General features: G+C 34.0%; 4 protein-coding genes, 1 long non-coding RNA gene and 1 pseudogene across 7 annotated transcripts; 4 read left to right on the plus strand and 2 right to left on the minus strand.

Moving 5' to 3' along the window:
* Positions 1–5,509: 5,509 nt before the first annotated feature.
* Positions 5,510–5,890, plus strand: LOC147399437 (cytochrome P450 714A2 pseudogene; annotated as a pseudogene).
* An 8,492-nt stretch (positions 5,891–14,382) lies between these two features.
* On the minus strand, positions 14,383–19,393 carry LOC147399438 (uncharacterized). 3 transcript variants are annotated; one of them, XR_015179064.1, is made up of 8 exons: positions 18,778–19,393; positions 18,489–18,586; positions 17,392–17,504; positions 17,167–17,279; positions 16,597–16,676; positions 15,786–15,847; positions 15,071–15,340; positions 14,383–14,984 (listed from the first exon to the last, which is right to left on the minus strand). It is a non-coding gene; the product is annotated as an uncharacterized LOC147399438 (long non-coding RNA). The 3 variants fall into 3 exon arrangements; XR_015179065.1 differs by having other exon boundaries at positions 15,071–15,510; XR_015179066.1 differs by lacking the exons at positions 18,489–18,586; positions 18,778–19,393 and adding an exon at positions 17,684–18,481.
* Positions 19,394–26,130: 6,737 nt separating this feature from the next.
* Positions 26,131–29,725, plus strand: LOC147399439 (cytochrome P450 714C2-like). Its single transcript, XM_086446598.1, has 5 exons — positions 26,131–26,423; positions 26,521–26,747; positions 26,857–27,098; positions 28,534–28,885; positions 29,242–29,725. Exons 1-5 carry the CDS (start codon positions 26,138–26,140, stop codon positions 29,665–29,667), a joined length of 1,533 nt encoding a protein of 510 aa, XP_086302724.1. The 5' UTR covers positions 26,131–26,137; the 3' UTR covers positions 29,668–29,725.
* An 8,815-nt stretch (positions 29,726–38,540) lies between these two features.
* Positions 38,541–41,846, plus strand: LOC147399440 (cytochrome P450 714C2-like). Its single transcript, XM_086444796.1, has 5 exons — positions 38,541–38,873; positions 38,971–39,197; positions 39,287–39,528; positions 40,470–40,821; positions 41,265–41,846. The coding sequence occupies exons 1-5, from the start codon at positions 38,588–38,590 to the stop codon at positions 41,688–41,690; spliced, it is 1,533 nt and encodes a 510-aa protein (XP_086300922.1). The 5' UTR covers positions 38,541–38,587; the 3' UTR covers positions 41,691–41,846.
* Positions 41,847–52,646: 10,800 nt separating this feature from the next.
* LOC147399441 (UDP-glycosyltransferase 87A1-like) lies at positions 52,647–56,122 on the minus strand. Its single transcript, XM_086444798.1, has 2 exons — positions 55,502–56,122; positions 52,647–53,626 (listed from the first exon to the last, which is right to left on the minus strand). Exons 1-2 carry the CDS (start codon positions 55,986–55,988, stop codon positions 52,740–52,742), a joined length of 1,374 nt encoding a protein of 457 aa, XP_086300924.1. The 5' UTR covers positions 55,989–56,122; the 3' UTR covers positions 52,647–52,739.
* Positions 56,123–63,123: 7,001 nt separating this feature from the next.
* Positions 63,124–71,801, plus strand: LOC147399442 (cytosolic endo-beta-N-acetylglucosaminidase 1-like). Its single transcript, XM_086444799.1, has 11 exons — positions 63,124–63,753; positions 64,482–64,619; positions 66,073–66,182; positions 66,291–66,402; positions 66,490–66,597; positions 67,309–67,421; positions 68,528–68,609; positions 68,827–68,907; positions 69,429–69,484; positions 70,379–70,514; positions 70,835–71,801. Exons 1-11 carry the CDS (start codon positions 63,247–63,249, stop codon positions 71,597–71,599), a joined length of 2,208 nt encoding a protein of 735 aa, XP_086300925.1. The 5' UTR covers positions 63,124–63,246; the 3' UTR covers positions 71,600–71,801.
* The last annotated feature ends 288 nt before the right edge of the window (positions 71,802–72,089 follow it).

Below are 72,089 nucleotides of genomic sequence, written 5' to 3' on the forward strand. Positions count from 1 at the left end.
ATTCGAATTTGGATATAGCAGTATCCGATCGGATACCTATCCGTTGACAGCCCTAACTACAACTACAACTATAATGTGAAAAGGTTCAAATAATAATTCATATTTAAAGATTTCTTTGATACATAATAAAAAATTTGCTTCTCTTTTATAAATAAGCATGAAGGACCATAATCAAATTCTTTAAAAATAGCTTTACTATTTGTACCAAATGACAAAATGTAATGAATCAAAATAGGTGGATTCTCAAATTGGTTAGTTTGCGCTTCACTAACCGATCCGATTTGTTGTTGGATCTTGTAGGAACAAAGCGAAAGCATCAACTCCTTGTCCCATCAACTGAAGTAGCTCCTTTGACCAAATAGTTTAGTCTTATTAATAAGAGTTATAATTTTAGATTAATCAATTTATTTTTTAAGTATCTTTAAAAAGAATCTTAAATTATGAGAACAAAATTATATGTGAATCACTAATACTTTCCTTACTAACTTATTAAGATTTTAAGTTGTACTAAGGGTGATTTTATTTAAATGGATTATCACATTGTCAATACAACATCACAATCCTCTAGATTTCATGAAAAAAAATCATATTCAAAAGAAAAAGAAAAAAAAGAAAATTAATTTTTTTTTGGATTTGATCCAAAGTTTAGAAAATAGAAGACTATCAAACTTCCACCAAACTTTTAAATTTAAAATAAAAATTAATTTTTTTAAAATTTTATTTTTAAGGTTCATAGAATTGTATTAGATCATTTTTCATTATTGATCAAAGAATATAATAGGTCTTTTGATCATGTAAGGAGTTTAAAATCATAGGATATATAAAATGTTTTCCAAACCCCTCAACCATCCACGTGTGGTAGAGAGTAGAGAATTTGTGTGATGCTTCGTGCTCCAAGCATGAGCTACTTTAAAGATAATATCTTTTTAATTTATTGAAAGTTTTTGTCCAAGAGTGAGATAATTATTGAGGTTCCAAGAAAAAGGAGAAATTTATTTAAAAAGAAATTGATAAATGAGATTGGGTGTCACCAACATATATGAATCTAGAAAAGGAATTTTTTCCTAAAATGCCCCTAAATGTTCCGAGTAAGACTCTGTATCTCATATAAAGAATCACACAATAGTCTAAATTCTCGCGAACATATGTCTTAAATAACAGATATACTGGGAATTAGGTTGCTATGGTGATTCTCAATAGTAGGCCGTGCCTTATTAATGTCAAATTGATGGGCTTAGCCTGGCAAGATGACCTCATCATTGTTATTCATTTAAAGTATGCAATTGCATGGTCGACTGCATAAATGGATTAAACAAGACCCCTTGAAAAGAAGAGAAGCTGGTCAAAATCATCAAAGCTAAAGTTTTATTGTTCCACAAGATTGACTTCTCCTTCTGCTTTAGAGAGACAAATCAAACTACGGACTTTTTAGCTAGTTACCTTACTACCCCTGGTAATCTCAAGACCATCATATGTAAGGATGCCTGTGGGCATGTATATGAAAGAATGTAAGAACCGTCTTTTTTCTGGTTGGGGGTCTGCCTGCTAACTGGCCCGATAACTAGGCCCAGTAAAAAAAAAAATAAAGGTCTTTAAGCCTACTAAGGGTCATAATCAAAATTTTCCTACTCATTGTGTATATATATACGCTAAGGGTCATAATCAAAATTTTCCTATTCATTGTGTGTGTGTGTATATGTGTGTATGTGTGTGTGTCATTATATGTATAATTTTGTATTAGAACCAAATGAAAAAAGGAAAAAAAGAAAAACTAAAGGGGATGGATTTGTCTAAATTGATTTAATCTATTGGTAAAGAAAGAGAAGAAAAACTTAAAGGAGAAGAAGTAGAATAACCCAAAGAGAGGACACACTGAAATTTTTGTTTCTAGGTGAAAGGGTCAGGGACCATACTACATCTTCATTATTACTTTTTAATAATGATTTATTAGGCTATTTTATGAATTTATGAGGCCTAGCATTCAAATCTCAAGAACAAAATTGAAGATGGATTTTGGGAAGAAACCCCAAAAACATCTTTTATATAATCGGTAAAGTTTTCAATTTTTTTTTTTCCTTTTTTGAATAATGATATTTTAAGTAGAAAATGTACAGTTGTGCATCTCGAGGAAATAGATTTATGATTTCATGACCACACCACATCAGCCGAGTATTGATAGAGTGAGGACTTTCTAACTAGAATATCAACCCTCTTTTTTTTTAACAAAACTTTCACTAATTAACGGAACTAAACTAAACCCTCACTCCACCGAATAGTTTCTAAATCTGAATGTGGTTACTATGTCCTTAATCTTATATATCTTTAATATAAATGATAATCAATTAATGAAAATGATTTCTGATTCCCCACTCAATGCTCCCTTCACAGAACCATGATAAATCCACGTTGTAAAACATACGTGATTTGTACGTGGCTAATATGGCAAGGACATAGAATCATAGATATTTTATCAATGGTTATGTGCCATTGCCACATCAGTCATGTATGTTTTACCATGTCAATTTATCATTAGTCAAAGATCTATGGTTCAGTGCCCTTGCCACATCAGTCGAGTACAGACCGAATGAAAAAAAAAACCGAGTCAGAAAATCATTAGCTTATTTATAAAGTTGGTGTGCTATGTCTCGTCAGATGCTATCGGTATTGATTGTTATATAACCCCAACTCCAAGAGTTAAATAATGGGAGTTTCTATTGCCACCCCAAGATGTGTGCTAATTCGTTGATTGTTTACAATTACGTAGGGATTTTCCCCAAAACTTGTGCAACTTATGTCCAAATTCCGATTTTGGTACACTGTTCGTTTTAATTATCAAAACATGCATTTCTAGTGAATTCGTCACTTTTATAATCAATGAATTCGTGAATTCGTTGGTATATTTATGAATTTATAGATATTAAAAAAGACAAATTCATGATTTTCTAGGTTATAAACATTACAAATGCATGTATTGGGAATTAAAACGAACAATGTACCGAACTAAGAATTTCATCATATTCAATGCACGAAATAGAGATTCACCCATTACAGATGAATTAGGGTGACATCAACAAAAGTTGGTGTGGCAATAGAATCTCTCTAAAACATCTTAGCGGAAAGCATTTGAGTATATTTTTGGTATGAGAAAAGTTTTTTGAAGGCATTTTAGGCGGACCATACCAGAACAAGGCAAGTCAATTAAATGTGAGATTCTTCCAAAGAAAAAAGCATTTGGACATCCGTCCTTGCTTTCTCAATGGAGGTTTCTATTTAGGTGTTGATTTAGAATATGTCATAGTCGACTCCTTTATACATTCTAGAGCGGCAAGGGCAAAACCATCTCCCATGGTAGGACTGTAATTTGGGAGAGCAAAACCCAAACCTGTTGGGTTGAACCCGACCTTAGGTCATGTTTGGGTATAGTTAGCTTGGATTTGGCCTCGGATTCGAGCACAAAAAAAAAAAATGCCTAATGCAAATTGAATTGGATGCATGCATAGGTATCGGCCAACCCGATTTGTTCGAACCCAAACTTAATATGATTATAATTTAAAAATATTTCTTATCTTGAGTTCTTTCACACTCATAATTCATGTTACAATATGTATGCTTTTATTTATCTATACATCAAAATTAATATGTGATTATTTTCATTAGATAAATAATCAATCTTTGTTATTAATACTTTGTTTTGAGTGTGATTTTATATTATTGTACAATGATTATATTACAACTTTAAATGTTTTTCTATTTTTGAAAATTGTGATTATTAATAAAAATAATTATTTTAGTTAATCTTATTATTTTTCTTCTTTCTAAATTTGCTTATAATTTTATGTATACAAATTTTTGAAACACATTTTTAGGAAAAATAATTGTAAATTTTAAGTTTTTTTTTACATACCACTTATCTTTATATAAACTCTTACCAATACTAAATTCCCTAGTATTAATGAGGAATGTACTAACCCAAACAACCCGGCTTAGGTAGGGTTCGGGTTAAGTATTTCATGCCCAAGGTCGGGTTTGGCAAGAGTGTAGGTTAGTATTTGTCAAGTTTGGGTTAGGCGTGGGTTGATTCTCACCCTGCCCGAGTTGCAACCCTATCATTTAGGCTACGCACATGCAAATAGCATCCAAATAAAATCGAGCAATGATTTTTTGACTCTCCCATGTGGCATACTCAAAATACTCCCCTGATGTGGCATGTGCTAGCAGAACTATGGATCTTTTCCCTTTGAGATACACAATTGCCCATGTTTATGGAGATGTGCATGTGTATCCCAAGATATAAAATTATGGCTCTAACACATGCCACGTTAGTAGAGTATTTTGAGTATGCCACATGGGGGAGTTAGATTATCACGACTCAATAAAATTACCAAGTTCCACAACTTATTCTTTACTCATGGCAATTATTTTTGGACCTATTGATTGATTAATGGTTTACCCTCCCTCTTCTGAGAGAGAAACTTTGAAGTTGCCATCCACTTCAAAATTTGGAAGGAACCCTTCTCTTATAATGTCACGTTTAAATAAAATTTTGTGATATTCTTTATGTTCTCAAATTTGTAACATGTCCCCTTGACTTTGGTCTTTTTTCATAGACTGTTAAAAAATGACATAAAATCCTTCTTAAGTACAGAAAGTTTCATGACCAGTCAAAAACATGATCGATGTCACACGGATGTAGATAATAAAATTTTAAATTTTTTTTAAAGAATATAAATTTACATTTTTGGGTTGTAATTTTAAACTTGGAAGTTTGGTGAGGTCCTTTTTCAAACCTTAGATTAAGCCATTTTTTTTTTTTTTAATTGTATAAAAGATGAAATCCAACACGTTAATCAACATAGAACCATTGACTTAGTCATGCTAGCCTAACTCTTAAACTATAGTATATCTACCACCCATTACTGAGAAGGAAAATGGACTGCCTGCAATGGACACTGCGTTAATACTGAGTTGGACCGTCCAATTAAGCAATAATTGGAGGTTGGAGAAAGAAGTTCGCTCGTTGATCTTAAATATCGTGAAGGAGCGTAAAGAAACAACATTTAAGAAGGATCTACTACAAATAATATTCGAAGGTGCTAACATTGATGACTTAGAGATAGATACTGACCAATTCATTGTCGACAACTGCAAGAACATCTACCAAGCTGGGTACGAGACTACTGCTGTCTCCGCCGCATGGATCTTAATGCTATTAGCTTCACATCCTGAATGGCAAAATTGTGCCAGACGCCAATACAATTCGTGGGAAGAAAATGGTACATATATATGTGATTTAAACATTTAAATAGCACACCATTAGTACAAAATTTAATTGTGTCTAATTGTGAAAATGATACCTTGGTTCAAATCATAAAAGAAATAAAAATATAAGAAAGACGCAACGAAATGAGATGAACATGAATTAAAGACGTATATATGTCATAACACTTGTAAATTTATGTTAATTGAATTCGAAAAATTTCAACAACCAATATTTCCTTGGCAGATGACAATGGTGATTAATGAGATGTTGGGCCTTTACCCACCCGTGTCGATCATGTGGAGGGAGGCCTTAAAGGATATGAAGTTCGGGGATATTTGTGATCTACAAGGGATAAATCTATGGATTCCTGTGCTAAGAGTGCACACAGACCCTGAAATATGGGGACCCGATGCACTTGAGTTTAAACCAGAGAGGTTCGCTAATGGAATTTTTGGTACTCGCAAATTTCCATACGCGTACATGCTATTTGGTGTCGGGCCACGCACTTGTCTAGGACAATACTTTACTTTGGCAGAATTAAAGGTTCTTATATCTCTTATTGTGTCCAAGTTCTCTTTCTCACTTTCTCTTAAACATCAACATTCCCCTGCTTTGAAGCAGAACATGTAGTGAATCTCCTCATGAAGAAACTATGAAACCACCTGTTTTATGTTTTATGTTTTCTTTTCGTTTTGTCATTTTTATACCAAGCACATTTCTTGTTATTTTGGTGAATAAGAAAGTAAGTTTTTCAAACTTGCTTGATGGTGTAAGTGATCATTATCTATTAACGGAGACATATGTAATGATGCATGAGGAGTCCATGAAGATTTGACTGATGTTTGGAAGTAAAATTTAAAATGAACCCAAAAAATTAAAAAAACATTTTCTTACTAATGGACGTTTCCTCACTGTCCATCCATACGAGGGGGTATCGGAAAATATGACCATATGTCACACGTTTGTAGAGTGAAAAATTTTGAGAAATTATAGTAAAAGATTTTTTTTTCACTGTTGAATTTTAATTTTAAATTAGAGAGTTCGATGACATCCATTTTTGAAGTTTGGTACCAAGTAAAAAAAAAAATATTATGTTGAATCTTCTTTTTTATTTTACATCCAATCTACACTTTGAAGTCTAGAGGAATGTGGGTTTATTTTGTCGACACGACACAATGTGAACCCAACGACCTTTACTAAGATCTTACTAAGCTAGCTAGTCACATACAAGCATCACTTTAACAAATATTGGTTTGATTGGAAATTTGTGCCATTTTATTGTTGTTTTGGATTTTTGGACGTCGCAACTCTTCATCTGTCATCATCATTGGTAGATATCTTTGATTTGGATATTAATTTCCATTCAAATCCCTACCATTATCCATGTATAATTTTGAATAAACCCATTTATTGTTGTTTCAAACTGATGACATGCCTCTCACCCTCTCCCAAATAATTTTGTTTATTTGGACACCCCTCCACATTTGGGTGAATAATTAAGATGACCCTCATTTTCAATCTCTAACTAAAATTTCTTCATTTTTGTCCTAATATCAATCATCTTCAAACTCTCAAACTTTAATAGAAAATTAAATATTAATCTATTTAAACAAATTTTAATCGATCATTTTAAATTTTGCCTTAGTCCTTTTGTAGAAAATCCTAAAATTTACTTTCAAAAACTCTCTTCTTCTATTTAAAAAATCCTAGAATATTCTTTAGATTCGAAGGTTAAAACTTAATACCTTTGTCAAAAATCCTAAAATTTTCTTTCAAAATATCTCTTCTTTTTCAAAACTCCTGGTTTTGTTAACATGTACGCTAAGGGCACACGTTAAAGTGTAATAAATATAGTTAAGTGAAATTGAATTTTGTATTGAAAATATCCTAAATTTTTTATATATCTTATTCCCAATGTGTATTTATTACCCTTTAACGTGTGCCCTTAAGGCACAAGTTAACAATACCCCAAAAATCCTATATTGCTCTTTAGGTTTGAAAGTTGAAGTATATTAGTTCTATGATTCAAAACTAGGATAGAAAATTCTACCCAAGATGTTGAAGATGAATTGGGCTTTGGGAACATAAATCAAAGGTTTTTTATAATAATAATTATTATTTTAAGTTGAAGGCCAAGATATTGAGGCCATTTTTCACTAACTATTAAAAAAGACCGAGGTCATATAGGCATGTAGGTATTTTGGTCAATATTTGAGGTCCTTATAAAAAGTATTAAATGGATGACACTACTCCTTGACATAGGTCTTCTCTCATTGACTAATGAGAAATGTCCAAATGACTTTTTTCTTCAACCTCTAATAAAAGAAACCCTTCAATTTTCTCCTCAAAATCACTCATCGGCTCTTCAACCATCAACTATAATTTGCCCCCCTACAAGAAAATCATGGCTCGCCCCTATAAAAAACAGTTGCCATTCGCCTGATTATTTGAGATACCTTTATGTTTGAAAATTGGTGACAAGCCCTTGACTTGGTATTCTCTTAGAGATTATTGAGAAAATAGCAAAAATAACTTAAAATCCATTGCTTTTTTCTCCAAAATAAATAATTTTCAACCTCTGTGATGTTGATGAGGGTTATTGTGATCATCAACATCACCTCCACCATCACATCATCGGCATTATTGTTTCTGCCATCTTCATCACCACCATCGTTTAGGAGATTGAAGATTTCTTATTTTAGAAAGAATTTAAAAAAACAAATTAGGACATTTTTTGTTGATATATGAGAGAAGATCGATGTCAAGGGGCATGTCATGAATCTTAAAACATAGGGGTAGTAATCACAAAATTCATCAATTTTTTCAAAACAATTTGTAAAATTCCCCGAATATGGGACTAGTAGGGAGAATTGATAAATTAATGAACGACGTGTCGATTTATCGCAAAATATGGTAAAAGTTTTACCAATTAACCTAAACTGTTTTATTTTCTTCAACATTACTATCTCAATAACAAGATATGGGTTTTTAGAAGGTTGGACAATATGGATTTTGGTGAGAAATCCAAAAACATTGTTTTTTATATTTTCCAAGATTTTAATGATTTTTTATGAAATCTTTATGAAGTTATCTAAATTTACCAAATTGGAGCCCCACCCAACAATTACCAAATCCGAACTTTGTTACTACGAAGGGCCAATATAGAACCTATTGTGAGCTTAACTATTGGTCTCATTCGAATATTTTGGGCTTCAATAGTCCACGGACTTTTTTTATAAATGTGCTTAAAATGTGTTAGACTCAATTGGTCCAATGTAAAGAGGATTGTAGTTTTACTAGTTGGTCAGAATTAGGCTAAATGGCTTGGATTTGGGATGTTCTGGTGTTTGGGTGGGCTTAATAGTAGTAAATGAGCTAGAGATTTTTCATTATAATTTTTTATTATTCATAAATAAATAATCATATGGGCTTGATCTATTGGGGTTCCCTTTGCATCATATATGAAAGAATTTTTTTTCTACAAGACCAAAAGAAGAATTCTCTTTGGTAAACTCCCATTCGCATATAGTAAGGTTAAGTGTGCATTGGCTGATTGATAACTATGTTTTAATCAGTCCAATAACTCGATTATATGTAGGAATGTGTGGAAGGTCAAATCTGAAAGACCCAGGACGGTGACACATGTCTTATACGAATACGCATAGTTCCAGATTTAAAGCCCGAGTATAAGAGCAGATTGCTCTTCATCACCAACTGAACATTATTTGTGCCTTGCAGGGACATGAGCAATAATAGTTTTGATACATCAGGTGTTCCACCATTGTTTTCAACCTTAGAGTCCTTGACCACATTGTATCTCTCTCCCTCTACATCTCACAAGATCTCTTACAAAAAAGAAGGTTTCAATCTGTTTTCCTGAAGTTACAAATCTTGTCATGCAGGGCCATGGAAGACACTCAACTTCGAGGAGAAGTACCACATCACCTGTTCAGTTCCCCTCAATTACAAATAGTGTGAGTATCTGTCGACTCACAAAATAATGTGAAATAGTTCACAAATGAATCTAAGTGCAATGCATATGTTATTACATGTTGTGGGCTAGATTTTCCATGATCTTTGGCACAAGTTGGAACATGTGCCAAAGATCTTATGAGGCTTTGTATAATCCCCAAAATTTTTGGGAATTTTTTTTCTTGATTTGTCCAAATTAAACTGAACTGAACTCCATTGCATAACTGTCGAATCCGAACTTGGTTGTTATAATTACCATACAAGAAAAAAGAAAAAGAAATTTCAAATCTACTTAAATGAACTATATGTATCCTCATAATATATAGATAAATGTTTGGAAGCTGATAGTTTGAAAATGTGATGACAGGAATTTAAAGCACGACGATTTAAACGACACCTGGGAACCATTTGAAGGTCCTGATAAAAGAACTTGTGTTCTTATTCACATTTTCTTTTATGCGTTTACTAGGTTTTATATTGTAAGTTAAAATTGATGTTGTTATCTAAGAGTCTATAAAGAGGAGAGGGTTTTTTATTTTTATAGAGTTGTTGTAATGAGGTGGTTGCTTTGTTTGGTTGAGACTTGAGATGTATCAAAAGTTACTTACTATGTACTCCTTTGTAATTTATGAGAATTTCTAAAGTTAATTAGTTCTGGTTGATTATAAGTGCATTGTATTTAAAGATTGTTAAGTAATTGTGTTTAATTAATAGGTATTTAATTACAAATAATTTAAAAATAAAAGAAATTAAAAATTAAAAAAATCTTATTAGTGATGGTCATTGCCACTAGAATAGGTGTTCAAATTGTATTGGTACGTCTATAGCGACGGTAATACAATTAATTGGCGGCGGTTTTTAACCGTCGGTATAGGCTTCATTACACCTATAGCGACGGTAATACAATAATTAGCGGCGGTTTTTGACCGTCACTATAGGGATTAATATGGTTTTTAGCGACGCCACCTATAGTGGCGTTACACGTGGCCATCACTATTAATAATAGCGGCGGTTTTTTGGTATTTGCGACGGTTTTTGACCCCCACTAAAAACCTAAAATTTTGTAGTGATAAGATTGGGTTGAGCCAAACACATAGGTCAAGTACCCTAAGGTATAGGTTAGGGGGTGGAGCCAAGCTCATAGATTGGATGTCATAAGGCATAAAGTCGGGTAGCCAAGCTCATAGGTCAGGTATAAGGCATAAGGCTGAGGTGGAGCCAACTTCTTAGGTCAGGTACCATAAGGCATAAAGTCAGGTGAAAAGATTTCGTTGTTAAAAGGTTACCAAATAAGAAATGATTCAAAAAAGGTAAACTTTTAATGTAAGAAAGTTGATAAAGGAGGAGATGATGAAATAAGAAACATCTAAATGAGGATTCTATCATATATTCTTTATAAAAGGACAACCATATGAGAGGTATTAGACTCTTACTCCTAAACTCTCTATATTCTTATTCTAAGGTCTAACTTTGGCATCGAAGACTCTATGGAACAAGTAGAATGGGGAGCTCCAAGGAATCGAATGTCTATCCACAATGTATTTGCAGATCTTGAGGTAATCATAAAAAATGCCTCTACAATATGTATATATGATTTTATCACCCATACATTTTTTCAACGAAGCTAGGTTGCACCATAGTCATAGAACACATCTAATTTTAACAAATATCTGAATGTTGTGAGAAATTCAATGATTAATTAGCTATCAAAAGTTAATCAACAATTCATTGAAAAATAGTTGATTTTTTAAAAGAAATGGCAAACCTTTATCCCTTGATTATCCCAAATTTATATTTTGAAAAAATGGTGACTTAAATCAACCCTTCCTCAAATTTTTTAAGAGTCGCCATCCACAATTGTGCCCCACTCCTACAGCTAAGGTTGGCAATGGGTTAGATAATATCCGCTTACCTGACTCTTCCTACCCAAGTTTTTTGAATATGGGCACAAATTTTTTGTCTAATTAAGAATTCGAGTAAATTTATCTGCAATTAATTTTATCCGAATATTTTTAAGGTTGGATAAGGATTGATAACCTATCTAACTTGAATATCCGTTTATTCAAGTTTAATAGGATAGATTAACAATAAAATATATGTATAACATGAAATTAAGGTTTTTTTTTTTTCATCATCTTCACAATGAGATTTATATATCCAACTTTGATATCTGCTTGAAATTTGAGTACAAGTCGGATACGGATATAGATATTCTTAGCATAAATGGATAAAAAATCGGATATGGATAATCGACTATAGAATTGGATAAGGATACAGAAATAACTTCATCCAACCCACACCTGACCCATTGTTCACTACGTCATATTGCGGGATAAACGACTGTCTTGAACAGTCGTTTTTGACAAAAACGACTGCCCTTACAGTCGTTTGCGTAGTCGTTTTAAAAGGAGTCGCGAATAAAAAGCGACTGCTGAAGAAAGTCGGAAAAAACGACGGCTTTGGACCGTTAAAAGACCGTCGAAAAAAACGACGGCTTTAGTCCGTTAAAAAGACCGTCGAAAAAAACGACGGCTTTGGAACGGCTTAAAACCGTTCCAAAGCTGAAAGCACTACCAAAAAAAATATACATTAGACATCGATTGAAATCCGATGTATATAAGACTGATGTCCTAAGTCTGAGACTTTGGACATCGGTTACAAACCGATATCTAAACTTTTGAAGAAAAAAAAGAGATATGCCCATACGGATGGGATTTGACAAAAAATGTGGAAGCAATATTTTAGATCACGGATAAAACTTAGCAAAGTAGATCGAAGGGGTTGTCGAAGACTGACTGATTGTTTCTTTCACATTAGATACTCTCTCTAAATTGTCGTAAAACTTTTACGTTACGCGATTATGATACTAATAAGAACATAGAGCAATGAATTGATGCTAATAATGGCAAGGGCTATTACCTGATGGGTCACGAAAACAATCTTAGATCGGAATGGTACAATCCAACCTTGGCGGCGTCATCGAGGAATATCATTGCCATTCGATCGTCCAAATAGTTCGGAAACATGAGCAGCAACCATAGCTGCAGCGACTATCTCATTTGAACTATAACTCTATGAAGTGCCAATGGTAGATGGCTTTAGTGAAAATAGTGCTTTTAAAAAATTCTCTCGAGGTGATGTCTTGGGCAGGAAAAAACAAGACTTTAATTCCCACAGATGTCACTACTTGGTCGTAGAAGGATGAAATCATAAACTGGATTGCATCTTCAGGCACGCATTCAATACACTTCTGGATGACATGGTTCCCGTTCTGGTCACATACACAACGCATTACATCGCCATCAAGCTCTGCAACCATTTTAGTCTGCTGGTCCAAATCGACAACTTCTATTGCCTGCATCAATCAGTTCAAGCTCTTTATTACATTGAATCAGTCTCTGTTCAAATAAGACTTGTCCAGAAAAATAGATACATAGAATCAAAAAAGCAATATTAAAGCTACCCAAAAAAGCAATATTAAATGAGATGCCTGCTTGATAACACCATCAAGCAATGTTCTCATTCTTAACCTTTGATAAATTTTACACACAAACATACATTTCAATGAAGATGACTAAGATGTTTGTGTCGAAATATCCCACCCTTAGAAGTCTTCTCATAGAATATGCATGTGAAACCATTTGTGTTTTTTATTTCTTTTAGGTAAGCATGCTTCCACACGAGGTCTTTTCTGTCAGTTCTACTACTATTCTTATTACTAGATTGCGAATTAAATTAAAAATAAAATAATATCAGGAAGAATAATTTATTAGTAAACTAAGCAAGATAAGAATCACTTATGAAAAATCCGTACTGTTAAAATTTTGGGCTTTTGCAATGCATATAAGATAACAATTAAAGATTTTTGTTGTTTTGACGTCTACACATATTTTACACTTTTCCTACATGAAAGCACACATACTACATGTAACATCTCCCAAGGATGCATTATTGGAAATATACAACCATTGGAAAGCCCACATGATAATTGGTAATTCTAGGTTTAAGTAGGAATTACATAATAACTTTGCTGTTTTTGGGGACAAGATTTCATCTTTAAACTGAGTTTAGATTGTTTACAAGGAACAAGCAGTATCATCTTAAATATTGAGACTAAAGCCATGGTCGTTACCATGCACCAAAAGAGGTTCATTATCCTAGATAGATAAGTAAATAAACTCATGGTCCTGTTAAGACATGAATAAATTCAACCCCAGTTTAATCTCATATGCACAGGTAAATCACTATTACATAATTTCAGCTTATCATAGTGACTACAATTATTGTAATATCTCTCATTTTTTTCTGAGTGTTCAATGAACATTACATTCTGGGATTACTGCTTCTAGGAAATGGTTTTACTTTATAAATTCGAACAATAGTAGAAGTACCTAACAAAATAAGGCCGACTTCTAATAAGTTGGTAAAATTTACCTTCCTCTACAACCGACCATTTACTTTCACATTCATCAAACTGTAACCAAATTATTAGATTGTTAACTAGATGAACAACTTGTGAAATATGTGGAAGCATAAGTCACATGGGTGAGCAGGAATAACCATTGACATATTAAAAATACGATAGAAACCATCATGATTTCATCAATAAGCAGCAAGGGTGATGAATAAGCACTTAAAATTTCTCAAAAAAAATAATTAAATAACAAATCATATATTGTAGATTTAATAGAACATCAGATTACCTCTTTCTCGGGTCCAGGAAATCCACCCCATATAAAATTTTGACGCCATCCCCTCTCATAGAGAAATGATACCAGTGGAGTCCTGTTTGAAAAAATGATCTTCATCTGTTATAAGGAAGATATAAGTTGAAAGAAAAGTAAGGTTCCTCCTATACTAGTGAATAAATTGGTTGATATAACCTGTTGAAGATAGGCAGATTAGCTAGAAACCACATTCTAGATTAACTTAAATGTGATTTTAAGTTGAAAGTTCTCCCAACTTGATGGGGGGGGGGGGGGGGGGGGGGGGGTTGAGGCTTTGTAGGACCTTTTACCTCACTATCTTAGTAAGGAAAGGGTTTCTCTAAGGATAAATTGCAAAATAAGATATACCTCCATTTGTATTACCAGTCCTCTTATTTCCTAGCTAGGAAAAATAAGATAAATTGCAAACAATGTTCAGGCTACCTTCCATGGCATAGATTTCGAATACCTATTAATTTACAGCCTTGTTTTCCTATGCAACATATATTACCAGTCCTCTTATTAGCTATTATCATAATAACAAAGAAATAGAAAATGTGTTGATGAAACAGAAACCATGAATAAAAAAAAACAAGTACAACCATGCCAACAATCTAATTTTTTTTCATTAAATCTCACCATGATCCTCATTAACCATGGGGATTCCCTATATTACATCAAAGATCAATAGCATCACCATCAAATCAGAAGGCATCCCTTTTTTTTTTTTTTTGCCATTTCTCTTCTCTGATTTTTCTCCCCCTTTTTTTTTTTTTTTGTTTTTTTTGTTTTTTTTTTTAATTTCCCATCTTGTCTCTATTATAACAAGATCACCCCACATACCATATCTACAATTTGATGCACACTTATGCATTTATAGTGTATATAACTCATATATGCCCTTATGAAATGGGCATGGACATACTCAAGAACTGTTATTGCAGAGTGTAGGCTTGGACTTGTCGAGTATCGACCACATCACCTGAACATCCTCATAAGCACAAGCCATTACTTCCCATGCAAATCCATAACACGATTGTCATTCCCTATAATAAGAACCAACCACAATATATAAGAGTTAATTTACATCAAGATCCAATATGGCTAACATAGCATATATAACAAAATATACCTTGTTGTGTCTTCTTATCTCTTTGATTGTTGGGGTTGAAGAAAGTGCAAGCTTTTTTGAATGGAGATGTGATTGTGCGAACCCAAGAAGCCATTCTTTTTATTTTTCAATTCTGCTAGACTTCAATTGTCGAGAAGATGAGTGAATCCTCTTGAGTTTATATAGGAGAGCTTGATGAGGAGAAGGATAAGTCGGGGTGTAGGCTTAAGGGGGAACAAGATCCGTGAGATGTGGTTGAAGGATATGACACTTTCTTTATTGCTCATCAAGCTGTTGATAGGAGTATATAAGGATATTAGTTGAAGATATAAGCTGTTGATAGGAGTATATAGCTCATCATTCCTGTCCAGGCTGGAGCTCTCTACAGACTCCAAGTTGGCTGGAGTATATACACTTTCTTTTTTTTTTTGTTATGGTGTGTACCATAACCTTCTTATCTTCTACCATAAACATACCCACAGTGTTAGTTTTTCCAGTTTGTGTCAGATTCCTTTGGTATGTATTCATTTTAGAACATTGTTAGTGTCTCTGTGTTTAAGTTTCTATTTGTAATAGTTAGGGGTACATTATAATTTGTTCTCATCTCTGATCAACATAGTTAACTTCTATCATCATTTAAAGAAGCGCCTAACATAGTATACAGAAAATGTATCAAACAAAATAAATAAATAAAAAAGCTTTGTAATTAATATATCTAAGGCTTGAAAGAACTTACAAATGGATCATACGAGCTGCATTATCTTCAAAGTTCCGTATGTACCAACCGGGTGACATAATCTGCATCAAGTAAATTAAGAGCATACTTCAACCTCCCACTCTCTCTCTCTCTCTCTCTCTCTCTCTCTGTTTGTATGCCCACTTGTGGGTCTTGAAGGACATAATGTTTGATGATTCAACCTTATAGTTTGTCATGATACGACGATCATCTCTATCAAAAATCAGTCCACTTAACATCACAAAATACTAACCATATGAAACATGGTCTAATTGGACAGTTTGGCGAATCCAAATTCAAGACAATTTTCATTAGATTGGGACTATCAGAATAGGTTGAATTTTTTTTATTTTTGGTGTGTGATGGTCCTCTAAACTGTATGAACTAGCCCATATATGGTTGAAATGTCCAACGTGATGCAGGAAAGGAAGGAGATTCTAAAAACATTTGGGTATGTGAAATTGATTTAAGGAAGATAATAGATATGCAACTCGACTGGACTGTCCAGTGACTTAATTAATTTTTGGTAATTTTTGAAAAAATAGAGAGACCATCCCATTATAACACAGCTGTTCATGGTGTGCACAGCTAGACATGTATAGAACTTAAGATATGAAGCATTTGGTCTTTAAATGAAAATTTATTGAGTTGTAAATGGATTGGGCCTAATATGCCCCACCCACATCAATAGTACACACATGGGTTTGTTCTCCACACAGTGCCAAATTTGTAACTCATGTTAAAGCAGAACAACATTGGTCACTTGAAGTTGTTGGGACTCAAGTTTGAAGAAAGCTATATAGCGTGATACCTTGCATGAAAAGTGTCCATGCGGCTATCATAGCTAAGCTCGGCATCGTAACAAGTCAACATAAATCCAACATGTCCATTCTGAACTAGAAGATAAGAACAAAGTTTTTAGTAATTTTCTAACAGAACAAGGCATCAACAATTGAGTGCCACACATCAAACATCAAAGCTTATATAATAAAAAAGAGTTCCAAGACATTTAGAGCTCAAAGAAATATTTATCTTTGACTGTAACAATATATTTTTCAAAAGAGCTAGAAATGGAAGAAATCAACAAAAAGTGTAAAATTGAAAACAGAAAGCAAAAAAATAATAGCTGAAATTACAGTTGTTTCTAACAAAAAAGGCATTAACATTTGTTGCCATGGAAACTTATAGAGAATCAGGATCAAGTATGGTGTCCCATTCATATAGAATATCAATAATAAAATTTCCAAACCTAAATCTACTAATCAAATAGGGAAAAAGAAGAAAAAGAAACACATAATGTTATAATATGGAACAAATAAATAAAATAATTAGCGGTCAAGTAAATGAAAGATTTGCAGCGAACTGGAACAAATAGTAAAACCTTCACGGGCCTGTGCTCCTCTGCTCTCCTTCCAAGCCTTTGCAAAATGCATGGTAATACATGCATTTATAAAAAGGTTTCCCAGTTCCATAGCTTCTATCATGTAAGAATTCCTGCCCAAATTATGTAAAAAATCAGGTCCATTGAAGATCAATGATTTATGAATAGTGGCATCACCAACAAATGTGAACAAATCAATTGGGAGATGATATTATTATTGGTTACCTTCTTCTAATGTCTCCTGAGTACGGAAAAGAGCAGCATTATTTTGCATCACACTTTGCATATTAAGGCGGATCTTTGAAGTTGGCAATGGACCATTTGAGTTCCTTAATTCACTGAAGCACAAAGAAACATGCTAGTTTAGACTAATATATGAAATGCAAGCCCAACAAAGCAACATCAACTGCAAAACTTGAGAAATTGTTCAATACAAATAACGGAGCATGAAAATTTAAGAAAAAGTTGCACAGTTTACAAGTTTACAAAGTCACCCATGACTCAAACAAAAACTCACCAAAGCTGAAAAGCTGCGTCTATCCAACTCCTTAGTGCTGCCCTACATTATCTTGGAAAAACATATAGAAATACCATTGGATTCCCATGTATCCCTTCATAGTTTTACTTTGCGTTCACCCACATCTACTTTCATACTTCCATCAACATACACTACTTTTCCTACAAATAACTAACCAAGGCACTTCCTACTTGAATAAGCAGCTAATTCATTCATAACCAATGCAAACATAAAATGGAGGCCAAATTCACAAGTTTTGGGGAACCAAAATTACAGCAATTGTAAATAGAAAGGGCCCTCATTGTTTATTTATTTTTTAATAGGTATAAGCATGCATTATTAGAGAAAAATAGAGTACGTTAGGATGTTGATATGACAATTCTAGCACAAACAAAAGGAAACAAAATGCGGCATATAATATACTTGCTCTCATCTTAATATGAAATCCCAAAAGAACAGAACTCTAATTCTTTGAACAAATCAGCTCTAATTTGTACAAGAATTATTGGCTATGATATTTATACAGAGATAACATTCAAAACCTACTCTATATCTCTTGCAAATGGGTACTTAGAGCAACATGTCACATAAATCAAATAGAACACAACAGAGGTATGTCATTGCCCATATTAGTACGTTATCACCCTATCTTGTCTGATGAGGAAACCTGACCTTATTCATATTGAACAGACTTGATACAAAAATGTGCAACTACAAGAGTTACTAACAAAATAAACTTCCATGAGATAGATTTCACAAAGGACAAGAAAAACCACAAACAGAGAGACGTTCATAAACTGAATACCTGAGATTCTTTTAGAATTTCTTCTACGCCAGCCAAAGATCGATTTCGCTACAAGCATATGCGATCTTCGAACCAATTGGCGTCACATTCTCCTTCTTCTGCAAACATGAGAAATAGATTAACTAAAGAGACAGATCGGATCCTTAGATGAAAAGCTCGACTCAGCTGGAACTCGAAACCTAGATAGATCTCAACTGAGATAAATGTATAGATAGATAGAGAGAGAGGGATAATCAAATTCAGAACAAAGAGATTGCAGAAAATTAGGGTTTTCAGAGGATAAGCTTACCGATGTGAGAGGAGCGATGATTGGAGGAGATGTAGAGGAATCAGAATCCGCCATCAAATCGATTTTGCTTAATTGGAAACTTGCAGATAGGGTTTGAACTTCACCATCAAGGATCTGAGTCTCCGGATGAATCAGAGGGATTGTAACCGTTTGATGAGGAAAGTTCTTGAGTTTGATCTTGCAAAAACATGGAGAACTTAAAGGGTGAACGCCAGATCGAGGAGGTTTCGAAGCTATGGGGATCTTCAGAGCTAGATTTCCAACAAGGATTCGAACGAAAGGACAAGGATCCACAAACCCTAGATCTGGAATGCTGTGGAGAGAGAGTGCGTGCGAGAGACAGATACATATAGAGTGTGAGAGAACGAGAGAGCGACCGAGGACGAGAGACAGAGAGTCGAGGACGAGAGAGAGAGAGAGAGAGAGTGAACGAGAGACCGCAGAGAGAGAGAGAGAGTCGTTTTTCTCTCTCTTTTAGAATGGCTATTGGCACCCCAACTTTTACTTCTTCCGTAAAAACGACGGTTAAACGACAGATTAAAACTGTCGCAATTAACGACAGTCTTAAGCAGTCGTTTTTAGCGCAATTACGACGTCGCGAAAACAGCAATATGACGTAGTGGTTAGCCCTAAATATAATTAGGACTACTATCTATGTGGAGCATATATTTTTTGCATTTAAAATACATGTGTCTGCGTGCATGACTTATTTAGGAGTCCAATGTATTTTAAATGGAAATGAGGCAAACTTGTGTTTTAAATAATCGGAACTGGACACCGTTCCAACTTTGGATCTTGATTTTATTTTAAAATTTTTTATTGCTCATACTACTTCGCATAAATGTTTTCCATTTTTTTTTTGGGCGGGGCGGGGGGGGGGGGGGGTATGATTGACACCTGTGTACCACACATACGACTTTACTATGATTTTCATTATTTAAGTGACTTGATAAGAAACATGACGTTGAAAATAATAATGCGAGAAAGAAACAAATTGCATAATGACACGTGAAGAACACGCTAGAGTGTTTTTTTTTTCTCTAGACATGAATGCAGCACGAGGAGAATTGAATAGGGAAATATGAGTTCAGACTTCAGATCGTATGCGCCGAGGGTGGAGAATTGAAGTCCCCCACCTACACCTCAACACATGCCTCGCAAGTCATAATCTGATGAAATTTTTTAAAAGAAAATATTTAGGCATTTATTCCTTGTACTGTGACTTATATGGTATGTGTTAGAGGTGTGGGAGGACAACATCAATCATTCACCCCTCAGTGGCTAAGATCCCGATTCCAAGATTTGTGGGAGATTTCTAAAGTGTCAGTTAGGTACCCTCCTATTCGTGATTAAATACCATATTTATAGGCATCTTCAACTTTAGGTTTTTCTTCTCAAAACCTGTCACCACGAACTAAAATTTTTACTAGCATCTTGAGCCTTAAGAATTTAGCTATTAAATCTTCGAAGCTCAAGAGCACGATATAATTTTTGAATGAGTAAAAAATGATGGAATGATTGGTATCATTCTTGTCACATTATTGAGATGAAGACACATGTTGTTAAGTGTTAGATGGATTGTAAGGTCAGGTGCAAAACTACATATACACATGAGATGCCAAGACCCTACAGAAATTTCAACAAATATTATTTATGTACTTAACCTATATGTTACAAAGAAGGGTTGAGCTACAAGTGGAGGTATGTGACCACCATAAATATTTTAACTTATAGTTAGGTAGCATTTGCAAACTCACATTTATTAGAGGGGTTTATTTGTAATTTAAAATATTAATTAAAGGAGATTTTAATATTACATAGTAGAAAAGAATATTTTTGTAATTTTGAAAACTAATCGACATGATTATATGAACAAGGGATTGTAATTTATTGATTTTTAACCAATGACCCTAACATATTAACTTTACTAGTAAAGATGAAGGATTTGTGAGATCCAAATTTTGTTGATATTCTACTCAACAAATTTTAAGGTTATTTTCAAAATTATAGTTATTTTGGTCAAAATGGCATGAGAATGTAATTTTTAGGGTTTGTAGTTTGTCTTTTCCACTTCTTCCCTATGAGAGTGAGTCAAAGCATTTTTCTTCACCAAAAACTTGGTTTGAGGTAGAATCATCTGAAATCAAAATAAATGATGAATATTTCTATCCAATGTAAGATTTTTCTCTCTTTAACTCCTATAAAACAAATGATATTATTTTCATGTGATAGTGTCTATTAGAACTTTCCTATTATGTAGTTATAAGGTGAAAAAGAAGGAATTTTTTTAATTTGGATTTCTTTGAGTACCAAATTTTAGATCTACTTCTTTCAGATAGGGTTTTCCTAGAATTTTAAATATTTTACAAGTTAAAAAACTAGGGTAGGCGTGATTTCTTAGTGAAAAAATTTCAGATACCTATAATTAATAAGAAAAAAGGTATGTGTGCCTTGTGGGTATGAGTAAAAAATTTTCAAATCTTTATAATTTCTTTTACATGGGAGTCTCTGAAGACATATTCGAAATAAATTGGTTTCATGTGGCGATAACTCTACATTACATGAACTAAAGAAGAAAGCAAATGTTGAACTCTACACATTTTATAAGACATAAAACATAAAAAATGGCAATTATGAGTTTTTTTCACATAAAATATGAAATTACTTTCATGGGTGATTATCCTTTATTACAACCATATGCATTACACATATTAGATACATAAAACTACTAATAAAGCTACAACATATTTTATCTTATATGTGCAAAAATGTTCGGAATGGGCTGATTTTTTGTGAGGATGATCTCTAGACCAGAAATACGGATCTAGAATTAATGGAAACGCAAAATCAACATCTTTTAAAATGAACATCCAACAAAGTGCGACTCAACATTTCAAATCAAGTGAAAAACATCAAGTATGATGGTTTTACCTTTACCAAGTTAATCCGATACCATTTAAAGGGAGCATGATCAAAGAAATTGTGAAAGATATGAAAATAACTTCATCCAACTCATACTCGACCCATTGCCAGCCCTTCCTATAGCTAGGACTGTTATCTATGGGTCTGCCTGCATGACTTGTTTAGGAGTCCGAATGTGTTTTAATTGGGAAAGGGACATAATTGTGTTTTAAATAAGAAAGGGACACGCGATCCTTATTTTATTTTTTTTATTGCTCCTCATCTTTCCTGAAAGAAAATTCCAATTTTCTTTTTCTTTTTTTCAAGTTTACCGGCCAAATAATTGTTGAATCCGAACAAATTATGGTTGACACCCGTTGACCGGTCACATGATTCAACCTTGGAAACTACATAATCTATTATTGTTAAATACACTTTTACCATCATTTTCAATATTTAAGTCACTTGATAAGAATACTTAGAACCTGTGAGAGTATTTTTTTTTTCCTTAACAGCGATGAATGTACCACGAGGAGAATTGAATAAGGAAATATGAGTTCAGATCGAATGCACCGAGGGTGGAGACTTGAAGTCCTCCACCCACACCTTAATCCATGCCACGTAAGTAATAATCTAATGAAATTTTTAAAAGGAGATAGTTTGGGCGTTAACTGCTTGGATTGTAACTTAGGTTGTATGTATTGAGTTGTGGCGGGACAATATCAATCAGTCACCCTAGATGTGTAAAATCCTGACTGTTAGATTCTTGGGAGATCTCTAAAGTTTATAGTAGCATGATTCATAGTTCAAAGTTCAAACATAGGTGTTAGGTTAGGTGCCCTCGTGATCGTGATTAAATAGTATAAAGATAATGCGATCTCGATGAAAAACATCTATGGTTTTGACACACATCCACCTCAAAAATATCCTCCACAATGTACATTTTAATGTTACTTCAACACAACTCATACCATATATACCCTCATCTTCAACTTTAGATTTTTCTTCCCAAAATCTGTCACCTCAAACTAAAAGTTTTACGCACATCTTAAACCTTAAGATTTTAACTACTTAAACCTTTGAATGTTTGGTGGGAAAAAATTTCTTGCACATTATTGAGATAAAGACACATGTTCGCGATTGATTCTTAAAAGACAATATCAAGATTTTCAAAATAAAAGGTTACATTGAAAACAATTGATTAAATACAAAGAGTTTGAAGATGATTAATTTTGGTAAGAAATTCCAAGTTTTATTTTTAAGAAGACGAGAATATCTAGGTAACAATGGAATTTGGTGTACAAATATAAAAGATTAAGCTAAGGTTAAAAATGATAGATTGAAGATGAGGTTGAATAGATAAAAAAGATAATTTACTTAGGACGTTGAAGAACTTGAGTTTGGAAGAAAAACAAAGCAGTCATGAATAATAGAAAATTAGAGTACTTATGATATTTTTCTTTAGTAATGAATAATTAGAAGGGTGGGCTTAAGGGATGCCTATAACATTACCAGTTTGAAAACATGGGGAAGCACCATTGTTCCTATTTTTATGTACCAAACTGTTTTTACCATAAAAACATGTGGAATTCACAAACATAATCTAATACACAGGATTATAAAGGATAAAATTCTAAGAATTTTAAGATATGAATTAAAAAAAGGGTGGCTGAATGGTACCGACTTGGGGTCAAGGAGTCTGCTCCTTCTTTGGTCTCAAGTTTGAATCCCACTACCCATAAAAAACCTTGGTGGCCACGAACTGTTGCACGTGTGTAGATTAAAACGTGATGGGCAAAGCCTGGGTGTGGGGCGTAGGAACTAGTTTGGTGCACGTAAGCTGGCCCGGATACCCTTTGTTATAAAAAAATTTAAAATATATATATATATATATATATATATAAAATTTCCCCTCATCTTTTAACTCCCTTAATCCAAAATAAGATGTTTATTAGCGTGGCCATACTCTAGTAGGTTGAAGATTAGGTTCTTTATGATATTTTTCATTAGTCATGAATAATAGAAAGCTGGGTTCAAGGGATGCATATGATCAGTTTGAAAACATTCATCTATGTCTATATGACCCTGTTTTTACCCTAAATTACCCCCGACAACTTTTCACCGCACCATGTATCTATCCAGATTAAGAATCTTTTTGCGGTCAGTGTTTGAGGAAAAATAGTCAACGTGCAAGTTGCAAATAAATTATAAACTGATGAAAAATAAACAATCTTTTTACGATCAAATTAAGAATTTTTTTGGCGATCAGTGTTTTTGTTTTTCTATTTACACAAGATGGCAAGTGGGTAGCTTGCCTTCCTCCTACTCGGGGATTCCACTGGGGGCTCCCTATAGGAGAGTGGTGATTTGGGACCTGATAATAGAAAGATTGAAAGACAGCTCGCAAAGCAAATTACCTTTCCAAGAAGGGTAAGTTGACTTTGATTAAAAATGTCTTATCTAGCATTCCAATATACTTTCTTTCTGTACTTTCATTGCCTCGCAGTATGGAATTATTATTAGATAAGTTGTTCTGTAATTTTCTTTGGCATGACAGAGATGGGGTAGAAAACATCATCTAGTAAATTTAAAACAAGTTTGTTCAGATAAGAAAAAGGGTGGCCTCGAGGTTAGGAGACTTGGGAATATGAACATGGCTTTGAGGGGGAAGTTGTTATGGAAATTTAGATCAGATGAGTTTGTGGAGAAAAGTCATACAAGGAAACTACGGAGTAAGACGAACGGGGTAGGAGAGTGAACCAGTTAGACATGCTCATGGTTATGGGATGTGGAAAGGTATCATGAAGATCATATATTTGCTCAAGTCGAGAATCAAATTCATAGTAGGTCAAGGGAACAAAGTAAGATTTTGGGAAGATATATGGTGCAACAATCAATTGTATTTATCTTTAAAAAAGGGATTCCCAATCGCATCCTTCCGAAAAGATGTAGTCGGTGAATAGGCTTGTGACTTTGGATTTCGAAGAGGTATTGACGGCTTGGGGTTGGTAAAAGTTAGCAGATTAATTGAGGAAGCTTCGAGTATCAACCTTTACTTGGGTAGGAAAGAAGAAAGAGTGTGGATGGCAAGCAATGATGGTAAGTTTTCGATACATTCTTTTTACCATTCCTAGTGTAATAATGGAGATAATTCTTTCCCTTATGTTTCAATTTGGGGATCAAAGGTGGCAAGTAAAGTTGTTTTTTCACTTGGACGGCATCGTTATGAATTATTCAAACAGTGGATTTTTTTACACGATGTGAGTGGTACGGGACAAGCTGTTGTGTCTTATGCATGGATAATGGAGAATCCTCATATCATCTTCTCCTTCATTGCAAATTTACTCATGGTATTTGGATGCATTTCTTTAAGTTGTATGGAATCTAACTTGTCTATTGAAAACAATAAAGGATCTTTTCACGTGTTGGCCGTCAATTGGGTATTCTCTTAGAGGCAAGACAAGACTATTGTGGAGCATTACACCGTTCACAATATGTTGGGAGGTGTGGTTGGAGAGAAATAAACGCATTTTTTAGGGGAAACAAAAGGATGGCATAGATATGATTGTATTTATTTTGGGTCTTTTGTTCTGTTGGTCTAAAATTTATAAGAAATTTAGGGGGTTGTTTTTCGAGAATTTTATTTACAATTAGGATGAAATTAATTGTATTTCCTGTGAATAGCGTCTTTTGTAAGGTCCTGCTAGGTTGGTCATCTTGACTGGCCTAGCGTTGCTTCATGAATAAAACGTTACTTATCAAATATATATAAATAGGGAAATGTTCAACACCAAACATTTTGGCAAAACATTTTTTAAAACATGGGTTACAATTTTTGGAATGGGCTGATTTTTGGTGAGCATGATCTCTACGGTGAGGAGATCATAATCACCAAAAATCAGCCCATTCCAAAATTTCTAACCTCATCAAAAATGGTTTACAAAAAATGGACGGTCCACGATTTTTCAACTAGTAAACATAAGGCTAGAAGTTTTGGAATGGGCTGATTTTTTATGAGGATGATCTCCTCACTGTAGAGATCATCCTCATCAAAAATCAATCCATTCCAAAACTTCTAACCCATGTAGAACAAAAATGGTTGGTTAAAATGTTGGCCAAAATGTTTGGAGCTGAAAGTGACCCATATAAATATATAGATGTGGCAGATCTTGCACGATAATGTTTTCAAAATATGAGACTCTTTCGAGAACGTCTCCATAAAATAGACGGATGATATGCTAGAGGTTTATTATCTCTAAAAGTTATAGCTGATCTCGAGGAAATTTGTTTTTAACCTTTTTTTTTATTTATTTTTGTTCTTTCTTGTTTCAACCGTCAATTTATGGACAGCATTAACGTTAGGTTTCCTTTTCCTCCATATACATAAGGGGACCTTGATTCAGAAGCTAAGCAGAGAAAAAGAGATAAGAGTGTGTGAAAAGAGAGAGAGAGAGAGATCATGGAGAGCTTACTACTAGTGAAGATCTCCATGACTCTTGCTGTACTTTGTTTTGTTAGATTGTTTATACGTCTCTATAACACTCTCTACTTAAAACCTGAAAAGCTTCGATCAGAAATTCGAAAGCAAGAGATCAAAGGCCCTAGACCTTCTCTTCTCTTTGGAAATATTCCAGAGATGAAAAGAATTTTGTCAGCTGTGAATATAGACAAAAGTGATGGACACATTTCTCACGATTGTTCTTCCTTCATCTTTCCATTCTTGGAGAAGTGGAGAGAACAATACGGTATATATTTATGATCTGAACTGTTCAAATGGTGGGTCTGTTACTTGAATCATGGTTCTGAATAATTAAAATACTAGCTTCTCTTTGATTTCGACAGGTCAAACATTTATGTTTTCTCTTGGAACACTCCAACTACTGTACCTGACACACCCTGATGTGGTGAAGGAGATGAGCATCTGCACATCTTTACACTTGGGAAAGCCTGGCTATCAACAGAAAGATAGAGGAGCTTTGCTTGGTCAAGGCATTCTGACTTCAAATGGTTTATATTGGGCACACCAAAGGAAAATCATTGCTCCTGAACTCTATATGGAAAAGGTTAAGGTAAGTAATTTTTGTTATTTATGGGTTTTTATTTTATATATGTATACATATATATATTTTCTTTTGTTTATATATTTTAAAAATCAAACTACACCCGTTGTATTTGTAGGGGATGGTGAACTTAATGGTGGAGTCTTCAGTTTCACTATTGAAGTCATGGGAAAGTAGATTTGATGGTGAAGGGTGCACCTTAGAAGTAGAAGTTGATGAAGATTTGAGAAGCTTTTCTGGTGATGTAATCTCAAGAGCTTGCTTTGGGAGCAATTTTGCTAAAGGGAAAGAGATATTCTCGGGGCTTAGATCTCTTCAAAAAGCCACCACTGCTTTTACGATTGGACTTCCAATTCTAAGGTATGACCACGGCCTCGTTTGGGAACATGGTGCTTTGATTTTACTGGACGCACTTCTGATGGAAGCGCTTCTGTATGCAATTTTTTTATTATTATAGATAATTGTATCAACAAGCTCACCTTCAAATATAGGGTTGAGATTGGAGGAACAATGCAGATTTTAAATGGATTACTGAATTTTTTCATAGAAATCAGTACATACTTGTACCGATTAGTACAGTTTTTCTCTTTTCATACATCTTTCTCGAGAATCTCTATCATCTCAGCTGTCATTTTGATGGAAAGCCTTTTCCGATCTTAGATCATTTCCTTGTGGATACACAAGGAAAAGATTTATGGCTCTGCATGTCCCGAGGTGGCGAGGCAGATGTTTTATGGTTGGAAAATGCTGGAATGACACAGGGTGTATACTGCGATTCTCACAATTCTGACGTGGGATATGCACATAACCATAGATGTCTTTCCTCGTGATACGAGTAAAAATCATCTACGGTTATGTATATATCTACACGTCAGAATTGTGAGAATCACAGTAAATCCTGTGTCATGGGGGCATCAAAAAATTACTGTTAGAAAAAAAAAAATCACTTTCCTTACTAAGTTTTATTTTTCACGTTAAACTTTGAGTCGTGATAATCTAACTATCCCACGTGGCATACTCAATCGACTACTTGACGTGACAAGTTTAGGAACCGTAGATCTGCACTCCTCAGCATACTTGGTTCCCTCAAGATACACTTTTTATGGGGGAAGTGCAGCCGTGTATCTCGAGGAGCGCAGATCTACGATTCTCAAACTTGTCACGTTACCGTAGTTGATTGAGTTTGCCATGTGTGGTAGTCAGATTATCACAGTTCTTAAACTTCCATTTTAAACGTGTGAGTTAAGTAATCCATTTCCAGAAGACTAAGACAAACGGACGCTATAATACCTAATGCTCTTTATACGCTCTTTGACTTACCATTGCATAAAACCATAGATCCTTTCCTTGTGTATCTAAAAAATAAAAGATCTATGGTTCAATGCACTAACACGTGAGTAGCGCACAAAGAACGTTAGTTTATCACGAAAATTTTCAAAACCTTGGATCAATCCCAAAAACAAAGTTGTTGTAATCGGACGCTCTTTTTTCAGACCTCTATACTCTTCCATCATAGAACCATAGATCCTTTGCTTCGGGTCCTAATGATAATTTGACGCTCATTTTTCTCATGCCCCCCAATACACTTCTTGACCTGGCAGTTACAGGACCATAAATCTTTTTCTTGTCTATCCCGAGCAAAGGATTTACGTGATGGGGGCGTCTAAAAAAATAACATCAGATTATCATGACTCTATCATTAGTCACAAAAAAATTAAGTGTAATTTATATATAACATGTACAACCAGGCAAGACCATTAAATGATATTTATTTCTTAAAAATTAATTTTGCCAGGCATATCCCCACAAAGAACAACAGAGAAATTTGGAGGTTAGAGAAAGAGGTTCGGTCATTGATCCTAGAGGTGGCGAAGGAGCGTATACAAACAACAACTACGATGGATCTATTACAAATAATACTCGAGGGCGCTAATAGTAGTGAGCTAGAGATAGATACTGATCAGTTCATCGTGGACAACTGCAAGAATATCTATCTAGCTGGGTATGAGACTACTGCCGTCACTGCAACATGGATCTTAATGTTATTGGCTGTATATCCAGAATGGCAAGATCGGGTTCGCGCTGAAGCATTGGAAGTTTGCGGCAATCGCCTACCAGATGCCGATACAATTCGTGGGATGAAAATGGTAGGTATGTGATTTGAACATTGTTGAGTTTAGTCCCACATTGGTCACAAATTGCCTTGTCTCTCTCCTTATCATGGTATCAAAGCGGGCATTTCTCTCCTCCACGTCACCCATTTCATATCTTCACGTCTTTGGCCCAATACCGGCCCACATGTGCAAGGATGTGTTGAGATTAGTCCACATCGGACACAAATTGGCTTGCCTCTCTCCTTATCAAACATTTAGGAAGAACATTCAATTGTATCACAGCAAATGGTATGATAGTGATCATTTACCAACTAGATTCTATCCATATACAGCACAATAAATTTTATTCGTTGAATTTGAATAATTTCAATTGCCCATTTTCTTGGCAGTTGACAATGGTGATTAATGAGACATTACGTCTTTACCCACCCATCACAATAATGTCAAGGGAGGCTTTGGAGGAGATGAAGTTCGGAGATGTTCATGTTCCAAAAGGGATAAACTTATGGTTACCAGTGTTGAGACTTCACACAGACCCTGAAATATGGGGACCTGATTCGCTCGAATTTAAACCAGAAAGGTTTACTCTTGGAATTGTTGGTGCTTGCAAGCTTCCACACGCGTACATGCCTTTTGGTATTGGACAACGCACATGTCTGGGACAACACTTTGCTTTGGCAGAATTGAAAGTTCTTATATCTCTTATTGTGTCAAAGTTCTCTTTCTCACTTTCTCCTAAATATCACCATACCCCTGTTCTGAGTTTGGTCGTAGAGCCTAAACATGGAGTGCAACTCCTCATGAAGAAAATCTGAAATATGTTTCGTGTTTTCTAGTTGTTTCTGTTTCTTTCTTAGCATTCCTTTGTAGTTTGTGAACTAGAAAGCAAGTTTTAACTTGCTTCGTTATGTGTTTTTATCTTTCTCTATGAATGGCGAAATAAGTATGTGATGTTTGTTCCAATCGTTGGTTGCTAGAACCTTAAACAATTTTTTTTTTAATCGGTTAGAACTTCAAAAAATTATTAGCCTAATTAATAATTTCAAAATGTTTTATTTTTCTTTTTTGTGGATTGGATTATATTTCATGATCAAGGTGATTTTTTATGAACTAGGTCTCCGACAACTAATCTGCATTATGTTTTACCCCAAATAAATTGTTGTGAGGGTGTGATTCACCACTTTTAAATGACAGTTATTAATTAGGGTTGGCAAAGATAATTTGCTGGGAAACTTACTTAAAGGACGGTTTTTTTTTTCTAAATAGGCCCTAAGTTTTCAATAGTTTCTTGTAGGGGTGCAACTTGGTTCGGGTTAAAGTAAAATCAGAACTTAACCGACCAAGATTGGTTCCATTATATAAGAGCTAGAACCAAACCGACCTTAATTCGGTTTGGTTCGGTTCGGTTCCATGAGATTTATTGTTTGGTCGTAAATCGCAGTCATAGAGAGACAGAGACAGAGGACACTGTTGTAGACTCGCAAGTCGTAAGTGGAGGTCACAGCTGCAGATCACAACCTCAAGTCACAGATCAGGACGCAACCATAGAGAGAGAGAGAGAAAGGAGCAATGGCAAGAGTTTACAGCAGGTCGCAGAGACGAGAAAGAGACGAGCTAATGTTTGTTGGTGGAAGCCACTGGTAGCTGCTGGCAGCGGGTTGTAAAGAGAGAGATGAGCCAGTGGCAAACGAGAAAGAGAGAGATGAGAGAAAGATTAGGTTTCATAAAAAAAAATTAAAAATCAAATATATATTTAATATTTTATTTTAAATTAATTAATTCGATTTTCGGTTTGGTTCAGTTTTTTATATTATCTGAACCGAGAATCAAATCGAATTCATCAGTTCTTTATTTTTTAAATCTGAAACCGAATCGAATTCAATCTAAACCGAACCAAATCAATCCAAATCTCACGAATTAGGTCAATTCTCAGTTTGAACCAAATTAAGTTGCACCCCTAGTTTCTTGGCAGGACATTTAAACTTTTTTTTGTTCTAAATGGTCCCAGGACCGCATTTCCCACATTTCTCGCGAGTGAATGTTCTAACCGTTTGAATTCATTTCATCCAAAAATTAGATTTTTGACAACTCAATCGAGTTTCGGAGACTTCATCCTGTCAAAAAGTATTTAAGAAAGAAGAAGTCATTTTCAATGATTTTTTCAAAACAGTTTGTTTTTTTAGTTTGTTTTTATTTTTTTTATAAAAATCGATCAAAAATGGTTTTTTTGAGTTGAAATCATCTAAATAAGTCGTTATCTAAAGTTTTTAGTCGATCTTTCCATAAATTAGTTGGAAAAAAACTTGAAAATTGAAAATAGGTGAATTTTACCAGTGTCGAGTTCAACAGTAAAATTTGTGAACTTGTCAGTACGAGGGACCATTTAGAGAGAAAAAGTTTACTAAATATCTTGTTAAGATATCACACAAAACTTAGGGACTATTTAGAAAGAAACCCTTCCATAAGTGTCCTTTAAGTAATTTTCCCTAATTTATTTCTTAGTTTATCCTTGTTTGGCATAGGCATCCTCTTTCGGATTCGATATTAAGGGTTTTAAAGCAGGAAAAAAAATTGATGGATATTATTAAATTCATTTGAGTTTAAGGGATAAAAGATGAAAAAAATAATAAATTGAATTAAAAGAGTAAAAGACTAAATATAATAATGTTAGATAGGTATCTCCCATAATTGTTACAACTCACTTGTGTTTTATTATATAGATTATTATTTGACCCTACCTTAAATGCATGATAATCATTGATCACTGTGAGTTTGCCATTATCAATTGTCTCCAAAAATTCAGTCATCAAAGAGGAGTGGTCAATAATCAAATGCATATTGTTGAATAAGATATTCTGATTATCAAATATTGTATAGATCATTAGAGGCCCACTTTCCATAACATTATCCTTTCCTAGACCCTTTGATATTTTTCAATAAAAACCCAAGATTACTGCTTTTAAGAAAACTTCAAAGTTCAAACACGTTCAAAAACAGTTCCCATTTGGTGAATATTTGAAATATCTTTATGTTTTAAAATTAGTGACATGCCCTTGACTTGGTATTGTCTTGTAGATTAATGAAAATAAGGGAAATAACTTAAAACCAGTTGATTTCTTTATGATAATAATAAATAAATAAATAAAATGAACAGTGAAGTGATGATGATGAGGGTTATTGTAATAATTATGATCATCATCAACATCACCTCCACCATCGCATCATTGTTGCCATTAGCGTGATCTTCATTACCACCATCGTCCAGGAAATTGAAGATGTTTGATTTTAGAATATGTTTGAATTGAGCTGATTTTTGGTGAGGATGATCTCTATGGTGAGGAGATCATACTCACAAAAAATTAGTCGACTATGAAAATTTTAAGTCCATCAAAAGTGATTTAGAATTGTGAATCATCGATTTTTATCAAAAATTTGTAAATATTACTTTCTGTAAGAATAGTTTGAATAGCAGTTTTTTTGGACTTGTTTACATACATCATTTTTTGCTTTTATGTGAAGTAACTCTTGGGTGGAGCTGCTTATCCAAACATGACTTCTCGACTTCTAGATCCCCGCACAAACTAGAAGTCCTTAAGAGGTCGTATTCAAAACCCACTGAGTTTTTCAATAAAATCTAAAAGACTATATTGTTAGATTTCCACTTTGATAATCTATGTGGGCCCAAGGACGCTTTCGGAGATTTAAGGTCTTACTATGTAACTCAGGTTAGTCATTAAAAAAAAGAAGAAAGGTTTGGCATTTAACAAACTAATAAAAGTAAGTGAGTTTTTGTGATAGAATGGAACACAGATAGGTCTGACGGGTAAAACTCTCCTCTAAACTTCATGTGATTTTGACATAGGTATTAGTTATCCATGTTTTGGTGAGTAAATGCCATAAATACCCTCATCTTCAACCATTAAAGATATCTTTAACCAAAAATAAATAAATAAATACACGTATATTGAACCTTAAGATTTTATCTACTTAAATCTTCCAACCTCAAGAACAAAGAAAAATATTTTGACAAGTAGAAAATGATTAAAAAACATTGACAGAAATAATAATCAGTATTATTAAAGTCGGCTAAAAATGATGGATTGAAGTTGAGGATCTTAGTAATTGGTTTGAATAGAAAAATCAAGGATTTTCATTAAGGGGAGATAAAAAAAATGATGGATTGAAGATGAAGAATCTACAGATAACTAATTTTGAGAAGAAACTATCAAGATTTTTTGAAAGGTGACATTGTAAACAATGGATTGAATATGAGAAGCAGGAAGATGATTGATTTTAAGAAGAAAATTCTAAGGATTTTTTTGATAAAAATTGAAGATGAGGGTATTTAGGTAATAATGGAATTTTGTGTAATGAAATTAAAGATCAATGATAAGGTCCCAATAATCTCATTTTGGGACCGTAATTTCACCGAGATTACCATCGTATAAATACTAGTTCCCTTAAAATAATAATAAATTTTATTAAATCCCAAATTAATGTGGCTAACAATAGTTTGTTACTAATTTCAGGTGAAAATGGCACATTCGAAAATCAACAAAAGAAATAACAATTACTGTTACAACATGCGAGCAAAAAGGAAGCATCTGGCAAAATCTTGAGGATTTTGGGCGCCACGCCACCACGCCGCAGTTAGCCAAGACCGCGCCACGGTCATTTCGAGGAATTTGTCTTCGAGATTTTTACAGAAGCTTCGGTGGTTGTAACTGAATGGGTCGTTCGAAGTGAATAATCTGAAAAGTTAATCCGATTACCCGAATACGAATGTTATAAATTGGAGGGTTGATTTTAGAGAAGAGGTCTTCTCTTTGCTCTCTTCTTCTCTAATTTTTGGTTTTTCCTCTCTTTAATTCTCTGTAATTTTCTATTGAGAGAGTTCTTGAGTGTAGTGAGAACATCAAGAGTACTCAATTCTTTATCTTTGTAATTTTTTGGAGAGCTATAAATAAGGATTATAGATCGATCATCATCTTCTTCACTCATGTTCTTTGCTCTTTTATTAATTTCTGCAATACGAATCTTGCGATGATCGGCTAGACTCTCTGTAGAGAGGTCAAGAATGCCGGAGCAATTTCATCCTATTTATGTTGTTTAAAATTTTTTTTTTCTGCTTTATGTGTTAATTCTGAAATTCCTCTTAGAACAAGATTAGCAAACTTATACATTCAAATCAAGCTTAGATGATTGTTACTTAGATAAGCTCAAGAACAATCATGCTATGTAAAGAATTGAAGTTTAAGTCAGCTAATCTTATTTAAGTTTGGGATTCTCATGAATACTCTTTGATTACCATCAATGTTTAATTTGATTTCTCTTCCGATCCACGAGCAATGACTTGCTACGTGGATTGAGTTATAATTAGAATAAATCAACATTTTGGATGAATTGCAAGGGTTGAATTGACCTCTCTAAACTCTTTTCCTTATATTTTCAATTCCTATTGTTAGTTTCAATTTCATTTACAAATCAGTGGCTACTCTTATCTCTATTTTTTTTAAACAAATCAATTTTGTTTTTAAGAAAAATCTGTTGTTAATTCTGTTTTGACTTTTTTATCCGAATGAGATTTTGAATCCAAACTGTCTCTGTGGAACGAATTCTACTTGCCCAAAATCTTAGTTCACATCTCTATCTCTGCATTTATTTAGCAAGATTTACAATCGATCAATCAAGTTATGGATGAAAAGGATAGATCGAAGATGAGGTTGAGTAAATACAAAATAATTTATCGAGAAGGTTGAAGATGATTGGTTTTGGAAGAAAAATGAAGTAGTCATGAATTAATTACAAGAAAGTGAAGCGGGTGCGAGTGCGAGTGTGGGAACGAGAATGGAAACGTGAGAGCGCTCAATTAAAACATATCTGCAAGTCAAGAACCTCTTTGAGAGCTCGTGGATTTAAAACTTAAAAAAATCCCCCAATCTAGCTTTTATGTGATTTGTTGAGTCCATTAAGGGTATGTTTGATTGCATGGAAAGTGACTTTCCATGGAATTTAAAATCTATGGAAAAATAGTTGTGAAAAATAGGTAAAGTTGAAAAATCAAATTCCATTGTTTGATTTTATTTAGATAAAATGATAGAAAAAATATGAGAAAAAGAAGAAGAGGAGGAGGGGGAGAGGAAGAAGAAGAGGAGGAGGAGGAAGAAGGAGGAGGGAGGATGTGGCGATGGTGACAGTGGCGACGACGGAGATGATGGCGGCGAAGGTGACGGTTACGGTAGCAGCGACGGCAGCGGTGGAGATAAGTGAGGAAGATGATGGGAGAACGTGGTAGTGGTGGTGGCAAATGAGGTGTGAGAGAGAGAGAGAGAGAGTGAGAGAAGGTGGCCAGAGATGATGATGACGGAGACGGAGACGGAGACGGAGACGACAATGGCGATGGTGACGACGAGGAGGAGGAGGTTAGTGTAATGGTGGTGGTGGTAGTAGGGAAGAAAAAGATACGAGTGGGGAAGAATTGCGGATGGAAAATATGGGTGGATTTCACTTTTCCACCCATATGGGTGGGAAAGTGAAATCCATGTTTTGGTAAATTTTTTGATTAGGGTGGAAAATGAATTTCCATTTCTATGTGCAATCAAACACTTGAAAATGTCATTTTCCACCCTACTTTCCATGTGTAATCAAATATACCTTAAAGGTATTGGAAAATGTTGGAATGACACAAATAGAGAACAAATGTGACAAAAATGATGAGGTGACACACACATACCCGTAGATGCTTTTTATTTGTATCTAACAGAAAAGCATCTACGGTAATTTACACACAACACGAGTTTTGGTCACCCTTGTGTCTCCCTTTGTGTCACCCCACCACAACTCTAAAGTATTAGATTCACTAATGTCGCGATATTTATATCATTGTTAAGGCCAATAAATAAAAAAATATATATAGTTTTATTAGTATACATAGATTTTATATTTGGATGCTAAAGCATGATTAAAAAAAATTGTTGAGAATCAATAAAAAACTATATCAAATTTCATGTATGTAAGTCATTAACCAAGTCAACTTTTTGTGCGTATTTCATGAAAAGATCCACTTAATTATATGGTTTGTGCACAAAAAATTATTCTAAAATGCTTTTAGAAAATAACATCAAACATTTTTTTATATATATTTAGAAAAATAAATTTTGTACAATTATTTAAGAAAAAAAATCTTTAAAAACATTCATCTAGATAGATGACGTGTACATCCACAACTATACAATTTTCTAACCGTCAAGTCTTTAAGATAAGTTGAAATATTGTATGCTACTAATTACAACAAAATAACATTTTTGAAGATGATTATAACAAGCATATTGGGAGGCTGGGAGGATCAAGATAATTACTAACTTAAAAGCACCATCTAAAATATTGAATGCGTGAATTCTAAACAAATCCGCTCTGGATGCATATAATCTGGATGAAAGTATAGGAATGCAATATAATAACTTAAAAGCACCACACAGAGGATTCATTCTTGAACAAGGGAGGGATGCAGATAATCTGTTTGAAAATATGAGAACGCATTTATATCTATATCACCCGTGCTTTTACCCTAAAATACCCCGAGAAGCTATTTCACATTTTTTTTTTTTGAAGGGTAGTGTCATAGACACCAAATCATAATATATATTTTTTTTTATATATCTTACATGAGTTAAAAGTTTTGTAATGAGTTGATTTTTTATGAGGATGATTTCAACAATGAGAGATCATCCTCATAAAAAATCAGCCTATTTTAAAAATATTTATTCCTATCAAAGTAAATAGAAGAATTGTAAATTATGTAGTTTTTTATAAATTATTTTTGATTGGATCATAAGTTTTGAAATGAGAGGAAACTTTTAACTTAGATTGGGCAAAAAAATTTGATTATAATATAAGGTGCCCATGTGTAACGGCCACATCATCTGTCACCTAGAGTTAGGTGTAAGCTCGCCCCGGAGCTACCCGGGAGCACCCATGTAACAGTATGTAAGGCTCGTTATGAAGTCATGTCAGCCCCCGTACCAGGGCATATCTGTTAGCTTAGGGTACGTGTCAGCCCCGTGCCAGGACACACTTGTTAGCTTAGTGGCATTTTCGTAATAAGGGAGTATGACCGGTCTCTACTTTTGATGTTTCCTTCTAGAAATCTAGTAAAGACTTAGCATACACTTTGTAGGAAGGGTGTCAGTGCTATCCCAATCCCCGGCCTACACCCACGTTGTTGAAGCCCTTGAAGCCCAGCTCCGTGGAAGTCCCGCGTGTCATAGGATCATCAATTGCTTGTAACGCATCTATTTGTTTTTGTAACGCGTTACACCGTGTAATCAATATTATATCAACAAAGTTACCTCCGGGCTTTATCTCGTGTTGCCTCGTTTACTTGTTTGCTAGCTACGTGTGTGTGGTGTACGATCATTTTACAGGCTTGCAAGTGGATTTGACCCCCTTGCGCCGCACGACCCCGCTTCGAAAGAATAGGGCCGTGACACCATGGTAGCTAGAGCGGTGCCTTTAACCATACCCTTTTTCAAACCGCACTGAGTATCTTGCCAGATTGTATTTTAAGCATGAGTGCGGGCTCTTTAATCAAAGTTGCCACGCATGCACATAGGTGGAACCCTCTCTGATTTATGTGGCAACGTTTGAGATGAAGGGAAAGAGGGTTTTTAGCCTCCACCCTCGAGCATACGAACCACACTCTTCTAGAAGGAAAACGCTGGCGCATATAATCGTAAATGCTTTTTACTTATATGTCGCAAAAAAGCATATATGATTTTGTGCACGCCACTACAAGTTTTTATCACCCTTGTATTTTTCTTTTGTGTCAATCCCAACACAAATCCTTCTAGAAAAATATTGTACTGACTTCTTTGAATATTAAGCTCAAATTTGTGTTGATGTGACAATGCATATGAAATTATATATTTTTTTTCATATACATAATGTGAAAAAAGTTTATATTTGACGATTTAAGACCATCGAATTTCATAAAATTTGAGACACCAAGATTTTAAATTTTACATTATCAAATTTTTTTCTTCGATCAATCGAAATCATTAAATTAATGAAAGATGAGAAAATTTTGATGATTCTAAATTGTTGAATTGGGGATCATAAAAAATTTTAACAGTTATAAATCGTCAAATTTTACTTTTTAAATTTGTGGGTTTTGACCTATTTAATTTTCTTGTCAAAATTTTCTATTTTCACATAGTGATAATTTAAAAAACAAAAAAAAAAGAGTCGTATTGGGATGACATAATCGAAAACATAAAGATAGCAAAACAATGTTGTGTCGAGCATCTTGCAGAAAAGCATCTGCGGTTATGTGTGCGCCACCCCCATCATTTACTTCACTTTTGTCTCCGTCTGTGTCATTCCAGCATTTTCCACACAAAAATAATAAATTGTTGAATAAAAAAAGTGGGGCATGTGAAAGCTCCCTTCCTTCCGAATAAAATATGTAGCAGATCATGCACTATCACGGGACTTTTTCTAGAACCTCTCCATCCAATGGACGGATGATATGCTAGAGATTTCTGATTTTATAATCTCTAAGAATTGACAACTGATCTCGAGGACATATGGGTTTTTTTTCCCTCTGGTTTCACATCATCTCTCAGCCGTCTACTTATGGAGAGCGTCATAAAGGTTACTATTTTCCTTTATATAAAGGGACCTAAATTCAATACTTAAGCACACAGAGACAGAGAGAGAGAGAGAGAGAGAGAGATCATGGAGAGCTTAGTACTTGTGAAGATCTTCATCTCACTTGCTGTACTTGGTTTTGTTAGCTTGTTTGTACGTCTGTATAACACACTGTACTTGAAACCTGAAAGGCTTCGAACAGAAATTCAAAAGCAAGGGATCAAAGGTCCTAGACCTTCTCTTCTCTTTGGAAATATTCCAGAGATGAAAAGAATTTTATCAGCTGTGAACATGAACACAAGAGATGGACACATTTCTCACGACTGTTCTTCCTTTATCTTCCCATTCTTGGAGAAGTGGAGAGAACAATATGGTATATATTTGATCTCAACCGTTCAAATGGTGGGCCTGTTTCTTGAATCATGTTTATTATGATAAATTAAATGCTAGCTTTTGTTTGATTATCACAGGCCAAACATTCATGTTTTCTCTTGGAACCCTACAACTACTGTACCTGACACACCCTGATGTGGTGAAGGAGATGAGTATCTGCACATCTTTAGACTTGGGAAAGCCTGGTTATCAACAGAAAGATAGAGGAGCTTTGCTTGGTCAAGGGATTTTGACTTCAAACGGTGCATATTGGGCACACCAAAGGAAAATTATTGCTCCTAATCTCTACATGGAAAAGGTTAAGGTGAGCAATTTCTTGTATATATTTTTCTATTACACCCATTTGTTTATATCTTATAAAAATCGAACTATATACACCCATTGTATTTGTAGGGGATGGTGAACTTAATGGTGGAGTCTTCAGTTTCATTAATGAAGTCATGGGAAAGTAGATTTGAAGGTGAAGGGAGCATCTTAGATGTAAAAATTGATGAAGATTTGAGAAGCTTTTCTGGTGACGTAATCTCAAGAGCTTGCTTTGGGAGCAATTTTGCCAAAGGGAAAGAGATATTCTCTAGGCTTAGATCTCTTCAAAAAGCCACCACTACGTATAAGATTGGACTTCCAATCCTAAGGTATAACCGCTATTTAATGAATCTCTGAGGCCTCGTTTGCTAAGGTGGTGCTTTGATTTTACTGGAAGCGCTTTTGTATACTTGGTTAAGAGGAAAAAACACAGATTTCCTAGCGATCAGTACGGATCTATCTTCTAAGGATTAATTACGATTTTTCATAGGCACAGATCTTCTAGGGAGTAGTAGAGTTTTTCCTTTTTCTTTCTCGAGAATCTCGAACGCACCCAAAGAATAGTCCACATTCTATGCACCCTATTATCAAAATATTTTACTCACAGTTTTTATTATCAAAATCTTAATCTGAGTTTTTCCACGATATCTATAGGGTTGTGGTGTTGGATTTTACAAATGTGGTGATCACTATGGGTAGAAGCAAGGTCATATTTGCCTGATTCTAATTTTAAAGGTCTTTTAAACTTTTCTACCCTCAAACCACGGTTGAGGTAAGAGGAGAGAGACAAAATTTCTCTTGGCCAATATTGACCTCCTAGAGATTAGTAAAACATTTACTGGGAGTACAATTTTTTTTTTTTTTTTTTTTTATAAATAAAATTCCCTTACATCGCAACTATTTGTTTGAGAGATTCTCAACCATGGCTTGAGGCTAGTGATTTACAAATTTTAACGAATCCGATTTTAAAATATTGGTTTATTAGAATAAATTTATCGCTTCTTACTTGTTTGAGCATCGAAGCATTTTCCTTCAGTTACCAAATTTTATATATCAATATAGAATAATGATCGATGCACGCGGTTTTGGCACTCGGCTGCTGGCTGACATGGCAAGGGCACAGTACCTGATGAAAATGATATATGATTTTGTGTCGTTGTCACATCAGCTGCGTGGCCAACCACGTGCAATCATCACCACTCATCTATATAACATGTACAAGGCCAAGACCATTAAGTGATATTTATTTCTTTATAATTAAATTTGCTAGACATATCCCTACAAAGGGCAACAGAGATATTTGGAGGTTAGAAAAAGAGGTCCGCTCATTGATCTTAAAGGTGGTGAAGGAGCGCAAAGAAACAACAACTAAGAAGGATCTATTACAAATAATACTCGAGGGTGCTAACAATGGTGACTTAGTGATAGATACTGATCAATTCATCGTGGACAACTGCAAAAACATCTATCTAGCTGGGTATGAAACTACTGCAGTCACCGCAACATGGATCTTAATGCTATTGGCTGAATACCCAGAATGGCAAGATCGGGTTCGTACTGAAGCATTGGAAGTTTGTGGCAATTGCCTACCAAATGCCAATACAATTACTGGCATGAAAACGGTACGTATGTGATCTAAACATGATAAAATTTTCAAAATGTGATCAACTTTTATGAAATTCCCATTCCGATTTCCAATACATTATAATTCTAAAAACGTGAATAGTGATCGTTTTCTAGTGTCAATTGCTGAAGTTCACTTTCTAGTTAGATCGTCACTATATAAACTAACGAGTGTCACTTGGAAAAAACAAAAATATCAACAATCTCGCTTCTTTATATTTGAAAATCCTACTATATCACTCTTCATGTTTTGAGAATTAAAATGAGCAGTTAACTAGAGTCAAAATTTCGTCATATTCAACTCTCACAAAATGCTAATTTAGGTAGAGCATTCAATTGTATCACAACAAAAGGTATGATAGCGATGAATAACCAACTAGATTGTAGGCATATATAACAACATTAGAAATTGAATAATTTCAATTGCTCATTTTCTTGGCAGCTGACAATGGTGATTAATGAGACGTTACGTCTTTACCCACCCGTAGCGATCATGTCAAGGGAAGCCTTGAAGGAGATGAAGTTCGGAGATGTTCATGTTCCAAAAGGAATAAACTTATGGATGCCAGTGCTGAGACTTCACACAGACCCTGAAATATGGGGACTTGATTCGCTCGAATTTAAACCAGAAAGATTTACTCTTGGAATTGTTGGTGCTTGTAAGCTTCCACATGCGTACATGCCATTTGGTGTTGGACAACGCACGTGTCTGGGACAGTACTTTGCTTTGGCAGAATTGAAAGTTCTTATATCTCTTATTGTGTCCCGGTTCTCTTTCTCACTTTCTCCTAATTATCAACATTCCCCTGTATTGAGTTTGGTTGTAGAGCCTAAACATGGAGTGCATCTCCTCATGAAGAAACTCTGAAATGCGTCTCATGTTTTCTCTTTACTTTTGTTTTTTAGTCCTTCCAATAAGAAAGCAAGTTCTAACTTGCTTTTATTTTATCTATGATTATGTATCTTTTATCTTTCTATATGAATGGGAACCCAATAAGGATGTGATGTTTGGTATCTAGAACTTTAAACAAATATTAGCCTGATTAATAACTTTAAAATATTTAACTTTTTTTTTTTTTTTTTGTGGATTGGAGTATATTTCATTAAGGAGATTTCTATATACTAGGTTTCCAACAAGCATTATGTTTTGCAAAGGTGGGTGCGGGTGTGGTTCGCAGAACCAAATTTCGGTTCATGGTTGTGGCTCTCTATCAACACGATGGTTGGGCGTTGGGCTTTGAGGGGAAAAAAATAGATTTCTTAGAGATCGTTACCTATAGGGATATATTTCTCATATAGTTATGTTGATTGAGAGCCTCAACCCATGCATTTTTCTTTGTTTCTTGGTTCATTAGTTTGGTTCGCTTGTATATTTCTATGATTCAAGCATGCTAACTACAAATAAAACTATAATGCTAAAAAGTAAGGATTTCTTTGACAGAATAGAAAATTTGCTTCTCTTTTATAAATAAACATGAAGGATTAATATTTAAAGAACTCCTTACCCCATTAGCTAAAGTAGTTCCGTTGACTAATTAGTTTAGGATTTGTTCTTTACAGAAGTTAGGTTCAACTCTAAAAGTTAGCTTCTGAAAGAAGTAGAAGTCCAGAGCCTGAAAAGTCACATCCAACAGAAGTTTGTTCGTTACAGAAGCACATAAGTCGGAAATTAATGTTCGTTTAATAGTTTTTTATTATTGGATTTTGGTCAAATGACCAAAATACCCTTAATGTTGATAATGCATTCATAATGCACAAAAAATAAGCAGAATACCATAATAAATGTATAATTACACCTATATATATAAAATAAATTTATATGAAAAATTATAAAAATAATTATTTTTAATTTAATAAATTTATAAATTTTATAATTCTATTGAAATTTCGATAGCATTTCCTCTTTAAAATGAACATATGATAAAGAAAATACTTGCATAATACACAATTCAACATCCACATAAAGATAAATGGTGTTTTAGTAATAAAGTCGTGATGATGAATTATTTTTTACCTTAGTAGTAAAGATTAAGGGTATTTTAGTAAAAATTTTTATTTTTTAAGGTTATGTTTGATTGAAAATTTGATTAAAGATTAAAGGTATTTTGGTAATTCTTTTTTTATTTTTAAAGGTTAAGTTTGATTGAAATTTTGATTAAAGATGAAGGGTATTTTAGTAATTCCTTTTTATTTTTGAGGTTAAGTTTGGTTGAAAATTTAATTAAAGATGAAAGGTATTTTGGTAATTGGTAAAGATGAAAGGTATTTTGGTAAAGATAAGTGGTATTTTGGTAATTCCTTTTTATTTTTTAAGATTAAGTTTAATGAAAATTTGATTAAAGATGAAGGGTATTTTGATAAAAATGAAAGGTATTTTGGAAGATGAAGGGTATCTTGATAATTGATAAGGATAAACGGTATTTTGGTAAAGATGAAAGGTATTTTGATAATTCATTTTTATTTTTTTAAGATTAAGTTTGGTTAAAAATTGATTAAAGATAAAGGGTATTTAAGTAAAGATGAAGGCATTTTGGTAATTCTTTTTTATTTTTTAAGGTTAAGCTTGATTGAAAATTTGATTAAAGATGAAGGGTATTTTGGAAGATAAAGGGTCTTTTGGTAAAGATGAAGGGTATTTTATTAACCTCATTTGATTTTTTAAAATTAAGTTTGTTAACAAATTTGATTAAAGATGAAGGGTATTTTAGTAATTACATTTGAACCGTTTTACATTTTTGACTTCCCACAAAATTTATTTGAAGAAGTCCCTCTTAGGTGACTTCTTTTAGGAGCTACTTTTGGGTTAGAATTGAAATCCACTGGAGCCAAAAAAAAGCCTAAACGAACATCATTTCTGACTTTTTTGGCTTAAAAGCAAAAAAACTGGCACCTGAAACTGAAAAGAACAGGGCCTTAGTCTTTTTAAGAGTTATAAGTTTAGATTAATCATTTAAAAAAATATATATATCTTTATAAAGAATCTCAAATTATTTGCTTAAAATAATTTTTTTTAATAAGAGTTGTTCTAAATTGACTTCCTTCGACACTACACTCAACACTATGCTACTTGGCATTGGGCAGAAAATCATAGATTTTTTAAATCGAGATACAAAGAAAAAAAAAAAAGCATGGTTTTTTGCCCATGTCGCATCAGCGCAATCTTTAATTAATTATATTATGTAATAGCATTTTAGCAAGAATAATGTTAAGCTCACTAAAAAATAAAAAAGATACTCAACTAATGTGGAATGCACATAGAACCATAGATTTATCCTTGAGTATGGTTTTGTGCACATGCCAAGTTAGTTGAATATGTTTGAGTATTTTATTATTATTATTATTCTTATTTTATTTTTTGGAGTCAATTTATCACGACTCTTTTGATAAATATTATCAAGTTGCTGATTTCCTAACTAGTTATTCTACTGCCCTTGGTAGTGTTAGGTTGGATCCTCTAAACCTCCCTACTAGTCTCAAGACCATCATATGTAAGGATGTCTGTAGGCATGTCTATAAAAGAATATAAGGGTCTTCTATTTTTTGGTTAGAGGTCTGCCTAATCCTCTCTTAATTTAAAAAACAATCAAAAAAATCAAAAAACAAACAGGGAGGCATGAGTCCAATATACATAAAAATGGTAGATGATATTAATTATGGGGATTGTTATACTGCAATTGTTGTGAGATGTTTTGTATTCTTAAGTTGGGTTTCAAAAGATTATGAGAAGTAAAAAAGACATATTTTATAATCAATCTCACAATAGCATCAATCAAGGTGAGATGGATTTACAATGAAGACACTTATTCTCATAAGAATGTTTAAAGTCAATAAGGATTTATAGGTTATTGTGATAGATAATTAAAATACTATAAATAATTTTTCGCTCAATTGCCCCCACGTGGTAAAATTTGGGCTTCACTCCTAAATCAATAAATATCATGGAAACTATCCTTTCAAGTTTATATAACCATTGTGGTACTGACTTGTATTTATCTATTTTTGTAATCATTTAAATATCTCCTTATATTTTGAAGTGGTTAGCTCCAATGTCGTGAGTGAAAGTTACTTGTCTCTTATGTTTTATTGTTGGTGACATGTTTTTTGTCCGCATTTATAAATAAAAAATGCTAATGATTGTTGAAGCTCTTCATAAACATGATTGTTTGGATTTAATTTAAAATTTAAAAAATAGAAGGTTATTGAACTTCCACCAAACTTTCAAATTTAAAATTTAAAATTAAAATCTAAAATAAAAATTAATTTTTTTTTAATTTTATTTTCAAAGTTCATGGAATTATGTTAGATCATTTTTTTTTATCGATCAAAAAATATAATAGGTCTTTGGAACATGTAAGGAGTTTAAAATCATAGGATATATAAAATATTTTCCAAACCCCTCAACCTCCGTGCTCTAAGCATAAGCTTTGATTCCTCGGAATTACTTTAAAGAGAATCTTTTTAATTTATTGAAAGTCTTTGTAGAAATCGATACGTGATAATTAATTAGTTTCCGTACAGTTGGTCAAATTTATTTCAAAATAAATTAATAGATGAGATTGGTGGCACATGAATGATGATGGCTGCTCTCCACTAAATGTTAAACTTGGTGGGCCATCAGTTGCATTATTTCAAAAGAAATTGACAGATGTGATTGGTGGCACGTGAATGATGATGGCTGTTCTCCACCAAATATTAAAGTTGGTCGGTCATCTGTTGCATTATCAGTGCTACCTAACTTAGTACCAACATGACGTGAAAAAAGCAGATTTCCCAAATATCAATATTAATCTTTTAAAATTAATGATAACCTAACACTTTTTTTTCAGACGCCCCCTAATACGCTCCCGACTTGATAGTCGTGCTGGCGTGACACAGCACGATTCTACGGTTCTGTGACATCGGTGTACAGGAGACGTTTGAAAATAGAGCGTCCGGTTATCACGACTCCTCATTTAAATATTAAAACATGTTTTCTTACAAACGTGACGAACCATAGATTTTTCCTTCGGATACACAACTGTATATCTTCATAAATATTTGTATTTTGTGTATCCCGAGAATTTTTTTTATATTTTTTTTCGATTAGGGGGCATGTCAGAGAGCGAGAGTTAGGAAATCAAGACTCTTTTTCAGAAAAACAAGAAACATGATTTCTTTATAGAAGAGCTATTTGACCGAATCTAGGCAAGGGATTTCTTCCTAAAAAGCCCCTAAATGTTTCGTGCCAACTTGATATACTCTTTATTATTATTTTTTTAATGTCCTCTTAGATATTTTTCAATAATTGAGAATGATATTTCAAGCCACTGAAATAAGAGTTTTTTTTTTTTTTTTTTTTTTTTTTAAATGAGCCCTGGCTTCGACGGCATTCGAAGCGATGGTGACATATAAAAAAAAAAAAAAAAAAATGAGAGGACAGCTGTTCTCCAAAAAAAAAAAATTTATATAGCTACATCGTATTCCTCTACAGATCCAATTTTCAAAATCAATATTTTACAATCATTCAATATATTGATTATAAATCATCAGTCTTGATGTCCAAACATGAATTATTGATCATAATTTAAACAGTCGAGATTGATGATTTGATTGGTTCGTCTCAAGATTTGAGTTTAACATTTAATCGAAGTCAAAGGACATTGAGAAAAAGATGTCCCTAGGATTTATTAAGTAATTTTTTTTGTTAATCATTATTGGATGGTTGTAATCCATTATCTTGTGAAACATGGGAAGCGGATCTTTTGTAGAGCACCACATCACCAACACAATTAGATCTTTCTTATAACATTGAGAGTTCAGTAGTCGTTCATTTTTAAAAACATAGATTTGAAGAAAAAAATTTGTTTTTTAATTTATTTATATTTTAAATTAAATTTAAGTCGTGATCACAAGAATAGACATGAGCTCATGAGGGTCGACGACAGCCTCCATCATGGTTGATTGTCGCAATTCACACATTTTGTGGCATGTGAAGGAATATCAGATCCAAAGAATGATGTTAATTCACATGATACAACTAATTGAGTGATACAACAGTAACAAAGTGATACATTCAAGAAGATTGAAATTTCATAAACAAATTAAAAAAAATAATGAGGTAGATAAATTTTTTTCTCAAAAAATCAAAATTATTCAATTAAGATTTGACTTGGTGGTTTGGAGTGTGAATTATTTATTTTCAATTAAGAATCTTATCTCTTATTGAGAATCCCACAACAGTCTAACAGATATGCTGGGATTTTGGTGGTTGTGGTGATGCTCAATAGGCCAGGCCTTATTAATGTCAAATTGATGGGCTTGGCCAGGCATTCATTTAAAGCTTGCAATGACAATAGACGTGTCAATTGGCGGATTGAACCCAGCCGAATAAAAAAAAAATTCCTATTGGGGTGACACTAACGGAGACAGAAAGATAACAAAATGATGTGATGTCTGATGTCGCACGCGTAATCATAGATGCTTTTTCACAAGATACATGTAAAAAGTCTCTACGGTTATATGCGCACCACCACGTCATTTTTGTCACCTTTGTATTTCTGTTTGTATCATTCCAGTATTTTCCAAAAAATAAAGGTTTTTGAGCCTGCTAATGGTCTTAATCAAAATTTTCCTAGCCATTATGTATGTCATTATTATACGTATAATTTTATATTAAAATTAAATGAAAATGAAAAAAAAAATAAAGAAAGACTAAATGAAAAAGGAGAAGAAGTAGAATAACCCAAAGAGAGGACACACTGAAATTTTTGTTTCTAGGTGAAAGGGTTAAGGAGCATACTACATCTTCATTATTACTTCTTAAAAGAAAATTGGGGATGCTTTCAAATATGAGGAATCAAGCAAATCCCTTGATGAAAAGGAAGGTTACATCTTAGATATATAAGAGTTGATGAAGATTTGAGAAGCTTTCTCTGGTGATGTAATGTCAAGAACTTACTTTGGGAGCAATTTTTCTAAAGGGAAAGAGGTTTTCTTAAGCCGTAGATCTCTTCGAATGTCTGACAAAGTCAAATTCATTCATTGGGTTTCCAATCTCAAGGCATAAATAATAGATCTCTATTATCATTATTTAATAATTTATTAGGCTTTTTTATGAATTTATGAGGCCTAGAATTCACATCTCAAGAACAAGATTGAAGATGGATTTTGGGAAGACACCTCTAAAACATCTGCTATAGAATCCGAAAATTTTCAAATTTTTTTTTTCAATAATGATTTTCTATCTAGAAGATGGACAGTTGTGTACTTGAAAAACAAATCTATGATTCCGTGTCCATACCACTGAAAAACAAATCTATGATTCCATGTCCATACCACGTCAGTCGAGTATTGAATGAGTGAGGACTTTTTAATTAGAATATCAACCTTCTTCTTTTTTTTGTTTTTCACAAAATTATCACTAAATTAATGGCATTAAACTAAACCCCCACTCCACCGAATAGTTTCCAAATCTGAATGCGGTTACTATGTCCCTAATTTCATATATCTTTAACATAAATGATAATTAATTAATGAAAATAACTTGCTCACTCCCCACTCTGACATATGCCTCCATCAAAGAACAATGATAAATTAACACTGCAAAACATGCACGGCTTGTACGCGGCTACCATGGCAAGGACATATAATCATAGATCTTTTATCAACAGTTATGTACCCTTGCCACATCAGCTATGTACGTTTTACCGCATCAAATCATCATTAGTTAAAGATCTATAGTTCAATGCCCTTGCCATATCAACGGAGTACAGATTGAGTGAAAAAAAAAAACAAAAAAGAATCAGAAAATCATTAGCTTATTTATAAAGTTTGTGTGCAGTGTCTGTTGTAGATGTGTTGTGCTACGTGCAGCAATTTTGATGAATAATATGAAAGAGAAAAACAGGAAAGAAATAAAAAAAAACACACACAGATTTAACGTGATTCGGCAATGTGCCTACATCCATAAAAACGAGAAATTGAATTTTCACTATATGTCAAATTAGGGTTACATCATAAGAATTTATAATAAACCCAACTCGTACAATAGGTATTAGAAAATTTCAATAATACTCCTGTACCATACCGCGAGGCCATTGCCCCCGCACCCCCGACTTACAAAATTCGTCCTTACCGAACATATGGTTTTAGCAAATGCTGTTGTTCAGTACGTTATGTGTTCCGAGCAAAACTCTCCTCTCTCCACTCCGACTTCGCTATGACATCTGCTTGTATTTTTTATATACGCGTTCCACTCAATATAAGTCACATACATCAACAAAATACTATTAGTATTGACTGTTATATAACCCCACTTCAATAGTTAAAATAATGAGAGCTTTTATTGCCACACCGACATCTAATAATGCTACCCCAAGATTTGTGCTAATTCTTTGATTATTTACAATTACAAAGGGATTTTTCCCAAGAGTTGCGCAACTTATGTCCAAATTCCAATTTTGGTACATTGTTCATTTTAATTCCCAAAACATGTATTTCTCACTTTTATAATCAATGAATTCGTTGGTATTTACGAATTCATAGATATTAAAAGGGACAAACTCATGAGTTCCTAGGTTATAAAAATTACTAATGCACGTTTTGGGAATTAAAACGAATAATGTACCGAACTTGAAATTCTGTCTTATTTCAACGCACGAAATGGAGATTCACCCATTTACATATGAATTGGGGTGACATCAACAAAAGTTGGCGTGGCAAACAATTTCTCTAAAACACCTTAGTGAAAGCATTTGAGTATATTTTTGGTACGAGAAAAGCTTTCTGAAGGCATTTTAGGTAGGTCATACCAGAACAAGGAAAGTCAATAAAATATGAAATTCTTCCAAGGAAAAAAGCATTTGGACATCCATCCTTGCTTTCTCAATGGAGGTTTCTATTTAGGTGTTGATTTAGAATATGTCGTAATCAACTCTTATATACATGCAAAAGCGGGAAAGGCAAAACCATCTCCAGCAGAAGGACTGCAACTTGGGAAGGCAAAACTCAAGTCCATTGGGTTGAACTAGACCTTGGGTCATGGCCGAAAATAGTTAGTTTGGATTCGGCCTCAAGTTTGGGCAACAAAAAAAAATGCCCGACTCAAATTGGGTTGAACGCGAGTATAGGTATCAACCAACCCAATTTGCTCAAACCTAAACTTGATATGATTATAATTTAAAAATATTTCTTATCTTAGGCTCTTTCACACTCATAATTTATATTTCAATATATATGCTTTAGTTTATCTATATATCAAAATTACTGTGTGATTATTTTCATTAGATAAATAATCAATATTTGTTATTAAGGTTTCGTTTTAAGTGTAATTCTCTATTGTCGTACAATAATTATATTACAACTTTAAATGTTTTTCTTTTCTTAAAAATTATGATTAATAATAATTATTATAAATGATTATTTTAGTTAAACTTATTATTATTTTTTTCTTTCTAAATTTGCTTATGATTTTATGTCTATAAACTTTTGAAACACATTTTTAGGAAAAGTAATTGTAAATTTTAATTTCTTTTACACACCACTTATCTTTATATAAACCCTTACCAATACTAAATTACCTAGTATTAATAAGGAATGTACTAACCCGACTTTGGTAGGGTTCAGGTTGAGCATTTCATGCCCGAGGTTAAGTTAGACAAGGATGCGGGTTGGTATTTGTCAAGTTTGGGTTGGGCATGGGTTGATCCCCAACCTGCCCGAGTTGCAATCCTATTGTGCAGGCTACACACATGCAAATAACATCCAAATAAAATTGAGCAATGATTTTCTGACTCCCCCATCTAGCATACTCAAAATACTCTCTTAATGTGGCATGTGCTAGAACCATGAATCTTTTTCCCTTGGGATACATAACTGCACATCTTTATGGAGATGTGCATATGTGTATCCCAAGGCATAAAATCTATGGTTTTAGTACATGCCACATCAATAGAGTATTTCAAGTATGCCACATGGGGGAGTCAGGTTATCATGACTGAATAAAATTATCAAATTCCACAACTTATTCTTTCCACATGGCAATTATTTTTTACCTATGATCAATGAATGCTTTACCCTCCCTTTTGTGGGGGAGAAACTTTGAAGTTGCCATCCACTTCAAAATTTGGAAGGAACCCTCCTATAATGTCACGTTTTAATAAATTTTTGTGATATTCTTTATGTTTTCAAATTTGGAACATATCCCTTGACTTTGATCTTTTTTCATAGGCTAATAAAAAATGACATAAAATCTTTGAATTTTTCCAAAAGTGATGATGATGATGGTTAATTATAATGGTGGTGGTGGTGGTGAGGGTACTTCTACATCCTAACATTGCCACCAAAACATTTAGATCAGACACATGTCCCACCCTAAAAAATTTACTCTTTTGCAGATTAATGTGTAAGTCCGAAATTGCCTCAAAGCTAGGGGTACACATTGGATTGGGTAAATCCGATAACCGAACCAATCCGAAATCTTTTGGATTGGATTAGTTTGAATTGAGCATGGTTTGGTTCGGGTACGGATTGTATGTAAAAAAATCCGATTAATTTGGTTCGGTTCCGGATTAGGGGTATAATAGAACCGAACCAATCTGAGAACCGAACTAATCCGAAGTATATATATATATATGTTACAAAGAGGTAACTCATCAAAGTCTTTAACTTTATCTCCTCTATTTTTTTCTAACAAAAACTCATAAAAAATGTACACAAGACTCTCTCTCAACTCTCAAATGAATCAACCCATTTATGAAAAAAAAAATTCAAAGAGTTTGATTCCTTGTTTTTTTACGAGAACTTTTATGCCGTGCTTGTTAGATGAAATGTACTATACAAATCTAGGTTTGGATTCGTTAATCTACTATTTATGGATTAGTTTTCTCACTAATCCATCCAAAATACCAATTTTAAAATTGTAATTTTTTTTAGTCTCATTAAATTTTCTCTAATTTTCAATTTATACAGATTTCAGTCAGAATTTAATCATGAAATCATTTTCATTTTAAAAATAGGCATTATTTATGATCTGATCCAAATGATTTCTTTTTTGAAAGAAAAAATACTTGTTTTTTTATTTTGAAAATATGAGAACCGAGAATCGATCCGAACCAAGTTTGGTTTGGATTGGTTCGGCTCTATAGGGTAATTGGATTGGTTTGGTCCCAAATTTGTAGAACCGATTATATTTGGTTCGATTCCAATTTTGCCAAAATCCGAACCAATCCGACCATGTGCACCCCTACTCAAAGCAACACAGTACAACTCTCACATGCTCTCTAGAATGATCTAGAAAAATCAAAGTGTCATCTGCAAATTAGAGCTGTGAAATCAACAGCCCTTGATTGTTCACTCTAAAACCTATCAATTTCCCAATATCTACAGCTCTATTGAAAAGTCTTCCCAATGCCTCAAACAATCACAAACAAGCAATAGAACACAAAAAATAAATAATAGCCCAATTTAATTCAGAGTTGAGTGATAAACACAACTCAAAATGATAGAAGTGTGAAGTAAATGAGAGCATATTTTAACTCAGAACCAAGTAATAGACACAACTCAAAATGATAAGCCGACCACAAGTTCACATCAAATTGATAGTCCTTACAAAGAATAGAGTTGCGATCTAGAATGGTGTCCCGTTCCTATGGCAATACATGGCACATTTTCATTGGAAATTAAACACATCGAACAGCATGCCATATAGAAAACGGCTTGGTTAAGAGCCTAAATTTCTTCAAACTTCAACCTAAACATGCAACATAGACACTAGGAATGGGACACCTTTACCTGATCCTGATTCAATACAACAGGGCTTGAAAGAAAAGAAATGAAAAAAAATACAGAATAAACAGGATCTTGAAATTCAATAGGAGAAACTCAAGGGATGAGATCTTATATTTGCATCTTCACTTGAGCAAAAACAACAATTTACCAATTAACAATGGCATTTTAGAAATTCTCTAACAAATTCATCGAGATTAGTCTCAGAAGATCCACCCTTCGCCAATGCTTGTCGACATTTCTCCTGGAGTTCACTAGCTCTTCTCCTCATCTCTTTACTTTCAACTCCGTCTAAGTTCATTAACCTCTGCACAATCCTCGCAATTTCCTTTCTTTTAACCACTATCTCTGCTCCCACCTCCTTCACCTTCACTCCAACTTTCCAATCATCCACAATTAATTTTCTATTAGGAATTTGATCGAAAAATATAGGGAACGTAAGCATGGGTACACCTGCAAACACACCTTCTAGAGTCGAATTCCACCCACAATGTGTCCAGAATGCACCAACAGAAGAATGGCATAGGACTCTCAATTGGTCACACCATGGCACTACTAATCCCATCCCACCACAAGACTCTTGTATATATGTAGTGTCTCCTCTTGCTATCCACAGGTATCGAACCCCGGTTGCACGTACCCCGGCTACAATCTCGTCCATTTGCTCCTTTGAGACCGATAGAAAACTACCCAGTGAGATGTACAGGACCGACGATTCAGGGCATGAGTCGAGCCATTTCAAGTAGTCCATGTCGTTGTGAAGTGTAGTGGTGACGGGTTTGTCACTGAGTGTTGCATGAGGTATCAAGGGACCTACAGAATATACTGGAAATGGAAGAATTGCCCTTAAGGTGTCTGTAACTTTGGTCTCGAGCTCGTAGAAGGAAGTGAACATGAGACATTGCGCTTTTCGCACCCATGAGATGGCCTCCAGGGCACGATCGAAAACTTTATTGCTGGCTCCATAGAAGACTGTTGGAAGGTCCGAAATGTGCATTGAAGAGACTCCAGGGATATAATCGACCACCTCATTTCCGCATTCTAGCACAGAAGAACGTTTGACATTTGTTTTATGCAAGTATCATTAATGAAATCACCATAAAGCAACAAGATGAAATCGATCAAGATAGACAGCAACATTATAATGAATTGGGCTATGTTCGCCGGACCCCATGTTGCCTTGGCAAATCCAATGAGCAAACCTAGTGGCAAGTGAGGGAACCAACTAATCCTATTCTGGTATGCTGGGGTTAAAGATAAATAAACAACAATATAAAGTGTTATCTGAAAATTTTGGGGTTGGCCAAACAAACCTTGTGCTTCCATTCTATCATGCCCAAAGCCATTTTCACTAGCCTCAACCAAATGGGTTGAGGCTCTCCATCACCATCGGGATGTTGAGATTCCCAAAGAAATGTATCCCTAGGAAAATGTGTATCCCTAATAACTGATTTTTAGGAAATTTGCTTTTCTCCTCAAATCCGAACGACCATGTTGATGGAGAGTCTCAACCGTGGGTCGAGGTAAGATAAGTCCCAAGTATTTTTTTTTTTTAAATAAATGGTATCTTATATTATCACACCACTATTTTTTATAACACACCAAACCGTGGAACTAAAATAAAGTGTGGAAAACCATTTTCTTTTCTTTTAATTTCCACACCCCCTTACACTTTTGAGGAAAAGAAATATCCAAACACTAGATAAAAGAGTTAGAATGGCCCATTGTAAAAGAGATTATTGGCTCTTATGTCAACACCACACAACTGTTCCTCCCTATTTTTAGAGTCTGAATAGCCTTAATAACTTAGTAAGATTTCATATTTTCAAACACATTTCAGATCGTGTATATGTGAGATTCAATGCTTGAGATCTATAATATATTCTCGGAATACATCTTTTATCCCAATCATTGGATCTCACATATACATCGTCAGGATTGACGAGTTAACTTTTCATGAACCTTTTTTTTTCCTTTGTTTCATAATACCTTTATATTTACATGTACATTCTATTAACACACCAACTTTTATTTACAACACACTAATCCTCATGAGATTAAATGCTTGTGCGTATGAAAATAGGTGGGTTAATAAGTAATAGTGTGTGAATAGAATCAGATGAATTACCATTTTGTGAGCTGAAAATGAGTTATTTACATTTTAATTACCAAAACATGAATGATCACGTTTTCATTAAAAAAAATTCAGGACATTAACGAATTCGGTGGTTTTAAAGTGACAATTTCGCAGGTTTAAAGTGACTAATTGAAAATAGTCACTTTAAACCTGCCAAATAGTCACTTTAAAAATTAACTCCCAAATCTGTTATAGTACATGTTTGGTAATTAAAATGAACAGTGAGCTGGAATCGTAAATTCGTCAAAAGTTGATCACTTTTTCGTAAATATCCCAATAGAATCTCTATATCATAATTTCATTATTGAGTGATTTACCAGGCAGACCTATCTGTGTTCAATTTTATTTGAAGAATCAGGTGCATGACTAACTTGGATTTCAAATCTTAGAAAGGGTCGTTAGGCCCACATGAATTTTCAAATTGGCAATCCAACACTAAAGCCTTCTACATTTCATGGAAAAATTCAAAAGAAACAAATTCGAAAAATATCTTGTCTACCTTGATTGAGTCGTTGAAAATTGATGGCTACGGAACATCCAAATTTAAAATTAAAATTCAGCCATAAAAATTATAAATAATAATAATAATAATCGATTTTTTTTTCAAAATTCTTTGAATTTTGTCCTTGGAGTAGTAGGACCAAGGGAGCTTCTCTAATAAAAATGCAACACTTAAAGTAGGCCGGGTAATTCTCTCTTCATTATTTTGTGTGTTATAAGAAAATAACGGTGTGACGATATAAGACTTATAAATTAGAAAAAAAAAAAATTCTTGTTACCTGACAAAACAACCGGGAAATGCCGGTTCCCAGTAATAAGGACAGAATGATAAAACATTGAGAACGCTGAAGGAGCCATCGTCCAAAGCGACACCACCGGAATATTTCTGCGATTTCCAACGGCAACCGCCCACGCCAAGTAAGTATCGGCTATGATAGCAGCAACCGGCAAATCGAGCCGATCCATGAGCTGCTCGACGGGAGCTTCCATCATAGTAAAAACGGCTTCGACGAATCCGGTGAAATCGGCGGCGCGAACTAGCTCTGACGGTATCACGTTCGGGATCGATTGGAACCGTATGTTAGGTGGCTTCGGCGCCGAGCCTATGAAGCTGAGCCACTCTTCTGTCACCACAAATGTTATAATAATATCGGCTTTGGCGGCGAGAAGCTTACAGAGGTTCATCATGGGATTAACATGGCCTCGACCAGGCCATGGTATAGCCACCACGTGACAGGAAGCTATAGGTCCCGATATTCTTTCCATGTCACCGAAATCTGAAGTTTCGGATCGATATGTTACAATTATCGGATCCGAAAAGAAGAAAAGAATAGGAGTAGTGGTGGCGGTCTCTTTCTAGTTTCTATTGCGTGGATAAGTAGCTTGAAGTAGAAGATAGGTGAACATCTTAAATGACGAAATTGTCCCACGAGTAGAACGAATTTACCTAAGCCACCATTATACGGTGTTGGATCACCACTGACTCACTAAGGTTATTTATCTAAGGGAACGGTTCGGCAGCCCTAAAGTTTGCCAAGTTTTGTGCCAAACATTTTTTATAAATCACTTTTCATGGGGTTAGAAGTTTTGGAATAGGCTGATTTTTGGTGAGGATGATCTCTACAGTGAAGAGATCATCCTCACAAAAAATCAGCTCATTTTGAAACTTCTAACCCTAGTTTACAAGTTGAAAAATCGTGGACCGTCCAATTTTTGTAAATTGCTTTTGATGGGATTAGAAGTTTTGGAATAGGCTGATTTTTGGTGAGGATGATCTCCTCATCATAGAGATCATCCTCACAAAAATTCAGCTCATTCCAAAGCTTCTAACTCATATTTTGAAAAATGTTTGACACCAAACTTGGCAAACTTTAGGGCTGCTGAACCGTCCCCTTTCTGTATTCCTTACCCACTGAATGATCCCACAAATTAAAGAGTTGGGATCTCACGAGAAAAACACATGATTTCAGAACTTTAAACACAAAAATCCAATGGTTGAGATTTATAAAAATCTTGATAACACAAATCTCGGATATACTTATCCCAAGGATAAATCTTAATCTTTGGATTTTGAATTTAAAGAATTAGGATCGTGTGTTTTTTTAATGAGTCATTCCTAGGCGTCTAGGGATTCAAACCCAAACTAAAAAGAAAAATGTTGAAGTAACATTAAAATGTACATCGATTATACATTCTGATGTGGTGGTGCACACATAATCATAGATGCTTTTCATCGAGATACAAGCGAAAAACGTCTATAATCATGTGTGCACCACTACATTAGAATGTCATAATCGACGTACATTTTAATGTTACCCCAGCATGACTCAATTAAAAATAAAGAGAGATTTACACTTAATTGTTGTATTTTTATTTTAAGAAAACTTCCTTGGAGATCTAACAAATCCTTGGGAACTGTACTTTTTTATGTTTGTTACCCATCAAACCTTACTTTTAAGTTTGTTGCCCACCAAACCTTGTAGGAGTGATTCATATTGATGGGAGTTTGGTAACCATCCATTTTCAACACCTTCGATCTATATCAAAAACCATTCTTTTTTGAATTTGTTCTATTGGATCTGAGTTTTTTCATGAAATATAGACGACAGTGTGTTGGATTTCTAATTTCCTAATCCATGTAGGCGCAACAATCCTTAGTAATATTTTAAATCTTACTAAGCTAGTAGCCTGATTCATAGAGTAAGGTTTGTTCAGGTAACAAACTTGGTATAGGAGTTTTTTTTCTTTTTTTTTTTTTTAATTGCAACAGATAGCTCTACCCCACTAAATCTCTCAAAAAACGTAAAGAGATTTTTAACATGTGCCTAAAATGAATTAAATACACGAGGAAAATTGATTTCTTTTACCAAAAATGCTCCGGATGCGCAATTAGTACACTTTGGAAATTGGAATCTGAAGGTATTTTGGTAGAAATTTTTTTTAATTTTAAGGGTATTTTTTATACAAAATCTATTTTCCCGGCAAATCTACCTGTTGCAATTTTATTACAAAAACTCTTTTACTTTATCAAGTTTTTTACAAAACAAAACTTACTTTATGAATCAAGTCAACATGGCTAACATAGTGGCCCATATGGACTATCAAATTGGCAATCCAACATCTTATACTTCTGGATTTCATGGAGAAACTTAGATTAAAAAGATTAAAAAAAAAATTTGAACTTAATCTAAGGTATTGAAAATGGATGATACCGATCTCTCAAATTTAAAACTAAAATTCTATGATGAAAATTAATTCTATTTTTTCTTCCAAATCGATTTTTTTCAAAGTTCTTAGAATTTTGTCCTTTATAACTCAATGTCATCAGATCATGTTTTTGGATGCCACAAATTGATGCAGTTAGGATCATAGTTAAAAAATTTACGATTAAATCACAATTTTAATAGTTGTTGATTAAATCACTTTTTCAAAAAATAACGAGGTTTTTGAAAAAAAAAAATCTTTAATTTTTCAAAAAAAAATATTAATTAATCATTGATTTGATCCCCATTTTTTCAAAATAGCACAAATTATTTTGTTTTTAGCATTTTTAAGTATTATGTTTTCATTTAATAAATAAAATAATATATTTTTATATTTTTTAATATTGAAAATAATTATTTTTTACTTTTTAATTCATCCGATGTTTTCTCGATTTTTGCCAATTTTTTCAAAGCTTTCTTTTGTTGAATTATTCCCAAACTCTAACTTTGTCACTATGGTTAGGATCCACTCTAAAGTATATGACATAAAATGGATTGGATTTTATTTGAAATCTGAGTGATCCGAATCTAAATTTAGCGGTTTGATTTCTTGGAGTATATCCGAATGAAAAATTGAGTCAGATATGGGTTGATGTCCCTTGACCCCAATCATATCCGGGTCAGATACCACCTAGATCCAAATGATATATTACTTTAAAAATTGTATTTTTTATGTTTTTTCAAGATATCTTTCTTCTACCACTTTAATATAACATGAATTCTGATAAAATAAAAAATTATAATTGTAAAAAAAAATATATATATATATATAGTACAACAATTAGAAAAGAAATCTAGCAAAGACAAATGTTAAACCGTCGAAAATTATTCGATCTGCTAGACTCAAATCAAGTAATTCAACCGGGTTAGAACTAGACACGAATTTAGTGGAAACATAATGGTTTGAATATGGTTTTAGCTAATAAGATCCAAGTCATGATCACTTACAAATCCGAATCTGAATCAAAATTCGGATCTAAATATGAATATACTCATATTTGGTCTGAACCCGACTCATTTTAAGTCTTACTGATGTATGTTAAGCAATAAATTAACTACATCAATTTGAATTTTATGACGTGGATCCCCATTCCAAGGTTTGATGGTAACCAATTTGATAAAGTAAGGTTTGGTGGGTAACAAACTTCATAAAGTAAGATTCCCTTAGAGTTATCGGGTTCAAGGGAGTTTTTGTAATAAAAATGCAACAATTAGGTTTGTAGGGGAAGTCTCTCTTTTTTTTTTAAACACAAAAACCACTAATTAACCCCTTCATTTTTCTATTGATGTTAGATACCCCCTCGGCTGTTTTTCACACTAGCCGTATGCGTATCCTTTGAAGAGCCATTTAATTTTATTAAAAAAAAAATAAAAAAAATGATGATTTAGCCCTCATGTTTTAACTAATATTACAGAGACCCTGCACTTTTCAAATTGATGACATGCAATCTTAAGTGCTCACATTCAACCTCTATTATTATTATTATTATTTTTTTTTTTTGAAAAAAGAAAGTGATTTACCCTCCCCCCTCTTTTGATTGATATTAGAGATGTCCATATATTTGCGTCCCTTACAGGGGCGTCACTGAATCTTATAATTATATTTCTTTTGTTGATTTAGTTGTTTTCTATCTGACGACGTGCATCCATTGGCCTCAATCTTCCTAAATTAAGAAAAATGACTTAAAGGCCCTCACCAACCTTCAATCGTTGTTCAGTCCCAAGAATATATAGTACAAAGTTCGGATTCAGTAATTATTGGGAGGAGAATCAATTTTGATTAATTTGGATAATTTAAAAAAAATTTATAAAAAAATCAAAAAAATAATTTAAAGAATATAAAAATGATGTTTTTGAGTTTCTTTTCATAATCCATCCCTTCAACTCCCTAAAAATCTTTTCCTATTCTTAAGATTTTAATGTTGAAGAAAATAATATTTTTGAGATATCAAGCATAAGCCAAGCTTTTTATTTTTATTTTTTATAAATCCTAAAATTTATGATTTAAGTGTGAATCTTCCCTGCCCTCCTCCTCAACTATGACAACTAAATAACAAATTCTGTGATGGAAGAGAGAGGCGTATAGAGTGGGTGGTCTTGGGCAGTTGAGTTGATTTTAGTGTAAAGTTTTCTTTGCCACATGATGTGTCCAACACAATTTCACATCATGTAATGTGTTTAGATGGGTGTTTTAAAGAGAATATGGCTAACCTGACTAACTTAACATGATTTTAAATCTTACTAAGGGTCCTCGGGCCCACATGTGGTAATCCAACACCAAACCCTATAGATTTCATGGTAAAACTCAAATTTTTTTTTTTTTTTATATATAAAAAAAATCTGGCTTTATCCAATGTCTCAAAAATGGACTGCCACCTAACTCCCAATTCTAAAATAAAAATACATTGATAAAAAATAGTTCTTTTTTATTTTTAAAGTTCTTAAAATTTTATGATTAACATCCTTGTGTCACCCAATCATTATTTTGGATGCCACTTGGTGACGTGGTCATAGAACATTCCTTAGTGAGATAAGCATTATTATTATAAAAAGAATTGTGATGAATGCACACGGTTGATATGCAACTGACATGACAAGTGCACAAAACCAAAGATCTTTTTCTTCAGGATATACAAGAAAAAGATCTGCGATTCTATGCTCTTACTACATCATCCGCCTACCAAAAACCGCATGCATTCATCATTATTCTTATAAAAATGTTAGACCTAATATTTATCAAATTAGTCAGAGCACAGTTGCACCATGTTTTAATTAGTTGGATCAATGTGTGTTTTATTAAAAAGCTATAAAATATCTATCTATCTATCTATATATATATATGTATATTCTAAAACCATTTATTTATTTGGGCACCAGGATAGTACTAAAAAACCTATGGTTCATTAGTTGAACAAATTCAATTGCAAAATTCAATCGATCAGACCATATTTTCGGTAAGATTTTTAGAACACTGGTATTTACCATACTATTTCACAATGGTGGATTGACTGTTAATGCCCAAAACATGGTGATATATGGTGCAAATCAAAGTCAGCTGGATTTTGGTTTGACCTTATATCTTGTTGGATTGGTTCTGGATCAACTATGTTCTTATCTAATAGGGACCTAATCCACTAAAATATGAAAAAATATTTGATATAATTATATTTCGTTAAAATATGTAGAGTTTTTTAGATTTTATATATAAAATCAGATTTGGCCTGAATCAAATTTAAGCTAATTGTTATTGATAGTGTTTAGATCCTAATATTGAGACCCGATAAAGGTCTGGTCCAATGTTTATAAGATTAGTTTCTTGTCCAACTGATCAGATTCATTTTCAAATTATTAACAAACTAATTACCAACAAACTACTAAGAGAATTCAAACTCTCAAATACAAGTAGACTAACACATGATTCCTTTCTTGTTGGTTCTTATTTACGCAGAATCATATGCCATGCAATATAAAGTCATTGTGGTCTTTTTAAAAAGTGGTACATAATTCCTTTCTTCTTATCTATAGAGAATCATGTGGAGTCCGACTTTGAAGGGGACAGACCGTTTCAAATTTTGAAGGAACCCTCCTTGTTATAAGACAAGTGACGTTTTGAATTTATTTCATACCCTTACATTTCCACCAAAATTGAGAATACCTCCTGAAAATGCCACGTGTAATCTAATGGAGAGAGTTCTTCGAAACTCTGAAGCGGGCTGCTTGCTTGAAAGATTTTTTTCGAATCATGTGCCATGCAATAGAAAATCCTTTAAATTCTCGAATTGTTTATTTATTTGTTGATTAATGATACACATCTACACATCCCCATAACATTTATGCAAATGTGTATCGCAAGACATAAAATCTATAATTTTAGCACATGCCATGTTAGGAGAGTATTTTTAGTATGTCGTGGGGGAGTCTGATAATCACGACTAAAAAATTAAAGGAGTTGTGATTTTCTAACTCCTTGCATGTTTAAGCATAGAACCATATATATTTTCCTTGAGAAGCACATGTGCAGTTGTACTAAGGGTGCAACTTGGTTCGGGTTAGTTCAGTTTAGAGTAAACTTAGAATCGAACCGACCAAGATCAGTTTCATTATATGAGAACCAAAATCGAACCGAATTATTTTATAACCGAACCAATCCAAATCGAACTTATTTCGGTTTGGTTTGGTTCAGTTCCATGGGTTGTCAAGGAAGAGTAGAAATTCTTTAGGTTCTTTTGCATCTTAAGGGAGAGAGAGAGAGAGAGAGAGAGAGAGAGAGAGAGAGAGGGAGGGGGCGGGGGGAACCTGTCGCATCCTCAGGTGGCACCGTCGGAAGACACAGCATCGCAGGATGCACCATCACAGTCACAGGTCTTCCTGTCGCAGGTTGCAACTTGAGAGAGAGAAAGAGCGAGTGAGAGAGATAGGTGAGGCAGTCGATGGCAGTTGCAGGCCTCAGGCAGCAGAGATGACATAGAGAGAGCGAGCGAGCGAGAGAGAAAAAGAGGTGAGGCAGCTGGTGGCAGTAGCAGGCCTCAGGCCATAGAGACGACAGAGAAAGAGACGAGAGGGAGAGACGAGGGTTTGGTTAGGTTAGATTAGATTTTGTAAGAAATAAGAAATATAAATATAAATTTTATTCTTTTATTTTAAATTAATATTATTCGATTTTCGGGTTAGTTCAATTTTTTATATTACTTAAACAGAGAATCGAATCGAATTTATCGATTTTTTATTTTTTAAATTCAAAACCGAATCGATATCAATCTAAACCTAACCAAACCAATCCAATTGCACGATTTGGTTCGATTCTTGATTTAAATCAAATTAAGTTGCACCCCTATTTTGTATCATGATAAAATGACTCCCCATTTGGTATACTCAATTGACTCCCCTATCGTGACATGTGCTAAAATCATAGATTTGCACTCTTTGGGATAAAGAAATGCAGATCTATGATTGTAGCACATGTCACATAACAAATGAGTCAATTGAGTATGCCAAGTGGAGAAGAGTCACGTTATCATTACTCTATGCCGTCATGTACACCAAAGAAAAATATCTATGATTCTGTGCACCGACACGTGTGTTGTGATGAGTTTGGAAATCATTATTCAGAAAATATATATATCGTAAATCAGTTTCCACGTTTTAGGATTCGAAAAGCACGATAAGGAATGACTCTTTTAGAACTTGAGAGACGACCTTGGAGTTGCCGCTCGCTCGTCAACTTAAACTTAAAGCTACCGTCTCCACCACGTCCACCATAAATGAAGAATCTCCTTCTCATCTTCGTAAAACGCGAAACCATAATTTCTGCAAGAAACCTCCTCAGATCAATCCTTCAGTGCTTCTTCTCCGCCATGGATCGATTAAAACATGAACAATTACAATTACAAGAAGAAGAATCCTCTCTATCAGTGGATCCTCCTCCTTTCGATCCTTTGAAGCCCTCTTTACCGGTCTCGTTTCCCCTTAATAATCTCAAAGACCTAGAATCGAGATCCTATTTCAACTCCTTTCACTTCCCCTTCAACAAAGCCTCTGTTCCTCTTCCTTCAGCTTCATCTTCTTTGCCTTCTCGTCCAAGGATTCTTGTCTGCCATGACATGGCAGGTGGTTACATAGAAGATAAGTGGGTTCAAGGAGGGACGAATGAGGAGGGTTACGCCATCTGGCATTGGTATTTGATGGATGTGTTCGTTTATTTCTCTCATACTCTTGTAACGCTCCCGCCTCCCTGTTGGACCAACGCCGCACACACTCACGGTGTTAAGGTACATTAATTTTGGGATCAATTTGAGTTGGGGTTTTGGTTTATTTTGAGGTTTTCTCTTTTAGAAATTCTATTACGAAGTTTGCAATGATGCATAATTGAAATAATGATGACAAGTTTTGAACTTTGGTCTTGGTTTAGACAAACTGGATTAGTTTAATCTATGAGAGAATAATTCAAAATTAAATTTCTGTTTGGATCATTTTTTATTTTTATTTTTTTTTGGTTCAGCAAAAAAAAAAAGGTTTTTTTTTTCAGGTTTGCAAATGGCTTTCTAAATGGGATTCATAATTATCTCCACGCTTTACAGTTTAACAATCAGAGCTTAATGGGTCCTATTCAGTCCTTCTACATTTCTTAATATATAATAAAAACTTCACCTTTTTATTACCCTGTTGTGTAAATCATGGATCAATTACTAAAGTAATATAATGCAAATAAATAAGGTGGCCACTTAAATTGATTGTCCTAACACCGATACATCTAACGATCATACATTCACATTCTGGTTGTCGAAAGGTGAGGTCTTGACGTTTAAATCTGTGTCACTATCAAGATAAATTTTTTCCTATTAATGGGATTGATGAAATTTATGTTTACTGTTCATAGTTCATTATTTCCTAATTTCCCTTTGGTTTCATATCAATGTGAAGGTTCAATTCTTTTCTTTTACTTTCTTTATTCCAGTTTTTATTTGATGCTTGATTTCATTGGTGCATGAAATTTAAGGTACTGGGAACGTTCATCACCGAGTGGGATGAAGGAAGAGTTATTTGCAATGCACTACTATCAACAAAGGAGTCTGCACAGATGTACGCTGAGCGCTTGACAGAGCTTGCCACTGCTTTGGGCTTTGATGGCTGGCTGGTATGTTTGTATACTATGCAACTATTGACCATATCATCCATAATTTGAAGATTTGTATTCAATGTTTATGGTAGATTATCATTTTTTTTTGTATAAAATTTTGTTATGCGGGCTTTACAACTATTCTAATTTTAATTGTCTTGATAATGTTTGCCAAATCATGGATTATCTGAAAATATGCCCAAGTAATCCGTAATCTGGCCTAGAAATGCATTAGGATTGGCAAGCAAAAAAATCTGGCTTCTAAGACAAGCTTTGTTTTATAGAGCTGAATGTTAGATGGTAAAAAAAGCATCATGTTAATACATTTAGTGAAGCATAAGTAAGAATGTTGATATGGATGATGAATGAAAAGACTAGTATAAGTAAAATTAGAAATAAATGCATTTGAGAAAATGTTGGAGGAACTCCAAGAGGTGATAAACTAAGTGAAAGTCGATTGAGGTAGTTTGGGCATGTTTGACGATAATTGATAATCATCACTAAATTGAGCAACTTATTGAAAAATTTGCGATTAAATCGTGACTTTTTCCTTCACCAATTTGATCACGATTGGTGTGAACTTTGCAATTCAATTATGAACTTCACAATGATTAAATTGGGAAAAACAAAAGATGACCTTAATGCACTAGTAAGAGGAGATGACCATTTTACTGATGCAAATGAGGATGATGCTGAATTTGATAATTTTGATCGGTTGATGAATCTTAACTTGGAAACATTGTAGTCTTTTTATATTTTGAATAATATAAACGTTGAATGTGTTATGGATTTGTGGTTACTTTTTGTTGAATTATAGCTGATATCAGTATTGGGTTTGGTGATTTATTATTGTAGTTTAATATGGGATTTGATGATAAAATATGAGGCACCACTTAGTGGAAACAATTACACATCCCCAACCTAGCTTGATTTTTTTCTGATTTCCCCCCTATTTTAGCGAATTTTCCGCTTGTCAACTTATTCTTGAACCCTGAATTGGCTACTATGATTGATACAATTCTAGTTAGAAGGAATATACAATTTGAAGGTTCTAAATGAGCGAGAGGAAGGCCCAAAAGATTGTGGGTTGACGCAGTGGAAACATACATGAACACACTTCCAAAAGTGAAAGTTGTGGCTTTGGAATATCAGAGAAAATTCCACTATTTAAAGTATATAGGTTTAGTTTGAGATTATTATTGCATTTTTAAAATCATATCATGCCTTTATCATCTTTACATCGTGCAAGTAACACAACTCAAATATAATCTGTAATTTCACAACTATACTTTCTAAGAACATAAGACAACCATCTCATTTTAGAATCAGGAAAATTGTGAGACACAAAAGGTTGACAAATGTATTTAAAGTTAAGAATGAGAGCCCAAAACCTACTTTTCTTTTGGCATGAATTTTAGTGGTCATTTCTTGGACTCTCATTCTATAGTTGACATACAGCTATTAATTGCAGATCAATATCGAGGTTAAACTGGATGTGGGACAAATTCCTAACTTGAAAGAATTTGTCAGTCATCTAACAAAGACTATGCACTCCTCTGTACCTGGATCTTTGGTCATATGGTGATTGCTAGGATATCCCATTTATTCTTAGTTGTTGAAGTTTCTGTCATAGTGGCATCCTTTGTGAGTTGTGACATATGCTGTTAGCCATTGTTGTTGTTGATGCAGGTATGACAGTGTCACTAAAGATGGTAAACTCCTCTGGCAAAATCAACTGAATGAAAACAATAAACCCTTCTTTGACTTATGTGATGGCATATTTGTAAATTATTCATGGAAGGTAATGTTTCCCGTTCCTTACTGAAGGCTTTCATTTCAACTTTTTTATTTTATTTTATTTGGATTGCATTCAAATGTTATCCTACAGGAAGAGTATCCAAAGCTTTCAGCTTCTGTTGCCGGTGAGCGGAAGTTTGACGTGTACATGGGTATTGATGTTTTTGGGCGTGGTACATATGGTGGTGGACAGTGGACTGTACGTAGACTTAAACATGTCAAACACATAAAGGATTTTAGTTGTCATAAACTAATTGTTTATTCCTGCTGTAAATTTCATATTGTATTTCTAGCTTTGAATATGTATGATCACCTGGAGTCATGACTCTCATTCTCAAAATGCTATATTTTTGGGATTAGACCCATAGCTCAATTGGTTTAACACATTGCAAAGTAACTTTGAGGTTGGGTTCAAATCCAGCTTACCCATTAAAAAAAAGTGGTGTATGTTAAATTTTATAGTGCACCTCTAAAGGGCTTGGGCCCACTTGATATGTCCTAATGAAGGGGAACCACTTTACAAATTCATCCTGACTCAATAGGAGATTGTAACGTATTTTTCCTACAGCGATTTTCCCATTCTTTTTTATGCTCACCATCATAATCAAAGAAAGCCTTCTCCAAAAAATTGGCTTCTACTAAATTTAGGCGGTGCGAAGTTTTCTCTCCAGCTGCTATCAATATGCTCACTAGAAAAAAAAAATCCCCCTTCATACCCAACAAATTAACTTTCTAGGGCCTATGTCAAAGGTTTTTTTCTCTCTAAATCATTAAAGATTATATATGTACCTCATCGCTTTCTCCCTCAATTTCATAGTGGCCCGTAAATTTTATGGTGAAATGCTTTTTTTTTGTACCACATAACAACATTCAGGATATCTTTTGATTATAAAAATTATTTGCACATCAGACAAATGTTGCCCTTGATGTATTGAAGAAAGATGACGTATCAGCTGCCATATTTGCTCCTGGATGGGTCTATGAAACTAAGCAGCCGCCTGACTTTCAGACTGCCCAAAATCGGTACTATAATTTTCTTTTGATTTTGCATGTTTTCTGATAATTGTTAATTTCTACGTGTGCCTACTAGTAATTTTCCTGATTCTTTGCAGAAATCATTTAGTTTTATCAACAAAAAAATGCTGTCCTTGATTACGAGAATAATTCTTGAACGTGTGATATTTCTAATCTTAGCATAGTTTAATGTAAGATGATGCACTCATGATTGCTGATGGTTTGGCATCCCTTTGGCACACAGAAAGTGAAATTGTTGCTGGAGTTGCATAAACCTCACACATGAATTCTAATTCCTTGAAGAGTTATAATCATATAAATTAGTATCTCTGTTTTTTTGTATGCATGTGAGAAATTTGCTGGAATTTCCTATGATTTACATCCCCACTGTTTTGTCACCTACAAATGATCTCCACATATAGCTTCTGTGGTCGATGTTACCATCTCATATAGTCTGATTATCATAAGTTGTAACTGTCCATGCATTTTTAGAGTGCCTTCACAATTCAGACGACTAAAAGATTATCTTTTCTTTTGTTCCTGTGTTCCATTTTGAAAATTGAAGCCTGAACTCAATGTTATATGCATGAGGTCCACCACTAGGGCAAATGCCTCTTCTCTGACAGCTAACATCTAAAGCGCATTATTTTCCATTTTTGTTAATCTTGCGTATTCATCTGGCACTTCAAGTATATAGCCGCTGTGTTCGTTGAAATTGGCCTTTACATATGTATGGATTATCAGTGTTTCTAAAACCAGACTAGACTGGCAGGTCGAACTGGTCAGCTTCAATACTTGAGAGCTGCTATAAAACTGATTTCTTGTGAGAGGATGGTTAAATTATTCAAACTGATGTCTTCTTTTATATAAAAAAAAAATAGCACATTTGGTTTTAAATAAATTTAATTTGGTGTTGTGTGACATAATGGTTCACCCTGGTTGACTTGGTGTTTGGATGCCTGGCAATTGTTTCAATTCACGGGCTAGTTTGGTTTTCAAAACACTGCAAATTATACCAATCCTTCCAGTTTCTTACATGTTATAATACTCTTTTCTATATAGCTCGTAATTGTTTGACATCTTTTCTGGTCGTGTTCTTTGTGTACACTGTGCAGTTGGTGGGGTCTTGTTGAGAAATCATGGGGAAAACTTCAATACTATCCCAAAGTACTACCTTTCTACTCAAATTTTGATCAGGTTGCAACTTTACTCCATTTCTTTTTGGGTAACAAAATTATAATTTCTAAATGTTCTAAAGCATATGAAAGATTACATTTAAAATAAATAAGCAAAAGCACTTGAGTATCCATTGTCTTATCTCTTAAGAATGTGTTGTTTTTTGAAATTTTAGTGACTTCATACCATTGATGACATTATCGTATATGGATATTACACTGTCTTTAAATTTGTTCAGGGACATGGTTATCATTTTTCTGTTGATGGGGAGCAAGTATCAAATGATCCTTGGTACAATATTTCCTGCCAGAAGTTTCAAGTATGCACCTAGTAGATTTGTTTCTTCTATTAAATTTCATTCAATATGATGAGCTTATTTGTTAATTTGTCATTTATGTTGCCTGTCAATTTTCCATTGATGTAAGCGTAAAATGAAGTTATATGTATCAACTTATTAATTTTCTTCTTTATGAACATCTTGAAACAATTGAAATCTCAATGCAATGATGTCCAAAGTCATTCTTGAAACCTACATTTAACTGAACTGGCCTGGTAACCAACCGTATTATACGTACATGGGTCAACACCAACACAGATTAATGAAATTACTCATCGTTCTACCAAAACCTAGAAAAATCCAACTGGTTCACTTTTTTACTATTATTAATTGTAAATAGACGTATCTACTTATATAAAAAAAGTTAGACATATCTTTGGTTTGTTAGCAAGCTTTTTTGCTTCCGTCTAAATTTTGAAGTCTCGAAAGTTTTTTTGTAATGTTTAAGTTACTTTCCATTACTTACTCCTCAATATTATTTCTCTTTTTTCCATTTATAACAGCCTACCCTGGACAATGCTGTGGACCCTAGTACAAATACAATTGAAGTCTTGCTTGAGTAAGTTCTCAATGCGTATATATATTTTTTCATATATGAGAAAGTAGATTGACTGAAAATATATCCTGAATGTTAACCTTATCTCTCAGTAGGCTTCTTGGATGGGGTAAGGTCCCCCTGAATAAATCAACTGGACACATTTCATATACAGTCTGAATGTTAACCTTCTCTCTTGATAGCCTTCGGATTTTCAGTCAGTTGAGATCTTATCAGTTTGATTTTTTTCGTCTGCTTATAAATGGAAAGGTAGTACACCTATACATGGGCTGATTGCATATTATGGTGTGTAGAGAGCGATATATCTTATCTGGCATTCTACGTTTCTTTTGAAATTTTGTATCATTACAATCTGTATGTAAGAGTGTATCATTGCCTAACTTCTTTTTTCCTTTTGAAAATTGTTTCTCTTGAAAGTATTTGCTTGTCGGAAACAGTAACAAAATTCTGTGATTTTTTCAGAAAAATCAGAAAAAACTCGGCGAGTAAGGGGTTCCCTGATTACTTTACCAAATTAATCGATGAATAGTAGAATCAATCATCGATTCTCCCAATTAGTCAGCGAATTGTTGAATTGGAAAAAAAAAATCTGATCAACTAAATCAGCCCTTACCTCACTCCATTTCTCAAAACCCTAACTCCGTAATGCACCTATTGTTTTGCTTAAATTTTTTATCATCCCCAATTTTTGCCCATTTTTTTTTTAATCTTTCCCAAATTAAACAAAACTACCTCCCACTAAATAATTTCCAAATTCGAACTATGTTACTATGGTTGGAAACATTATCTCTATTTTGCACTGTGGAGTTCTACATGGCATGTTTCTTTCTGCAGTTTGGTTAGAAAGTTAACTTCTGTGGATGAGGGTTCTGTGTTCTAATTTGTTGTATATGGTAGTTTTAAGGATACCTCTTATAGTGGCGGTGGTAACATCAAGTTTAAAGGAACTCTTGAAGACGGTGCTTATTTCGTGACAAGACTCTTTCAAGGAGAGCTTCCTCTGGATGATCAACCAATCCACGTTACACACTCTGTAAGCTCTCCCTTCTGATGGGTAAACTAGATTTTGAAAACAGTTATTAATCCAATTTGATTCTTAATTCATGAATTGAAGATTAAAACATGAGTACAGCACCTGCATTCATTGTATCCCACTTAAAAAATAAGTTGGGCCAGAAGCTAGATCCAGTGGTTGATTTTCAGTTTATAAATATCTCATGCATCCAGTGGTTGTTTTGAAATAACATTAGGGCTTCACTCCTTGGTTCTAACATAAATTTAGGACATCTTAAAATTATCATTATCAGCACATCCCAAGCTTACTCTTAAAACTAACTTTATACTTCCATGCAGGTGAGGTCGGATGGAATCTCTATGTTGGGTCTCTCACTTGAATTCACTTCTAACACAAACAGAAGAACATCAGTCTTTCTTTCTTCTGGGGCAAGTACCTTATTTGCCATGAGCCACTTCGCCAGCAAATTTGATAAAGTAATTATGCCACTTCGAGTTACAAAGTTAGAAAGAGAAGCTGAAAATGCTCCAGGATGGATCATAGTGGAGAGTGGGATCTCAATGGGAGGTTACACCTTAACAGAAATTCATGTCGTCTGCTACAAGTCAAATCCCAACCTTAGTGATTTGAAATTAGAGCAAGATCCCAAATCACTAGGTACTAAATTACCTCAGAGCCCGTCAGAATATAATGCATCACTCGGTCATATCTTGATTGAAACTTCTACCAAGAATGCAGACTTCCCACCATCTACTTCATGGGTTGTTGATGGTCAATATATCTCGTGGGCCTCAGGTTCCGAGGGGTCTAAGATGGTGAGCATCAAGATCGTTTGGAGGTTGACAGGGGGTGGCTCGCTGTTTCCTATGTACAATATCTATGTTGAAAAATTAGCAAAACAAGCTATTGGAGTTGTGGATGGTGGCCACGAAGGAGCTGAGTACCTTGGTGTGGCAAGAGTGGAAGCCTTCTATGTGTCGAATCTTGTAGTTCCCTCGGGCATTATGAGTCTCAAATTCATAATTCAAGCATGCAGTGTGGATGGGGCTTGTCAGAAGCTTAATTCTTCTCCAGCATTTATATTGGAAGTTGAAGGCCAATAAGCACCAATTTCTTTGTTGATGTGCCTTTGCGGGAAGCTTGATTCTTCTGTCATTTATATCAAAGGGTGTCGGTAAAATTAATCCCTTGTTAAAAATGGAGGGTTGTCTTTAAGCTCTTCCCTTATTCATAATGTAGATTGGTCTGGTACATTATCGATCAAAAAATAATATTTGCTCATAATAAAGTTGCTATGTTAATGGATGGATGTTTACACATGTAATTTCTTGGAATAATTAATAATTGGAGAAAATCCTTTCTACCCACCCAGACAGGCCAAGGAGTTGTCCATTTTCTTTTGGTTTCCCTGCCGTGCATGTTGTGTTTGATTGGGCATGGGTGATGGGTTGAAAATTTATTTTTACATGGAAGATGGTATTTTTCATGTGTTTGATTGAATTTTTTGTCAGAAAATGAATTCAATTTCATTCAAAATTCAGCAAAGACTGGATTTCATTTTCCCATTTATACCAATGAAAATATAAAATCTAT

Source organism: Akebia trifoliata, chromosome 6 (genome assembly GCF_017979445.1).
Source record: "Akebia trifoliata isolate Shusen 1 chromosome 6, ASM1797944v1, whole genome shotgun sequence".
Classification (NCBI taxonomy): domain Eukaryota; kingdom Viridiplantae; phylum Streptophyta; class Magnoliopsida; order Ranunculales; family Lardizabalaceae; genus Akebia; species Akebia trifoliata.

Coding starts and splice junctions, on each gene's coding strand:
- LOC147399439 (XM_086446598.1), top strand. CDS start 26,138: ATGGAGAGCTTACTACTAGTGAAGATCTCCATGACTCTTGCTGTACTT. Junction 27,099..28,533: donor ATTGGACTTCCAATTCTAAG/GTATGACCACGG, acceptor TAATTTTGCCAG/GCATATCCCCACAAAGAACA. Junction 28,886..29,241: donor CAATTCGTGGGATGAAAATG/GTAGGTATGTGA, acceptor TTTTCTTGGCAG/TTGACAATGGTGATTAATGA.
- LOC147399440 (XM_086444796.1), top strand. CDS start 38,588: ATGGAGAGCTTAGTACTTGTGAAGATCTTCATCTCACTTGCTGTACTT. Junction 39,198..39,286: donor TCTACATGGAAAAGGTTAAG/GTGAGCAATTTC, acceptor TTGTATTTGTAG/GGGATGGTGAACTTAATGGT. Junction 40,822..41,264: donor CAATTACTGGCATGAAAACG/GTACGTATGTGA, acceptor TTTTCTTGGCAG/CTGACAATGGTGATTAATGA.
- LOC147399441 (XM_086444798.1), bottom strand. CDS start 55,988: ATGGAAAGAATATCGGGACCTATAGCTTCCTGTCACGTGGTGGCTATA. Junction 53,627..55,501: donor TTTCCCGGTTGTTTTGTCAG/GTAACAAGAATT, acceptor CTTCTGTGCTAG/AATGCGGAAATGAGGTGGTC.
- LOC147399442 (XM_086444799.1), top strand. CDS start 63,247: ATGAAGAATCTCCTTCTCATCTTCGTAAAACGCGAAACCATAATTTCT. Junction 66,183..66,290: donor CCTGGATCTTTGGTCATATG/GTGATTGCTAGG, acceptor TTGTTGATGCAG/GTATGACAGTGTCACTAAAG. Junction 66,403..66,489: donor TTGTAAATTATTCATGGAAG/GTAATGTTTCCC, acceptor GTTATCCTACAG/GAAGAGTATCCAAAGCTTTC.